The following is a 72,089-nucleotide window of genomic DNA, read 5'->3' as shown; positions in this document are numbered from 1 at the left end:
ACAGTCATAGTCATAACATGGAAGAATCAGGATTTTAATCCCCACCCTCTACCTCTACTAGATCTCAACCAGAATCAATAAAGGTAATTTACCACTGGCAGCTAAAAGATACTCAGATTCAGACTCAGTGTTCTATCTGGTACCTGTACCTAAGGTTGGCAGAGAGGAAGGTATTAGTCAATCTCTAATTGATTTTAAGACTTTCGCATCTGCCTAATCATCTCTCTGTGTGAATCAATCAAATTTTTCCCACAATACCCTAGTGGCAAATCATAGGGACTCATTTGAGACATTATATTTGATTGATCATAAACTTCTCTTAATTTTTAAAAATGTCTTTTCAATTCAAATTCTCTCTCTCTCCTTTCACTCCTTCTCCTACCCATTAAGAAGGCAAGAAGGGGCAGCTAGGTGGTATAGTGGATAGAGCACCAGCCCTGGAGTCAGGAGTATCTGAGTTAAAATCCAGCCTCAGTGCATACCCTTTGACCCAGCAATACCACTTTTGGGTCTTTTTCCCAAAGAAATCATGGAAAGGGGAAAGGGACCCACATGTACAAAAATATTTATAGCTGCTCTTTACGTGGTGGCAAGGAATTGGAAGTTGAGGGGGTGCCCATCAATTGGGGAATGGCTGGACAAGTTGTGGTATATGAATACAATTGAATACTCTTGTGCTGTAAGAAATGATGAGCAAGAGGAGTTCAGAGAAACCTGGAGGGTCTTGCGTGAGCTGATGATGAGTGAGATGAGCAGAACCAGAAGAACATTGTACACAGTATCATCAACAATGAGTGTTGATCTACTGTGATGGACTATATTCTTCTCACCAATGCAATGGCACAGAAGAGTTCCAGGGAACTTGTGATGGAAGAGGATCTCCAAATCCAAGGGAAAGAAAAAAAAAAGGACTGCGGAGTATAGAAGCTGAATGAGCCATACTATTTCTTTTGTTTTTGATGCTGTTGTTTTTTTCTATTTTGAGGATTTTCATAATTGCTCTGATTATTTCTCTTATAACATGACTAACGCAGAAATATGTTTAATGTTATTATGTGTGTGTGTGTATATATATATATATATATATATATATAACCTATATCAGATTACCTGCTGTCTAGGGGAGGGGGTAGGTAGGGGAGGGAGGGAGAAAAATCTGAAATTGTAAAGCTTGTATAAACAAAAGTTGAGAACTATCTTTACATGCAACGGAAAAAAAATAAAATACTTTATTAATTAAAAAACAAATCCAGCCTGAGACACTTGAAATTTATTAGCTGTGTGACCCTGAGCAAGTCACTTAACCCCAATTGCCTCACCAAAAAAAAAAAAAGGCAAGAAACATGATGCTCATGATACATATGAAGTCATACAAATGTATATATTAACCGTGTTTCAAAAAAGCAAGAAAAATAAAATGAAAACATTTGCTTCAATCTGCATATGGAGTTAATTATTTTTCTCTCTAGAGGTGGATAGCATTGCTCATGAACTTCTCATGGCTGCTCTTGTGATCCAGTGTCAAGGACTTAGTCATCCTGCTCAGCAAAATCCCTTCCTCTCTTGCCATCTATAGTAGCAATGCTTGACACAAACTTACTCTAAGACCATGAATAAGAACAATTAAGAATAATTAATTAAGAATAAGAATTAAGAATAAGAATCATTTTTATGATTGTAAAACATCAACTGAGATGATTTATTTCCCCCTTTATGCTGGATCATTCACTATGACTGAAGCTACTCTCTTGTTCCTATAGGAAAATTTCTGATTCCAAAGCCCATATTTTCATATTCCGTTAAGTTGTAAAAACTAGACTGTGTTGAGTTTCTGGACTTTTTATTCATCAATCAACAAGTATTTATGAAGCATCTACTATGTGCCAGGCACTGTGCTAGGCACTGAGGATGCAAATTCAGTAAATGAAACAATTCTTTCTTGCAAGAAACTTCTATTATAATGGGAGATATAAGAATGTATAGAGAACAAATAAAAGGAAGATAAATGCAATGAACTTTTTAAAAAGTAGTTTCAGAAAAGCTAAAAGCAATTGAAGGAATCAAAAAGGCTTCATGTTGATGGGTGATTAAGATGAGTCTTGAAAGGAGAGAGATTCTATGAGGCAGCAGTGAGGAAGAAGTGCATTGCAGGCAGATGAGAGAGCCAACTGAAGGTGTGGAGACACAAGATAGAGTATATGTGAGGAATAGAGATAAGGTCAGTTTGGCTAGATTGTAGGGGAGGGGTAGTGATATACAGTGAGGCTGGGAAGAGTAAAAATTATGAAAGGCTTTAAAAATTAAAGTGAATTTATATTTGATTGTAGAGACAACAGGGAGCTACTAGAGTTTATTGAGTAGGGGGCTGACTGCTCAGGGGAATGAGATGGTCAGGACAGTAATCAGACAAATCACTTTGGCAACAGTGTGGAGGATGAACTGAAGTGGAAAGAAACTTAAAGCAGGGAGAGCAATTAGGAGACTATTGCAGTAAACTAGGTGAGAGGTGATAAGGGTTGCAAATGCATAAGTAGAGAGAAGGGGTTCAGATGGAGAGGCATTTTGGAGGTAGGAATGGCAAGCATGAACTTGTCTATAGTTAATGACTAGATGAAAGAGTTGATCACCTATTTATATTGCCTTATATGAGTAACTGATTGCCATCTCACCCCTGGACATCCCTGCAGTGTAGGTGACCAGGTTTGACTATCTTCCTGAAAATTTCCTCCTCTCAGGCATCTTCAACCTACCTAAAAGCTGACAGAAAGTGTGGAAATCCTCTTTCCTCTCAGCCCATGTGGCTCACCAACTGAGGCTTCCTTATTCAAATAGTACTGACTTGTTATTCTATTTATTTCAACTCCATAAAAAAGCCTCTAAAATTTCCTTACCACTTCTAATCATAGATCATCAGGAAGAACATATAGTTCTTCCGATCTGACACAGAAACTATGAGGCTACATGCAGATTGAGTGACCTCATAAGGATATAGAGCAAAGGAGAGGATATGGCAGTGAGTTTGTAGAACTGGTAGGTTTTTTTTTCAAGAAACCAATACAATGAATTCATAGCCCTGAAGTTGGCCTTGAGGTTCAATGAGATGTTCAAAGGAGGTGGTGTGTCTGTGTGTGTGTGTGTGTGGGGGGGGATGTAAACTCACAAAGGTGCAGACTTATGAATGTAGTTGAATTTAAAGGATGGTTGGCAGACCTCTACTCATTCATGATAATATTAACATGTCAGTACTGGACAAGGATTGATAGGGGAAACAGCTGTCATTAAGTAAGAACAACAAAACAAAACAAAATTGAGGCTTTAGGAAATCAGGCTGTGAGACAAAATGACTAGGTGCCCTGAAACTCCCTATATTTGGCCTCCTAATGTGGTAGATATTTTTTTAACTGAATTTCTCTCCCTGCAAACATTTTTTTCCTATTTATCTTAGCCTTTTGGATCTCTGGGCTTTGGTGACATTCTATTACTGGCTCGGTCTGGATTTTGAACTATCCTTGTTTACAGCCTAATATTGACCCCTACCTTGTCTATTCCTATATAAAACCATCATTCTTTTGATCAAATGATTGCCAAATGACCAACGTGTGATGGCCCTACTTTGGATAGAATATGAAACACAGACTACAGTAAATTTTGTACTAATTGGACCTAGACTCTGAACCACCTTGTTCTTTGTTTCACAGAATAGTGCTTTGGCCCCTTACTCAGAGTCTGTTTCTGGCTTCACATACTATTTCTACTTGGTCTTCAATCACTCCATTAAGGAGAATGGCAGGGACATGTCTAGGCTCCCGCAAGAAAATGTGCAGCCTCGCCTTTCAGAGCTGTAGGACCCAAGGATAGTGTCTAGCAGCAAAGGGAGTGAGGTACCACTCTAATTTCCACATTCACATAGGAATTAATAGTACAGGAACCAATATAGTAGGATGCCAATGCCTTAGAAAGCTTTGTTACTGCAATTTACACATGGCCAGGTCCAGAATTATGGCCAGGGAGCTGGGGGACTTATGTTCTAGTTCTACCACTAAGGATTCCATGACCCTTAACAAAATGGTTTATGTCTCTGATCATCTGTGTATTTTTTTCCATCAATAAAATGGTGGGATAGATAGAGAAGAGTCAACAAGGATTTATTAAACACTTAGTATATGAAAGGGACTGTGCTAATTGCCAGGTATACACAGAAAGCCAAATCCATGGCCACTGCCCTCAAGCAGTTCTCATTGCAACAGGGGAGAGAATACGTACTAGAGGACCAAATATCTCATAACATAAAATAGGTTATGACCTCCTGGACTAGATAATCTCTGAGGTTCACTTCTAATATTCTATGATCCCATGCTTCTATGAAATTGACCAGACTTGTTTTTGCCTTCTATATTTGGGAGAAACAGGTGAATCACAGGGTGATTTATGAATGCAAATGCAAAAACAAAACAAATCCTCTTTGACAGAACTAAGACATATGGGTAGAAATATCATGAAGGTATAGTCTTCAACAATGGCTGGGACCTGGATAAAATAGAGAGGCTGAGCATAATGGTGATGAGGATTCTTTTCATAAACCAGTCAGTCAATTCTAAATCAGGGAAGTATTCATTATCTATCTTGTCCTAGGAGACGGGAGAATGTGGGGTTTATCCTATGAGTCAGTAAAAAGGCAAAAGGTCTTCTCCAAAATCCTTTCAATGTTTGCCTTCCTTTAATCCTCTTTCATAAGTTTTCTCTGCATTCCCCTTTCAATTCACTCCAATAGCTCTAACTCTTCTACCTCCGTTTAAGTCCATGGAGATGAGTTTATCTTTTTTTTTTCTTTTGGGGTCTGGAAACTCCAGATATTACTCCATAAATAGAGGACTAAAGAACAAGGTCTGGGTAGGGAAGAGGAAAGAGAGGGAAGGGAAAAAGGAAGATGAACTATATATGTAACCTGTATTCCTTGCTCAGTCAGGAACAAAGATCATGGATGTAGCCTTTCATATTTATATTTAACAATGCTTGGCATTTATCTGTACACACTCCTCAGACAATGGAGGTCAGGGTGCACATAAGATCAGACCTCCTTTTGCTGACATGTGCTGTTGATTCCATTATCTCTGACTTGTGAATTTTCCTTACTCTGAACCATTTCTTCTTGATACCTTCTCTTTTCTACCTTCTCTAAATTCAAAACCAGACAGTCTCTGGTCTGCTAAGACATATGTTCATCTCCTTGATCTTTTCATTTGATTCTTCTCTGAAAGAAGTTTGTTACCCTTCACTTTACAGTTCTTCCCACAATTATTTATCCACTGGTGTGGGAATGACATAAAGTTTTTTCTTTCTTCAAGCATATTCTAGCCCTGCATCTTACTAAATAATTTTAATTGTTGTGTATGTCACAACATAATATAATCATTGTAGGAGAGTAAGAGGAGTTAAGTTTGCAGAGAGGATGTAATTCCAGGCTAAAGAGAATGAATTTTAACTCTTAGGGAATAGGGGCCATTTTTTCCCTTTTATCTTCATTTCTGTTCTATTTTTTTTAGTGAGGCAATTGGGGTTAAGTGACTTGCCCAGGGTCACGCAGCTAGTAAGTGTTAAGTGTCTGAGGCCGGATTTGAACTCAGGTACTCCTGAATCTAGGGCTTTTGCTCTATCCCCTGCACTACCTAGCTGCCCTTTTTTCTTTTTTCCTTTCCTTTCCTTTCCTTTCCTTTCCTTTCCTTTCCTTTCCTTTCCTTTCCTTTCCTTTCCTTTCCTTTCCTTTCCTTTCCTTTCCTTTCCTTTCTTTCCTTTCCTTTCCTTTCCTTTCCTTTCCTTTCCTTTCCTTTCCTTTCCTTTCCTTTCCTTTCCTTTCCTTTCCTTTCCTTTCCTTTCCTTTCCTGTCCTTTCCTTTCATGTCCTTTTTTTTCTTCTCTGATTTTTAACAGAGGAGATGCATTATGGAAATATTTTAATAAGATTTATCTTATGTGGATATGTTATTCTTTGGGGGGGGGTGAAGGAGGTGTTTGGGACAGGGAGAGAAATGAGGAAGTCAATGTAATAATTCAATCCTGAAGTGATAAGGTTTGGATTAAAGTAGAAAGAGACTGGAAAGGAATTGACATTAGAAATATTACAGAACAAGAATTAAGAGAACTTGGTGATTTTTCAATATTAGAGGATATAACAAGAGGCATTTTCCAGAGAACAACTATTAGAACTTTATTTTCTTTGTCTTTTTTTAGAGGGAGTAAAAAGTGTTGTGGAAGAAGTAACAAATTAAAAATAAACATAAAAAGTCTTTTGTGTTATTCCCCTAAATATGCTAAAAAAAGATTGAAAATATGTCAGAGGGGGTGGTAATCAGAAACAACAATAACTGACCACTAAAGGAAGAGATCAAACTACATTTAAATGTGCACTCAGGTTTGAGGTTTAAGAATTGTTCAGTCTCAGAAATGCCTTTTGAGACAAGAACAAAGCCTTATAGTTCCAGAATGAGAGAGTGTGAAGTGGCTTTTATCCTTAATGATTTTGTAACTGATGAGAAGCTGTTTTAGTGGTCTGAAGAAAAGCTTTCCCCTCACAACTTAGAGTTATCAGATTAACCCTGCTATTTCAGTATTAGTGGAGTTAGAGCACCTCAGTGCTATTAATACTTAAAGGGCCAAGGGTTCTAATTCCAACTTCATTGTGATTTACATTGTAGCCTCTAAACTTTCCATGTGGGAGTGATTTGGAGCAGGAGAAATAGGGAAGATTTTGAAGTCAGAGGATGAGGGTTCAAATATTGGCTGTGAAGAGAAATGGTCAAATGGAGGAAAATTTTATGTGATATAAGGTTTAATATTCAAGATTGATAGACATTTAACAGATCATCTATCTGTCTGTCTCCATCCATCCATCCATCCATCCATCTATCTATCTATCTTTCTTTTTTTGTTTGGCTGTTTCGGCTTTGACTCTTCATTACCCCATTTGTGGTTTTCTTGGCAAAGATTCTGGAATGGTTTGTTATTTCCTTCTCCAGTTCATTTTGCAGATGAAGAAACTAAAGCAAACAGGGTTAAGTGACTTGACCAGGGTCACACAGTTATTAAATGTAAGATTTGAACTCAGAAAGATAAATATTCCTGACTTCAGGCCCAGCACTATCCAATGAGCCACCTGGCTGACTCTTTGTATCTAGATAGATAAATAGATAATGATAGATAGATATCCACAACTACCATCTATCTATCATCTATCTATCCATCATCTATCTATCTATCTATCTATCTATCTATCTATCTATCTATCTATCTATCTATCTATCTATCTATCTATCTACCGTATTCTGTCTCTCTCTTTCTCTTTCTATCTCTTTGTATCTGTCTCTCTTTATTTAAAAAAAAACATTCTCCAATAATAAATTTTCACAGGCTGTGATCAGTTCTCAAAAGAAGATTGTCAAATATTATCAACCATATGAAAGAATTCACCAAATCACTGATTATATGAATAAAATGAGAAGGTTTTACTCCACACCCAACAAATTGGCAAAGGTAATTAAATAGATAGGCAATTTTTGAAGGACTGTAACATGATAGGTACACACTAGTGCATTGTTGGAATTATGTAAATAAAGTAACTAAAATGTCCATGTGCTTTGACCCAGAAATTCCACTGCCAGGCTTATAGTCCAATGAAGTCACCAATAGAAGAAAATCCATATATATATACATGTATGTATATATATATATATATATATATATATATATGCATATATGTATATATACATATACATATACTAGAATATTTACAGTACTAACTTTTGTGGTAGCAAAGAATCAGAAACAAAGTGATATTCATTGATTGGGGGAATGGTTAAATAAATTGTGGCACATTAATATAATGAAATATTGCTGTGCTATAAGAAATTACTATATGATAAGCAGAGAGAAACATGGACAGGTTTAGATTAACTGATGCAGAGTAAAGTAAATATAGCCAAGAAAAAATCTATATAAGGATTAAAACAACATAAAGTGAAATAACCACTCCAAAATAAAATAGAATATTGGAAACCTACCCCCAAAAATATATCTCCCAAGAAGAGAATTGAGAAGACACCCTCAGCCTACTCTGTTACAGAGCTGAGAGGCCCATAGAGGTGATACATGGTCTCTATATTCAGACCTTTTCACTAAATAAGTTTTTTTGTTCTCTTCCTTCTTTCCCTTCCCTCAATTTTTTCTTTAATAACATAACATAACAAAACAAAACAGTATTTGTTGTAAGGGATGTCTTTCTTGGGGGGGGGGAGGAAATGGAATGATACTAGGAGAAATTTTTGTGATATAAAGCCAAAAGATGTTAATAAACATTCATAAAAATGCCATCATATGATAGAGTTATAAGAAATCTAAATGCTCAAGTCATCTAATCACTTCTTTTTTCCTAATATCCTCCCTCTTCGGGGGACAACTGATATGTCTAGAAATATTATTTTTATGCAAAGCTTTTCTAAATTAAGTATAAATTTAAAAGTTTGCTAGGGGACATCTACAACCCAAGCCCTTAAAAACATTTTAATACACTAAATTTTAATATATGATTGGAATTGCACAACTGTGACTAGATTTATATGAAAGAAGTGGGTAATTTTATGATCATTAATAACAATTGTAACTGTGCGGGCTAAGACAATGATTTGGGTAATCGAATCCCATGCTTCAGAGCACAAGGTGATTGTGGTGAAGGAGTTGGCAAAAAAAGAAATTCTTGCCCCACATTCAATATGAAGTATTTGATCAGGTAGTTTAGAGCCTAGCTTTTTAAACTGTGCATCATGACCCCACATGGATTCACATAACTGAATGTGGGTGTCATGAAAAATTTGGCAAGAGTAGAAGGTTATCTATGCCTATTTCATATACCTATGTACCTGGGGTCACATAAATATTTATCAGGTGAAAAGGGGATGCAAGGGAAAATGTTTAAGATGCCCTGGATTAGACAAAGAACAGATCGCTTATCCCTGGAGAGGTAGTTCTTTAAGAATACCAGGGTTCAGGGGCAGCTAGGTGGCGCAGTGGATAGAGCACCGGCCCTGGAGTCAGGAGTACCTGAGTTCAAATCCGGCCTCAGAAATTTAACACTTTAACACTAGCTGTGTGACCCTGGGCAAGTCACTTAACCCCAATTGCCTCACTAAAAAAAAAAAAAAAAAAGAATACCAGGGTTCAGATTCTGTATCTGGAATTCATTACCTATTTAACCTTTAGCAAGTCATTTACCCAATGTTGACTTTGGTTTTCTCATTTTCAAGATGTGGGGATTGGGTTAGATGGGTTCTAAGGTCTCTTCAAGTTCTAGCACTTTAGGCATGTAACATCTTCATGCATATACAAATGCCTGAATCTTGTCTGGCAGTTATGTTGTCTTCTTTCTACACCCTTGAAGTGTGTGGGAGAATAATAAGTCCACATCTCAACAGCAAGTGTGAGTGACTCACGAAGGCTATGTCAGCTTTGGAAATCCAATAAGAAATTGTGTTCAGAAGAATAAATTAAATTCATGAGGGTTATGACATAGAACTGAATTGAGAAGAAAGGGTTTAGAAAATAGATGCTGAAAGAATCATGTGGTAGTACAGATGCTAAAGTATTTGAAAAAAGAAATCTCAAGAGAAAGCAAAAGTCAGTCACCTTTTCTGAGAGATAAAAGCACACAGTAAAGAACTTATTAATTGTAGGGGCCCAAAGGCGTTCTTGCAATTCTGTGTCCCATATTGTGCCACCCCCATCCCTAGAATGTACTCTCTCTTCCCCCTTGTATCTCTGAATGTCTAGTTTCCTTCAAAGCTTAGTTCAAGCATCATCTCCTAAATTAATCTTTTTCTGATCAACCAGGTTGCTAGTAAGTCAGTCCAAAATTATATATAATTATTTAATTATATTGGTATAAGTGAATTTTTTATATAGGATATATGTTCCTCAAGGGGTGAAGGGAACAATAATTTTTAAATGCCTACTATGTATCAGACACTGTGCTAATAATGAGCTGGAGAAGGAACTAACAAACCATTCCAGTATCTTTGCCAAGAAAACCACAAATGGGGTAATGAAGAGTCAAACAAAGTGGAAACAACCAAACAATAAAAGATAGATAGATGGATGGGTGGATGGATGGACAGATGGATAGAGACAGACAGATAGATGATCTGCTAAATGTCTATCAATCTTGAATATTAAACCTTAAATCTCATGTAAAATTGTTTTCCTCCATTTGACCATTTCCCTTCAGAGCCAATATTTGAACCCTCATCCTCTGACTTCAAAATATCCCCTATTTCTCTTGCTTCAAATCACTCCCACATAGAAAGTTTAGAGGCTACAATGTTTGGATACACTTTCCTCCATTCATAGAAAAATAAGCTATGGGTTTATGGGTATAATGTCATTTTGTAATTATTTTTGCTTTTTCTTCTTTATGGTAATTTTGTTATTAAGAATTAATGGTGGGGCAGCTAGGGGGCACAGTGGATAGAGCACCAGCCCTGGAGTCAGTAGTACCTGAGTTCAAATATGGCCTCAGGCATTTGACACTTACTAGCTGTGTGACCCTAGGCAAGTCACTTAACCCCAATTGCCTCACAAAACAAAAACAAACAACAAAAAAAAAGAATTAATGGTAGAGGAGGAGCCAAGATGGTGGAGAGAAGCCAGCAAACTGTCTAAGCTCTCCTTTAATTCCCTCAAAAAGAACATTAAATCAAGCCTCTACAGGCTTGTAGGTTCTGAAACTACAGAACCTACAAAAAGACAGAGAGACACAATTTTCCAACCTGAGATAATTCAAAAAACTTCAGGAAAGGTTGGTCTCACTCAGGCAGAGGGGGAAGGCAGCACACCTCAGCACATCACAGTGTGGAGGGGGTTAGGGCAAGTCAGCAGGAAATTATAGGCCACAGTGGAGCAACTGAGGTCCCTTGATCCTGGTTTGGTGGGTTGTGGCACAACAGGCCAGTGGTGAGATCCACCAGCACCAGCTGAGAGGGCAGGCTGCCAGCTACGGGGCCACCCATAGGATGGGTGCAACCAGGCCAGGCCATCCCAGTGTGTGCCAGGAGCAAGCACAGAGAGCAAGCCCAGGGCAGTGAGAAATCCCCAAGTCACAGAAGCTTCAGAGCAGAAAGCCAGTGACACAACCCCTATCTCCCAGCACAAGAAGCTTGAAACAGTGACCCTGGTGCCCAAGGAGTAGACCTCACCTTAAATAATAATAATAATAATAATAATAATAATAATAATAATAATAATAATGATGATGATGATGATGATAATAATAATAATAAGCTGCAATATGAGAAAGAAACAAAAAAGAGCTCTTACCACTGAGAGAGGTTCTATGTTGACAGGGAAGAGACAACACAAACTCAAATGAGGACAATACTCTGAAATTGCCTACATGTGAAGCCTCAAGAGGGAAGATGGATTGGTTTCAAGAATAAAAAGCCTTCTTGGAAGAGCTCAAAAAGGATTTCAAAAATCGATTCAGAGAGGTAGAAGAAAAAATGGGGAGAGAAATGAAAGCAACACAAGAAAATTATGAAAAAAGAATCAGCAGCTTGGAAAAGGAAGCACAAAGATTGACTGAAGAAAACAATTCTTAAAAAATTCATGTGGCCAAATGGAAAAGGAGGTGTATAATCTAACTGAAGAAAACAATGCCTTATGGTAAAAAAAATGAAAGTTTTTAACTAACAATTAAGAGTTGGCTAAACAATAACTGAAGGATGCCAGTTTTTGAAGGACCGCCCTTTTGGGGAGGAGACCATGATGAACAGCTGTGCGTCTGCTGATACTCAGGAGAGTGTGACCAAGCACTCCACTTCTAGGGTTCGAGCTTAAAAAGGAGGAGAGAACAGAAGTGGTCTCTCTCGCTCTGCACACACACACACACACACACACACACACACAGACTCAGGTTTGATGGCGTGTTCTGGTGATTGGCCCTGCTCCTCGGTAGCAGCATGTGCTTGACGAAGTTCTCAGCCTCAGAGGTGGTTTTGAGATTCAGTGAGTTTTATAAGGAATATGGACTAAGCTTAGATCTAAGACTATTTATTTCTATTTCTACTTTCCTATTTCCCTAATCAGCATCACCTTGTTTGTTGGCTAATTAATTCCCAAACAATAAAAGCTAAGTAATCCATCTCTAATTAAAGCTCAGAAGCTTCTTTCTCTTACTGGTCTGGGAGATATATATATATATATATATATATATATATATATATATATATATATATATATATATATATGGGAAAGGTTAAAGGGGAGTTTAATGCTCTTATATCCAATTTTAAATCTCACAGCCTTAAAAGGCAAATTGTACACTTGGAAGCTAATGACTCCATGAGACACCAGGAATAAGTCAAACAGAATCAAAACACTGAAAAAAAATAGAAGAAAATATGAAATGCCTCATTGGAAAAACAACTGACCTGGAAAATAGATCCAGGAGAGACAATTTGAGAATTATATAAAATATTACCAAGGAGATTACAGCACGTAATCACCAGGATAATACACTATGACAAGGTGGGATTTATACCAGGAATGCAGGGCTGGTTCAAACATTAGGAAAACTATTAACATAATCAACCACGTCATTAAGAAAACTAACCAAAATCATATGATTATCTTAATAGATGCAAAGAAAGCTTTTGACAAAATACAGCACCCATTCCCAATAAAAACAATAGAGAGTATAGGAATAGGTGAAGTTTTCCTTAAAATAATAAGCAGTAGCTACCTAAAACCATCAGCAAGCATTAAATGTAATGGAGATAAGTTAGAAGCATTCCTAATAAGATCAGGGGTGAAACAGGGACGTCCATTATCACCTCTATTATTTAATATTGTACTAGAAATGCTAGCTTTAGCAATCAGAGAAGAAAAAGGTATTAAAGGAATTGGAATAGGCAAGGAGGAAACAAAACTATCACTCTTTGCAGATAATATGATAGTATATTTAGAGCTTCCTAGAGAATCAACTAAAAAATTACTTGAAACAATTAAAAACTTTAGCATAAATCATCAGCATTTCTATACATGACCAACAAAGTCCAATAGCAAGAGATAGAAAGAGAAATTCCATTAAAAGTAATGGTAGACAATTTAAAATACTTGAGAGTCTACTTTCCAAGACAAACCCAGGAATTTTATGAACACAATTACAAAAGACTCTTCATACAAATCAAATCAGATCTAAATAATTGTAAAAATATCAATTTTCATGGATAGGCCAAGCTAATATAATAAAAATTACAATTTACTTATTCAGTGCCATACCAATCAGACTATCTAAAAATTATTTTATAGAGCTAGAAAAAATAATAACTAAAATCATCTGGAGAAACAAAAGGTCAAGAATATCAAGGAAAATAATGAAAAAATGTGCAGGAAGGTGGGCTCACTGTACAGAATTTGAAGCTTTTCTATAAAGCAGAAGTCTTCAAAACTATCTGGTACTGGCTAAGAAATAGAGTGGAAGATCAATGGAATAGGTTAGGCACAGGAGACACAGTGTTAATGACTTTAGTAATGTACTGTTTGATAAACCCAAAGACTCCAGCTTCTGCGATAGGAAGTCAGTATTTAAAAAAAAAATGCTGGGAAAACTGGAAGAGAGTAGTATATCAGAAACTAGGCATAGACCAACATCTTATACCTTTTACTAAAATAAGGTCAAAATGGGTATATGACTTATACATAAAAGGCGAAACCATAGACAAATTAGGAGAGGACAGAATAGTTTTCTCTCAGATCTTTGGAAAGGGGAACAGTTTATGACCAAACAAGAGATAGAGAATATTATGAAATGCAAAATGGACGATTTTGATTACATTAAATTAAAAAGGTTTTGTACAAACAAAAGAAATGCATCAAAAATTAGAAGGGAGGCAGAAAGCTGGGGAACAATTTTTATAGCCAGTACTTCTGATAAAGGCCTCATTTCTAAAATATATCAGGAACTCAATCAAATTTATAAGAATCCAAGTCATTCCCCAATTGAGAAATGGTCAAAGATATGATGAAGATATGAAATGGTCAAAGATATGATTTCTTCTGATGAAGAAATCAAAGCTGTCTATTGCCATATGAAAAAAAGCTCTAAATCACTGTTGATTGGAGAGATGCAAATTAAAACAACTCTGAGGTACCACCTGACAACTATCAGATTGACTAATATGACAAAAAGGGAAAACAATAAATGTTGGAGAAGCTGTGGAAAAGTTGGAATACTGATCCAATGTTGGTAGAGCTGTGAACTGATCCAGCCTTTCTGGAGAGCCGTTTGGGACTATGCCCAAAGGGCAATAAAACTTTGCATGCCCTTTGACCAAGCAATACCACTATAAGGCCTTTTTCCCAAAGAGATTATTAAAAGGGAAAAAGACCCACATGTACAAAAATATTTATAGCTACTCTTCTTGTGGTGGCAAGGAATTGGAAATTGAGGGGTTGCCCATCAAATGGGGAAAGACTGAACAAGTTATGGTATATGAATGTAATGGAATTCTATTGTGCTGTAAGAAATGATGAGCAGGAGGATTTCAGAGAAATCTGGAAGGACTTGCATGAACTGATGATGAGTGAGATGAACAGAACAAGGAGAATATTGTATACAGAATCAACAACATTGCGTGTTGATCAACTGTGATAGACTTGATTCTTCTGAGCAATACAATGCTCCAAGTTAGTTCTAAAGGACTCATGATGGAAAATGCTCTCCAAATCCAGAAAAAAAAAAAAAAAAAAGAACTGTTGCATCTGGATGCAGATTGAACCATACTATTTCTATTGTTTTTGTTGTTGTTGTTGTTTTTCTTTTTTGAGATTTCTCCTTTTTGCTTTGATTCTTCTCTCATACTATGACTAATGCAGAAATATTTTTAATGTGATTGTACATATATAATGTATATCAGATTACTTGTTATCTTGGGGAGGAGGGAGGGAAGGGAGGGAGGGAGAAAAAATTGACACTAGAAATCTTATAAAAACAAATGTTGAAAACTATCTCTAAATGTAACTGGAAAATAATAAAATATTTATACTGAAATGATTGGAATGACGCCACCTGCTGGAGACTTAGTATAGGAAAGCTCCACCATGAGGAGAAGGCACTGGGGGACAAGCCATGTGGCTTTTCTTTGGCATCAGGAATTGAAGTTTGCTTGTGGGAGAAAGATGGGGCAAGGCTGGCTCTCTTGCTCTCTTCTGTGAGGATTCTGGTTGAGAGTGGAGTTAGAAATGTGCTCTCCCTTTAATAGATAGATGAATCTATGCCTTTCTCTCTCTCTTTACCAAATTCTTATTCTCCTTAATAAATGCTTAAAAGTCTAACTCTTGCTAAAGCTTATAATTTATTGGTGACCACTCATTAGATAGTTTAGACAGACTAGCTAGAATTTTAGCCCCTTACAATATGGAAAAAAAAGAATTAATGGTAGGGGGCATCTAGGTGGCACAGTGGATAAAGCACTAGCTTTGGATTCAGGAAAACCTGAGTTCAAATCCAGTCTCAGATACTTGGCACTTATTAGCTGTGTGACCCTGGGCAAGTCACTTAACCCTCATTGACCCACAAAAAACTAAACAAAAACAAAAACAAATAAAAAAGAATTAATGGTGCCATGTTATATGATGTATTAAATGAGAAGAACCCTAGCGGGAACCAAAGAATTATAGTATTAGTAATAGTAGTGTAGTCACAACATGAGGGTTACCCCAAGTATCCGCAAAGTGAATTGTAGTATTGGTTGGTCTGATTACTCTGGGAACCCCTAATCCACCAACACAGGCGCCAGTTGGATTAGTGAGCCAATCCAGAGATAAGAGGGGAAATATATGTGCTAATTACTCAGAAGAAAAGTCCTATGGGTCTTCACTCAGATCTTATTTAGTATTGTTTTGAACAAAATTCTAAGACTTAAATGAAAGATTATTTTTAAAAACATGAAATTTGAGATGAAGGAATAAATTTTTGTTATGTAGACTATTCATTGTAAGGGAGTAGTGCTAAATAAATTAATTATCACTATATATGTAAATGTCTCCAAACACTATAGAGGTAGGGTGGGTTGAAGATTGTTTTAACAGGCTGGAGAGAAGGGAATTTTTTTTTTTTAGCAACAAACATTTATTTTATTTTCCATTTACATGTAAGGGTAGTTTTCAACATTCATTTTCATAAGATTTAGAGTTCCAAATTTTTCTCCCTCCCTCCCTTTCCTCCCCCCTCCACAAGATCACAATCAGGTTATGTATGTACATCCACAAGTGTTCTTTTTATCAGTTCTTTCTATATGGTTGCATAGTAAGCTTTCTCATTAGTTCCTCGGGATTGTCTTGGATCATTGCACTGCTGAGAGTAGTTAAGTCATTCACAAATGCTCATTGAACAATAATGTTGTCACTATGCACAATGTCCTCTCAGCTCTGCTCACTTCACAATACATCTATGTTCATTAGTCTTTCAAGGTTTTTCAGGGATCATCCTGTTTGTCATTTCCTGTAGCACAAGACCATTCCACTACAATCATATAACACAGCTTTTTCCATCATTCCTCAATTGATGGACATTCCCTTGATTCTCAATTCTTAGCCTCCACCAAGAGTTGCTATAAATATTTTTTGTACAATTTTTCCCCCTTTTCTCTTTTTCATGATTACTATTGTTAACTGTTTCCCTTCCATCCTATTCCCTTCCCAATGATATTTATTCTATTATCCATCTTCTTTCATCCTATCACTCTTCAAAAGGGATTTGCTTCTGTCTGTCCCCTCCCCCACTCTGCCCTGCCTTCTTATGCCCTCTCTCTTTATCCCCTTCCCCATCTATTTTCCTGCAGGGTTAGAGAGATTGCTCCACCCAATTGGGTGTGTACATTATTCCCTCCTTGAGCCAATTCTAATGAAATTGAGGTCTTTGAGCCAATTTTAATGAGTGTTAGGGTCATTTACTGCCCAGATTAAATAGATTACCCCACCCAGTTGGGCATGTCTATTAGTCCCTTCTTGAGGCAGCTCTGATGAGTTTAAGATCTTTGAGCCTTTTCTGATGAGTGTAAAATTCATTTACTGCCCTGTTCCTCTCCCATCTCTCCCCCCACTCCCGAAGACTTTTCCTGTTACTTTCATATAGGATTTCACCTCTGCCCTTCCCCCTCCCCAGTGCATTATTTTCACCCCTCAATTTAACCCTAAAGATGTTATCATCTAGCTAGGTGACACAGTGGACAAATCATCACCCCTGGACCCAGGAGGATCCCAGCCAAAACCTGGCCTCAGACACAAGACAGTCACCCACTGTATGATCCCAGTTATGTCCCCCAGCTCCAATTTTTTTTATGGATCTCTAGGGTCTTGTATTTGAAAGTCAAATTTGTCATTCAGTTGAGGTCTTTTCATCACAAATATCTGAAACTCTTCTTTTTCATTAAAGTCCCATTTTTTCTGCTGAAAGATAATGCTGAGTTTTTCTGGGTAGGTGATTCTTGGTTGTAATCCCATTTCCTTTGCCCTTTGGAATATCATATTCATGCCTTCCGATCCTTTAATGTAGAAGCTGCTAGATCTTGTGCTATCCTGACTGGGGCTCCACAGTACTTGAATTCTTTCTTTTTGGCACCTTGCAATATTTTCTCCTTGACCTGAGAGCTCTGGAATTTGGTTATAATATTCCTAGTAGTTTTCTTTCTGGGACCTCTTTCTGGAGGTGATCAGTGGATTATTTCAATTTCTATTTTAGCTTCTTCTTCTAAAATTTCAGGGCAATTTTCCCTGAGAATATCTTGGAAGATGGTGTCTAAGCTCTTTCCTTGAACATGGTTTTCAGGTAGACCAATAATTTTCAAATTATCTCTCCTGGACCTATTTTCCAGGTCAGCAGTTTTTCCCAGAAGATATTTCACATTGCCCTCTGTTTTTTTTATTCATTTGGATTTACTTTATTGTGTCTTGGTTTCTCCTAAAGTCACTAGCTTCCATTTGTTCAATCCTAATTCTTAGGCAATTATTTTCATCAGAGAGCTTTTGTACCTCCTTTTCCATTTGACTTTTCAAGCTGTTGACTTTTTTCTCATGTCTTACCTGCATCACTCTCATTTGTCTTTCCATTTTTTCCTCTACCTCTCTAACTTTATCTTCAAAGTTCTTTTTGAGCACCTCTATGGCCTGAGACCAATTCATAATTTTCTTGAAAGCTTTAGATATAGGGGCCCTGATGTTGACATCTTCCTCTGAGGGTGCCCCTTGGACTTCCTTGTTACTGAAGAAACTTTCTATGGTCCTCACCTTTCTCTGTCTGCTCATCTTGCCTTTCTTTTACTAGACTTTTAGCTCCTTAAAGTGGGGCACTGTTTCTAGGCTGCAGTATCCCAAGCTTAAGAAGTCCTAGGTGCTATGATTTAAGGAGAATCAAGTTCTTCCCATACACAGCCTGTTTCCTGGTCCTAGATGACCCCAGACCAACTTGGTAATCAACCAGCTTTGTGTGTTGTGGTTGTTATCTCCTTTGAGCCTGCGCCCCTCCCCTACCTGGGCTATTACTATTCAAGCCTACCTCCTGGTTCTCAGCAGGGTGTAAAATCGAAGTTCTGCCTTAGCACCAGCATAGACCCCTGTAGTCTCTCCCCTGCCCAGGGCTCAGCCCACTCACCAGACTGTGAGCTTAGTTCCAGACAATACTGGCACTTCAGCTGATTCAGAGGCTCTGGGGGTCTCCTTCTCTGGTGAGGCCTTCCTTGGACTGGATCTGTGTCAGGGAGACTGTGGTGTTGGGCTCGACTCCTGTATTAGCACAGCAGCTCCCTCCTTCTGACCTTCCAAGCTGTTCTTCGTTAGAAGATGATTTCAGCACATTCTTCTGTGAGTTTTGCTGCTTTGGGAATTTTCCTATAGTATTATTTAGATATTTTTTGGAGCAATTGTGTCATGAGTTCGGGAGCTCACTTGAAGGGAAATATTTTTGATAACATGAAATACCCTGATGTGTGACCTTTGAAACAGTAATATTTGTGAGATTTTATATTGAATAATTATAAGTATATCACTTTTAAGGGTAGAACACTTAATAGCAAATGATTCTAATCTCACCTTTCTATTGTGACTTTGACAGTCTCTTACAGCTATCTTTGAGTTGAAGTTTCTGTCCTTATTTTCCCTCTAGTTTCCCTGGGAGATAGCAATGTTGCAAAGGCCTATAAAATGTGATAGCAGAAGCTGTCTCCCTCATTGGTTGTGCACTCCCAAGAGAAAAAGTATTTGAATCTTTTATTTCTTCTGTACCAACCAATCAATCAATCAATCAACATATATTTATTGAGCTCATATTATATTCCAGGCACTGCTCTACATGCTGGGATACAAATAAAAAGAATGAAGCAATTCCTACTCACATATAATAGTAAGGGAGATAACATGTACAAATATAAATATGCACAGAATACGAATATAAAGAAGAAATATTAGATATCTAAACATAAAGGGGGTTGTAGGGAGGGCACTAGCAGTATATAGAATAAGAATTCTTACCCCGGGATCCATGGATCCCTAAAGAATCTATGGATAGATTTCAGGAGAGCTATGAGCTTGGATGAGAATATATACACACACACAAATACAGAAACATATATACATATATATGTATGTGTTTATATATATATATTTGAGCTTGAGCTTGGATGAGAATATATATGTGTGTGTGTGTATATATATATATATATATATATATATGTATGTATGAGAACTTATAGCTTATAGCTTGGATATATGTGCGTGTATGTATGCATTGCATATATACATATATGTATGATTATATGAATATATGCATATATTTCTAACTAAAATTTCAGACTTTGAAATTTTGAAAATTTGAAATTTTCTTAATTTATGAATAAGAATAATCATCCTGAGGGGGCAGCTAGGTGGTGCAGTGGATAGAGCACCGGCCCTGGAGTCAGGAGTACCTGAGTTAAAATCCGGCCTCAGACACTTAACACTTACAAGCTGTGTGACCCTGGGCAAGTCACTTAACCCCAATTGCCTCACTAAAAAAAAAAAAAAAAAGAATAATCATCCTGAGAAAGGACAAGCCCTGATATAGAAAGTGATGTTTGCTCTGTATCTAGAAGTGATAGGTCCAACATGACAGAGGTGAAGAGGGACATACATTTTAGACATGAGGAATGACTGCTACAAAAGCAGAGGTTAGAAGTGCAATGTAGGGGCGGCTAGGTGGCGCAGTGGATAAAGCACCGGCCCTGGATTCAGGAGTACCTGAGTTCAAATCCGGCCTCAGACACTTGATACTTACTAGCTGTGTGACCCTGGGCAAGTCACTTAACCCCCTTGCCCCACAAAAACAAAAACAAAAACAAAAACAAAAACAAAAAAAAAGAAGTGCAATGTCATAGGTGAGTAGCAGAGGATGCTACAGTTGGATTGTGCCTTGGAGTAAAAGTGTGTGTGTATGTGTAGGTTGTTGTTTGTCCTTCATTCTTGAAGAGGACCCTGACATCAGGGTGATGTCATGACTTGCAGTGAATTGGATTTAACTGAGGGAGGGTAATGCAAGGTCACCAACCTCACTCTATCTTCCAGAGCCATCTGAGTCCTATGGCTATATATACACACACACACATACATATATATGTATGTATATATGTATATACATATACATACATACGTGTGTGTGTGTGTGTATATATATATATATATATATATAAAAGGACTACTGGAAATGGTCCAGGATATTGTGGGAGCCCTTGGCCTTTTAAGCTAAGGCCTTTCACAGATCTAAATCTGCCTGAGGCATCGCCCATTCAGTGATTGACATGATAAGTTGGGACCATTTTGTGAAGGGCTTAAACAGCCAAACAGAGAAGTTTATATTTACTACTAGAGACAATAGAGAAGCGCTGCAGTTTATTGGGGGAGGGGAGTGACATGATTAGAACCACACTTTAGGAAAATCACTTTGGCAGCTGTGTGGAAGATGGATTGGCACAGGGAAGAGACTTGAAACAGGGAGATGAATTAAGAGGTCACTGCAATATTCCCAGTGAGAAGCAAAAAGGCCCTGAATTAAGGTGGTTCTTCTAAGTGCATAGCACTACACTCAATGCATACTGGGTGCTCAATAGATGAGGTTGTTGGACTGTCTGCCTACCTCTGGGTATAATTCTGACAGTTTGCAGATAACACAATAGCTAGATTGTGATTCCCCACTCACACACTGCTGTAATGGAGCCACCTGGAGTGCAGACAGCAAAAGAGTTAGAAAACAAACCATCATAATAAAGACATCAAAAAGGAGACTCACAATCTCAATGTAAAAATAATTTCTTATTTGTGTAAACAGCTAACCAAGAAAAAAAAGGGAGGCATGAATGGCAAGACAAGTTTTGCTTGTCAATTTATTTGGGTCAAAACACTTGACTACTTCTCTTTCTTGTTTCTGTCAATCAACAAAAAGTAAAGTCACTACTAAAACTTCCTGCTTTCAGTCCTGAATATAGGTACAACAGGTGTTGTCCAGTGGATTTAGTTAGTCTGAGATAAGGAAGTTAGCGGAGTTAAAGAAAGAGAACAAAGGTGGTATATCGCTGATCAAACCCTCTCTCTCTCTCTCTCTCTCTGACATTTCATGAATAGACAGTGTGGAAAGAGTGTAGGTACAGAGACCAGGTGAGACAAATATGACTGGGCAGCATGGACCCTCTAGTTGTCCCTTCGTGTATTCCTCTTACGTGGTGTCATATATTCCTCCTTGTTTTTAGTCAATAGTAAATATGCATTTATTATTTATTTATTATTATGTGTCAGGTATTGTGCTAAGCTATATATATATATACATACATATACATATATATACACACACACACACACACACTCGCACAAGCTTAGAGTGTTGTCAGGCATTGAAGATACCAAGTTATTAACTGCATTCTGGGCAATCACTATTTATCTCAATGTTTATCCTGCCACTGGACTTCAGTGACTCTGGATGAGAGTGAGGCTGATGACTTTGCACAACTCTGTCTTACGCAAATCTAATTCACACACATGTGTGTATCATTACACATGATGTCATTGGTTCTCTTTGGACATGAAGGACGAACAACAAGAACAAAACTCACTCTGTCTCTCTCTCTATATATATGGCATACAAAGGATTAAAAAAGCCCTCAAAATGTTTAAAATCTAATGATTTCCCTCCCTTTGGAAGAGTGTCACAAGAGTCATAGCATTTATCCTTATGCGATGTTCTATATATGTTTCTAGTCATATTGCCCAGGGGCAAGGTTATCTGTACAGGGAGAAAAGATAGTAAGGACAATGTATGCCCAGTGTCAGTGCATTCTTCCCTGAGAACATTCTGCCCTTGCCCTGAGGAAGGGTATTGACTTATAGATCTATGTACTACTAAATGGAATTCCCCAAATACTTCCTTCACCTCCTTTTCCTTTGTATCTAAAATCTCCACAATACTCATCCTTTTAGATATTGAAATCTAAGGTCAAAACATTGTATTATGTGGAAGGAGTTAGAAAACTTCAGCTATAATTGTTAATCAGACTAGCTGACCTGATGCTCGAAAATGTCATGAGAGAGCAAAATGAAGCTTTGTATATTCTGATGAGCAAGGAAGAAGAAAAGTCCATATAGTTCAGGGATTAAACAGCAGGATGGAGCATTGCAGTTCAGGTGTCCAGATATCTTGGGGGAAATGAGATCTTGGGGTGCTTGGTAGATGGTGGGGAGAAGTTTCTGAAATAGTTAATAAAAGAAAATGGGAATCAAAGGTAAATTTGGTCTGATATCCTATGTTAACCCTTGGGCCTATTCTCGATATTAGTAGTCATAAGAGCCATCTTCAACTCCCACTAAACTCTTAGCCAATTAAAAATTTGTCTTCCAAACTGAAGCTAGGTCTCAAAAATGGAAAAATTTGGTCAAATTTTGTCAAAATTGGTAAAAATAAAACATTTAGTCAAAATTCCCTGTTTAGTTTTTAGGAACTACATGGTTCTAGGTAAATTAGTCCTAACATAAAGTATCTAGCTTCTCTTCCTTCCAGGAAGGAAATTAAGCCACAATTCATCATCTTATAGAGAGGGAATAAGAAGAATTCATCCCTGAGCCTTAGGCTTTTCTTAACCTCATCAACTTACTAGGCCCCTATTTGAATCAATCAACAAACATTTATTAATTGACTATGTTCTAGGGGGGCAGCTAGGTGGCGCAGTGGATAAAGCACTGGCCCTGGATTCAGGAGGACCTGAGTTCAAATCTGACCTCAGATACTGGACACTTACTAGCTGTGTGACCTTGGGCAAGTCACTTAACTCTCATAGCCCTGTAAAAAATAAATAAATAAATAGATAGATAGATAGATAAATTTAAAAATAAAAATAAATAAATAAATAAATAAATAGATAAATAAATAAATAAATAAATAAATAAATAAATAAATAAATAAATAAATAAATAAATAAATAAATAAATAAATAAATAAATAAATAAATAAATAAATAAATAAAAAAAATACTTGACTATGTTCCAGGAAGTGTGTTAGGCAGGCATAAGACATGCAGTGACAGAAATGAAACAGCACCTCTCCTTGAAGACTTTACAGTCTAGAATGGGGATACAGCATACATATATAGGCTAATAAGAATAATAATAAAAACAATAACTAGCATTTATAGAGTACTTTAAAGTTTACAAAATATTGTATATGACATTTCATTTGGTCCAAAAATTCTATGTGGTAAGTTTTTTTTTATTTTTTATTATGCCCATTTCACAGATGAAGAAGCTGAAGCCAGGAAGATTATGTAATTTGTCCAGGACCACATAGCCATAAATGTCTAAGGCTGAATTTGAATTCAGATCACCATGACTTCAAATTGACCATTCTCAGTTACTGAGGCACGTAGGTAATTTAGGGGAAAAAGGCACTAAAAGAAGGTGAAATCAGGAAAGTCTTCATGTAGAAGGTGACTTTCTGCCTGAACCTTGTAGGAAATTGTAGAGTCTAAGAAAACAGGTGAAGAGAGGGTGAATTCTTCATCTGAAGGAAAATAATAGCAAAGGCAGAGAAATGGAGATTTTAGTGCCATCAAGGAGAAACAGTAGTAAGGTCATTTTATTTGAATAGTAGAGTATTACAAGAAAACATAATGCCCTTGAAGGGCAAGGATTGAAAGTTTGGGTGGGGGGGGTGGCTAGGTGGCGCAGTCGATAAAACACTGGCCCTGGATTCAGGAGTTCCTGCATCCAAATCTGCCCTCAGACACTTGACCCTTACTAGCTGTGTGACCCTGGGCAAGTCACTTAACTCCAATTGCCTCACAAAAAACAAAAAACAAAAGAAAGTTTGGGTGGGACCAGGTTGTCAAGGATGCTGAATGCAAGACCAGAGGAGTTGTGCATTCATTCAATTCTTAAAGTAATATGGAACTACTGGAGTTTAATGAGTAGGGGAGTAACATTGTCAGGCATGAACTTTAGAAAAGTCTCTTTTGTAGTTCTCTTCAGGATGAATAAGAGTGAAAAGAGATAATGTAGGATGAACAATTAGGGGGCTATTGCATTAGTCCAGATGAGACATGAGGAGGGCTTGTATTAGGGTAGTGGTTATGATGGTGGATAGAGATTGAAATAGATGTTGTGGAGGTGTTATAGAGGTAGAAATTCCAGGATTTTTTCTTCCTATGTGGGGCTAGTGAGAATTTGGGATCAATGATAAAACTCAAGTCATGAAACTGACTAATTAGAAAAATAGTAATGGCCTAAACAAAAATCATGAAGTAGGGAAGAAGGTAGGGTTTGGGAGAAAAGAATGATTTCTCTTTGGGATAAAATGTCTAAGATACTTATGGGACATGGAGTACTTAATGTCCAATAGGCAATGGGTTACGCAAGACTGAAAATTCAGGAGAAAGACTAGGGCTAGCTGTACAGAACTGGAAGTCATCAGCATTGAGAACATAGGCCACATTTAGCTGTGAAAGGGTGAAAAGACATAGGACAAAACTTGAGAGGGTAGGTAGGGTCATTTGAACATAGATAGATAGATAGATAGATAGATAGATAGATAGATAGATAGATAGATAGATAGATCAGGAAAACTTGTGCTTTGTAATCATTAGGGAAAGAGCTAGTATATAGGGAGTGATTGAATATGAGGGAGGAGGTCATAATGGGAGCAATCTGCTCAAGATTATGTAAGGGGATAAGGTCATGGGCGCATTTAGAGGGATTAGCCTTGATGAGAAGGGCTACTTCTTCATTAGTCATTGTAGTCCTCTGCTTGAAACCAGTACAAGTCTTTTCTCACTTTTCACAACTTTCTAAGCCTGTGCTTGACATTAAAATCCAACTTGTAGGACTGAGGATCCTACCTGAAATTTTCTTAGACCCCGAGCTACCTTGACTTCTTCACTTCAGATAGCTGCCACGCATGATCTCCTAATGCTTATCCATCCTTTGCAATTGCCAATGCTGCCATGGCCTCAGGATCAACAATTTTACTTCTACTTTTCAAGTGCCTGTCACCCTACATCTCAGATTATAAGAGAGAATTTTCTAGGGACAATTTACAAGGAACGCAAATCTATATAGATCTAGAAATACTATATTTATATAATGTAATCAAAGGTTAAAATAAAAGAAAATTTCTTAGGCCAAGATTAAAAGAGATTTCACTTCTAACCTTCAGTAGCAGGTTACAATTCCATATACATTTCCAGCTGGTTGTGTGGTCCAGATAAATTTCATCTGGTCTGGAGTCATCTTCTTTGGAAGTCTCAGACAAAGAATAGTGTGTCTTCTGTCCCAGGATTGCCTTAACTTCCCCAGTATTGGAATTGAACCATCTAGGTCCAATGAACTCCAGAACTCACTCATCCATTTTTAATCTCGATCTCATTTTATATAAACCAAGAAATTCTTGATGACACAAGAAACTCTGTAGGCTCTGCCTATATATTTGTGTAATTTCTTTTCATTTAGGTTCTCTTCCTTCATCTAAGAGAAAAAGAAGGAAGGAAAAATCATGTAGAGTTCACATCAACTTCCCAAAATAGAAAGGATCAATCTGAAACATAGGTTATATACAGAGGTGTGTGTATGTATATGGACGTGTGTGTGTATGTGTGTATATACATCTCTGCATGTATATACATAGACACAATAAGGCCTATATATACACATATACACATATGCATATGTGTATATGTACTAAATGTATATATATATATACACACACACACTGATACAACACACACACACATATACACACATAACATGTCTCTATTGCATTTAACATAAGAAATGAAATGTCCCTCCTGCTTTGTTGGTTGGATTGTTTTTCTATAGCTATGTCTTTATACATAAATTTATCTTTATTTAATCCCAAATAAATATGAGTGTGGAGACAAGAAAAATACACATTTATTTATTTAAATTTTAGGTAACATATTGGCCAGCTTCTGTAATTCTCTGCTTTGAGTTTTCCTGTCAATAATTTTTGAACTATGATGTGCTGTAAAAGGCTCATTGCTTCAATACATAGCAGCATTCTGTTAACTGGAGAAAGATAAATAGGGTGACCTATGGAAAAGATGTGAGGGAGGTACATGGAATGTTTTGTTTGAACTCTAGAGGGCTTCATGCTCATGATAATCTACATATCAAAGCAACTTGGTTTCTTCAGTCAAATGAGAGAATGAGATTAGATCACTAAATTCTTTTATAGGACTAAAGCTTTGGCACCTATGGGAAAAATAATTAATGTTAGCAAAGGCCTTAAGGCAAAGGCAATAATTTGAGGGAGGAAGAGCTTCCACACTAAGAAATGTTTGCCTAGCGTCCTTCCCAAGTGAAGAGTGTGATTAGCAAAACTGATAAGGAAAAAGGAGAGAGAGAGAGAAAAAATTGACATTTTTAGCCCAGGTCTCATTATTCTATAGGTCCAGAAGGTCAAGTGTGAGGAGAAACAGGGAAATATCCAGGTAGAGATTTTGTTGCAAGGGGGCAGTACATTTGTAGTGGTCTTATGCCCCCAGGGTGTTTTCTCCTTAGTGTATGCCAGTACGACCTGATGGTGCACTTCCAAAACTAGGAAGGCTGCCAATAGAGCAATTCTAATTTTTGTCTCCCTCTGGACATCTTGTGTTTCTGCACCTGCTTTGACAGTGTGCTCCAAGGTCCAAGCACATCTAAGAAGCCACTAGGGAGTTGGTCAGTGATAATTTTGTGTCTCAGGCTCAGTAACTGCTGAGTATCCAATATTATTTTCTGAGATGACTTCTTTTCCTACAGGGCATGCTCATAGCAGAGGCTAGGGTACTTTGTTATTTAGGTTAAATAACTCTTAATACTATCCTTTGATTAAGTTTCTACAAAGAAATTATTATGTATTGAAGGACTAAGATATTGGCAATAAAAGTAAAAAAGGAAGAAATACTAATTGCATGATTTACAAATCACTGTTCAATAAAATAGTAATCAATTAATAAAGTACAATTAAAAGTATAGGAGTAAATGGAGACTTAATGATGGAATTCCAAATGATAAGTGGTTCAAACAACAAATCATAGAAATAATTAATATTTTTATGAAACACAATGATAATTATGAAATAACATAACAAAAATTTAGGGACACATTTAATGCGGTCTTCCAGGGGAATATATAGTTTGTGTATATGTATATATGTGCGTGCACATGCACACATACATACATATATGTGCATATATATACATATACATGTATATGGGTGCCCATATATCACATAACATATAATGCAGCTAGGATAAAAATGAAGTTCTGACTAGGAAAAAAGACACATATAAAATTTCTCAATTAAAAAGTTTAGTATCCAAAATATATAAATTACAAATGAATAAATAATTCTTAACAGAATTCTATCCATTAAAACTTATGGAACAATTCTTCAAATCACTAATAATTAGAGAGATGCAAATCAACCCCCTCTTCCCAAGGATTGACTTTAAACCTAGAATATTAGCAAAGATGACAAAAGAAAGAAGTAGTTAAAGTTGTATGGTTTATGGAAAATCAGGAGCACTAGTGCATTACTGGTGGAACTATGAATTATTACAACCATTCTGGAAGCAGTTTGGAATTATGCAAAGTGGCTAAATGACACAGATATTCCTCTGCTAGACATATAACTCATAGAAGTCATTGACAAAAGAAATGTCTTATTTACATAAAAGTATTCATCATAGTATATTTTGTTTTGTCTTGTTTTTGGTCTGTGTGTGTGTCCTAGATCCACTCCCTACCCACTGCTCCTCTTGTAATTTATGAATTCCAACCTGATTGTTGAGCATATGTCCCTAATGGGTGCTGACATGTCTCACAAACAACTCTATACAGAGGGAGGCATCAATAAAATTTCTCCATTGGTCCTTATCCCAAAGGGGAGAGATTCTGATTGTCGAATCCTGTGTACTCTGGGCCCCAAATCATTTGGCCAGACCCATGGCCATTGCTCAGGATCTCATATAGATCAAAATCTTCTCTGTCTCACCCCTCAAAGTCTCTCACGTACCAATCACTAAGTGTGAGAGGTGACAACTATGTTGATTGAGTCCGTTTTATGACCCCAATCCAGGAAGATGCATGAGGGAAGCTGAGACTAATCAGATTTCATGGGAGAAGGAAGCTTTGTCAGAGTCAGGGAGAGTGAAGTACCACAAATGCCCAGTGAAGCTAGCATAATCAAGAATACAATATAATGATTAAAAGGAAAAGATGACAAGAACAATCATCACAAAATAGTCAAATATGAATGTTACTAAATTACAAAAAACAAACTAGTCTCACAATAAGAGATATGAGAAAACAATTCCCCCAAATATTTTGCAGATGTGAAGGGTTTACCTGTGTGGAACATTGTGTACATTATCAATTTTTTTCAATGTATTAATCTTTTTTTTCTAATTTGTTTCCTTTTCTCTTAAAAAAAAAAAAACAATATTCAGGATATGGGACAGCTTTCATGAGAAGAGATAAAGGGACTCTGACAGACAAATTTAATATATGGAGAGTTAATTGAGTGGCTCACTGTAATATTGGGGTCCCAGAAATAATGAGGGACCTCTAGTTCCAAAGCTCCCTCCTCTGAACTGCCTTTTTTATATATTTTTCTCAGGCCAATAAGGTAGGAGCCTTACATCTTCTTTTCCACAAACAGATCAGATTTTATTAATTGGGAATAAAATAAACAGCAAAGGTGAAGTTAATAAAAATCAAAGATAAGGGAATAGGGAAAAAGAAATATGGATAATCCTCCTAGCTCTAACCTGTCTATACAATCCCCAACTCACTTCTAGTTAACCTAATTTGTATGTTAACTCACCACCTGGGATGTCTACTCCTGCTGCTTGCACCACCAGAAAAGAAAGAAACTCTGGAAGAGACTCAGACTCCCCTTAGGAAGCGTTTAATCTTCCTCCCCCAAAAGAGGAGGTCCTTCAAAAACTGCATATGGAAAGAAGTTTTCTCCTTCTAACATCAGCAGTACATGTCACTTCAGGGCAGGCCAGGTGTGGCCCCTCCCAGTGAGTCAGCCAAATTCCAATAATCTTACCACATTCCCCCCTTTGTTTCTTCGAGGAACCCAGGGTGTTTCCTTGATGAAACAGTCAAAATTATCAGAATATAATATCTTATGCTAAAAAACAATATGTTAATAACAATATAGGAAAGAGAGAAAGGGGAAATTTTGTCCAGAGGGGCAGTCACTCATGAACCAGCACTTTGACACTGCCTGCAGAGGGAGGGCCTCTGCAGAGAATACATGTTACAAATAGTGTATATAATAATAGAAGGGAAAAAGAAAAACAACAAAACAAAACTGTTCATTTAAAGTCTTTGAGATCTTGTCTTCTTGGAGTGGTGAGAAATTATCAGGAAAACTGGACTCTGGTCTGGACTCTGTCTCTGGACTCACTTCTTTAGCTGTTGAACTGCTGGATTTTCACTAATTCTTAGCATAGCATTGTCAATGATCAAATTAAATGGTGAGAGTTCTTCAAAATATAACTCATACTTAAACTTGATATATGTATATGTGTGTGTGTGTATGTGTATATATATATATATATACATATATACATATATATACATACATATATATATATATATAATATTACATTCTCCTCCTTTATATAATACAGTTGAGGCAGTTATGTAATCTATAACACTTCTTATCACCATGTGTCTGGATCAAGGACAAATTTAGTAATGAGTCCATGATGACACCTGAAAATGTTATGGAAAGGTTACCATACCACATCTCATGGTTCCCTAGACATCCAGCAATTATACTAGGCCACAGGTGGATGGATTCTGAACATGCCATCAGACTGAGTGAAAGAAAAAGAAAACAAATTAAGTTAAACTAGGGGCATGAGTTGGAGCTTCCATGACACCAGGTTATTTTTGGAGAGAGAGAGGAAGAAACTGGACTATGTCCAGCAATTGTGGTCTACATAGTCACCATCATAAGCAAGCCATGGACTACCTGAATGTATTTGGCTGTTTTCTCAGTTTCCATTGGGGCACCTTACATGTACCCATCTCTCCTAGCTCTAATCTAAATCTATACAATCCACAACTCACTTCCAATTAAGCTAATTTGTATGTTAACTCACCACCTGGGGCATCTACTCCTGCTGCTTGCACCACCAGAAAGAGGGAAACTCTGGAAGAGACGCAGATTCCCCTCAGCAAGTATTTAATCTTCCTCCCCCCAAAAGGGGAGGTCCTTCAAAAACTGCCTATGGAGAGAGGTTTTCTCCTTCTGACACTAGCAGTACACATCACTTCAAGGCAGTCCAGGTGTGGCCCCTCCCAATGAGTCAGCCAAATTACAATAATCTTACCACAGGACAAAGGATGAAATTTAGGTTTTATAAAATCAAAAGACATCAAAGTTTATTTTTTTTAAATACCATACTTTGGTATTCTAGCTGCAATATTTACTATAATAAGAAAAGGGGGTTTCATAGAAATTTTCACAGTGAAGGACTAAATTGGTGTACATCAAGATCATCTCTCCATTATTCTTAATAAGCATTTCTATCTTCCCCTAAAATATTAAATAGTACCCTCAAGAAAACAAAAAAGGGAAAAAATGAGTAGTCAATATAGTTTTGAAATTTAAAATAGTTTTTAATTATTATTTGGAAAATAGAAAGGTAAGGGGGGAAGATTTTCATTTTATAGCTCATAAAAGTTACCCTGACTAGAAGGTAAAATTGAACTAAATTTTAAATAAGCAATATACACTGTAACATCTAATTTCCACCTGACTATTGATTTGTGCTTGCCAATCACTAAAAAACTTTGGTGGTGGGGCTAATATGAGAGAGACATTTTATAACAAGGTCAAGGAAAGGAGAATGCATATCTGAGTTTGTGGAGTCATTCATTCCTCCTTTTACATTCACTTTTTTCCTCAAAGTTGACACTTATGTATCTGTTCTTCCAGTAGATAATGCATGTGGTGTTTCTATGCCCACATTTTAGTGCTATAGGTATTTATAGTTCTTTCTTTTTTTGCAGGGCAATGAGGGTTAAGTGACTTGCCCAGGGTCACACAGCTAGTAAGGGTTAAGTGTCTGAGGCCAGATTTGAACTCAGGTCCTCCTGAATGCAGGGCCAATGCTTTATCCACTGCTCTACCTGGCTGCCCCGAATTACATTTATTATATGGGCATGTGGACAGCTACTCACATTCTTGGATTGGGTGGCCAAATATGTCCAACCTGGAAAGATCTTTATATATATATATATATATATATATATATATATATATATATATATATATATATATATATATATATATATAATTTTTAAGTACACTTGATTAAGTTACATTTTTTTAAATTTTTAAAAATACATTTAAGTTACTTTTTTTTGCTAAAATTTTTTAAGTATACTTGATTAAGTTACATTTTTTTTCTTTTTGGGGTCAATGAGGGTTAAGTGACTTGCCCAGGGTCACACAGCTAGTGTGTCAAGTGTCTGAGGTCGGATTTGAACTCAGGTCCTCCTGAAGCCAGGGCTAGTGTTTTATCTACTGTGCCACCTAGCTGCCCTTAAGGTACTTTTACAGAAAATATTTCAATAGATATACAGAAACAGAAGATGGACTAATAAGCTCTTGATGTTTTTTAGCTCTTAATATTTTTAAGAATTTTTATGATGATTATGATGATGATGATTGCAAGCTTTCTTTGATAGAATCACTTCAGTCTCTACAACGGAATCACCTATAAACATTCTGGATTTCTGTTCAATGATGTCATATGAAGAGCCACCTCCTCACTCAATGGGATGCTGCATTGTCAGTCAGGAAGGTCTAGGTTTCTGGAGAAAGGCTACCATCACCTCATTATATTCATATTCTCTCAGGTTTCCATAGGTAACTCTATTGAGGTCAAATGCATTCTCCATATTCATCACTTAAATTCTTTAATCCACACTGATGCATGTCCAACTACATAAACCAGATAATCACAATGATGACGCTTTTAAATCTTAAATATAGCCATTTTCTTAGCAACAAGGCAAGAGAAATAATGTCACAGATACTCATATTAATTCAAATTCATGAATAATAAACTTCATCACAACCCACACATAAACCTTGGTTAAACTTTCCCACCAATGCACTCAGTATCTAGGAGAAGACGAAGAGAGTGGGCAGAAACAGATATCTGGAAGGTAAAGTACATGAAGGAGAAAATCCCATGTGCCCATAGTTGCTCACAACTTTGGACTTCAATGTTTAATGTTCTTGTTCCATTCAGGCCACAAAAAGTCACTTCCCAACTAACTGCTTTATTTTTGGTGATCCTTTATTACTTTTCAGCTAAGTAAATCCCTTTCACTTTTATATTCAATTCAATAAAATATTTATAATGTCTTTCAATTTACAATCACCCTTAAAAGGGTATCATAATAGAATTCCAGTATTCATTCAGATAACCAAGGGACTTTAAAGCTCATCAGGCTGTCTATCTCTGGTCAAAACAGACCATGAGCCAGCTTTTTACTGACTGAAATGCCAGATTGTTCAATTAGAGCAGAGATCACAGCAAAAAAGCTCAAATTGACTCTGAGCAAGAAATGCAAACCTCGTTAATCAGCTCTTCATTGACTAAGATTCCATTGTCCAATTAATTTTATATATCCACAGATCAGCTAGAAAACCCATCTTATTACTTTGTGACTTTCCTTCTCAAACTAGAGGGGGACAGCAAGCAACAATAGGAACTTGTGAGAGGCTTCATCTCTCCTAAGTTCTAAACCATCTTAAAGAGCAGTATCTGGAGCTGACACTGCTCTGATAAGGCTGAGCTTCCCTTTAACCATTTGGGAATCACATAGCCTTCTGGGAACTGCTGTTCCTGCTCCTGGTCTCTTTAAATAATTCCAACAAAGTTGTTTTTTACACCCATGCTTAGCCTTCTGCCACGTATTTCAATTTCTTCAGTCTCACTTCCTTATCTCCTCTACTTATTTCCTTCAGTGGCTTAAATCAAAGCCTCCTACTACTGAGTCACTTATCTTTCAGTGAAAAGATAATTTAAGAAAATAGCCCTAAGAAATCAACATGCCTTATTTAATAATAACTCTTTAAAATAGCTATATATTCTCTCTCTCTCTCTTTCTCCATCTCTGTCTTTCTGTCTCTCTCTCTCTCTCTCTCTGTCTCTCTCTCTCTGTCTCTCTCTCTCTCTCTCTGTGTCTCTCTTTCTCACATACACACACACACTTGTTTTATTCTCTTTGTTCTTAAAACAGCTATACATAAATGAACTGAAGTATTATTCTGCCTGACTCTTTAAATTTCCAACATGGTACTTCATCTCATTTTGGGTTCATTACACTGTATCTATGTATCTTTTTTTTTTTTTAGTGAGGCAATTAGGGTCAAGTGACTTGCCCAAGGTCACACAGCTAGTAAGTGTTGTGTCTGAGGCCGGATTTGAACCCAGGTACTCCTGACTCCAGGGCCGGTCCTCTATCCACTGCACCACCTAGCTGCCCCATCTATGTATCTTTATATTCACATTTTCCAGTTTTTAAATCACAAAAGAGTTCATACTACAGTATCATCCCATAGCTTTCACAAGCTGATTTAATTTTTTGTCTTCTCCACAGTTCATATTTTGTCTAAAGCTGCTGAAATTCCACCTGAAAATTGTTTTTCTTCATATACATATTTTAATAATTTTTAAAACCCCTAAATGCATTTTTAACTTGTTCCTTCCAGGCACCAAAATGTTCACTTATAACTAGGGTCAGAAAATTTCAGGCTGTGGTTTGCTGACACCTGATCTAAAATAACCACAATATCTTATATTTTTTACTAATTGATTAAATATTTTCTTTGATGTAAAAGTGTTTTTTCTTGCCTTTTCAAAATTAAACTGTTCCATATTAATGGGTAGTGAAGAAATATTTTAAACTGACTAGGGCTAATTTGGGGGGACTAATCTGTGGAGGACTAATCCGGGGACTTTCAACTCACTGGTTATCTGATTGCTATTAATTTAATATGGGCCATTTATAAAGTTCCACCACAGTGCTCCACTCCCAAAATTGATAAGCAAAAGATTAAGAAGCCTCTTCTTTAACAGCAGAGGGTTTATTTATGAGATACAATTTAAAATTAAGAATACAGGGAAATAAAATGTACAACCAGACTGTGTTCCGGTGCGCTTCTCTTTCCACCTGCTGTGCCTGGAACTTTTTTAATACAATAAGGGCCTTTCCACCTCTTGCCTTAGAGTATGTTCCACGTTCCCTGCTCAGCTTCTTTCTTCTAACTCCAAGCCCCTTTTCACTTTGTGCATCCCCCTAGCTATCTGACTTTCCTCTCTGTACTGCCACCGCTGAACCCCTGTGTTTCTCTCTCACCGACCTCTTCTTCCATTCTCCTAGTGCTCCAGTGTCCTTCTCTGTTCCGTTCATCTCATCAGCCCCCCCCCCCACACACTTCTCCATATGGGCCTCCATCCTTTCTTGCTCTTAGCTTTTTCTCCTTCCCCGTCTCTTAGTGCTCTAGCCTTTCTGCTCTCTTAATCTTGTCAGCTCCCCTCTGTTCTTCTAATCTTGTCAGTCCCCCTCTCTGTTCTTCTAATCTTGTCAGTTTTCCTTGCTGTCTAACTCCCAGGTCTATATATATCTTCCTTCTCTCCACTCAAATCTCGGGGCTTTTTTGTGCTCCCATACACACCAAGCAAATCGGCCAGCCAGGGCTATGGCTGGGTGGGGGGGCTCACATACACATAATGTATTTGGAAATGTAATTGGAATTTATTGTGGTAGAAGCTATAAGATGCCATCTAAACTCAATTCCACTAAAATTCTATACACTTTTCCCTGCAGTTTTTTTATTAATGAGTTTCTTCCAAAATAGTTTGTCTTCTTAATTTTATTGTATTTGAAGACCGCTATATACCTTGGCATCTAAATTTGGGTTATGGAAGCTATTCTAATAATCTACTTTTTCTCTTTCTATCCAACATCAGATAAATTTAAAATTGCTGCTTATGATCTAACTTGATAGGTGATGAAAGGCAGCATGGCCTAATGGTGACAATGCTGAGACTGGGTTTGAATCCTCACTCTGACACTATTTATGTGGGTTTGGGCAAGTCAATGAACCTCTCTGACTTTGTTTCCTAAGCTATAAAATGGTCCTGAGATCCTATGTAACACTTGCCTGGAATGGTAATCTGACACTCAAAGGACAAAATTGACATAAATGTACTTTGCAAACCTTAAAGTCACGTATGCTGGATATTGTTTCCTCTTTTTACTTATTTTGTCTCAATTTTCCCTAGTTATTTTTGTTCTTCTACATTAATTTTATTATTATATGATCTAATTCTGGAAAGAATCCCTTTAGTACTTTGATTGGTATAATATTACATCTGGATCTCAATTTGCATAGTATTATCATCTTTACTATACAATTTTAGCATAACACTCCATGAACATTGATGACCTCTCCAGTTGTTTACATCTTCTTTTATTTTTATTTAAATTACTTTGTAGTTGTATTTACATAAGTCCTGTGTGAGTCTTGGTCTAATGTCTGAGACAATGCATTTTGCTATGATTTTAAATTTGATTTAAATACTATTTCTCTTTCTATCTATTTTCTGTTTCTGCAGTTTCTATGTAAATCACAATGTTATCTTCAGATAGAGGTATTTTTCCCTCCATTTAAAATTCCATGCTAATTCTCTTATTTTTCTTGTCTTAATGGTAAGGAAAAGAAAGGGAGAAGAAGAAAGTAAGCAATTGCATAGTAACAACTATGTGCCAGAAATTGGACTTAATATTGTTTTTTGCAGGGCAATGAGGGGTAAGTGACTTGCCCAGGGTCACACAGCTGGTAAGTGTCAAGTGTCTGAGGCTGGATTTGAAGTTAGGTCCTCCTGAATCCAAGGCCAGTGCTTTATCCCCTGTGCCACCCAGTATTTTTTATACATATTATCACATTTGATCCTCAAAACAACCATGGGAGGTAGGTGCTATTATTATCCCAAGTTTGCAGTTGAGGAAATTGAAGCAAATGAAGGTTAGATGATTTGTCCAGATATTCTGGTCTTTTTGACTCCAGACCCAGTACCCTCTCTACTGTGCCATCAACTGCCTCTATTGCTTATAGTTAACATTTCTAATATCATATTAAATTATGAAATGGTTCAAGTGGAAATCATTTCTTAATTACTGGTCCCAGAGGAAAAACTTCCAGTTTTTCTCCATTTCAAATACTTATAGTTCTTTTCTCCAGATAGCTTGTACATACAGCATAATAATTATCCTATTATTCTTATACTTTTAAAAGAAACATAAATAAGGAAAGTCTCTAAGACTATTAATTACAGAATAAGTTTAATTTTGCATCGGTAGAAGCAGTTTCCTCACTGTAAATTCTCTATACCAGTGAAATTACATTGTCTGGTCTAAAAAGTAAACAAAGAATGAGTACTATATATTAATATTGAAGACTTTTTCTACAAAATATAAACATATATACTCTGCTAAGTAATTTTTATTTTCAGTTAGCTTTTCTTTTGAATGCCTAATAATTCTTTCATTCATGATATAGATTCTTAACATTAATGTGATTTCATTGTATATTGTATTGCTAAGTATAATATATACTTTCCCTATGTTTTTCACTTAATGCCATATGATTTTATTCTTGCCTTTTCTGAAATAAAGATTGTCACTTCTATCTTTTTATTTATCTGAAACATAATCAATTGTATTCCACATCCTACCTTTACATCTATACTCAAATATTTTTAATGCATTTCTTGTAGACAACTGTGATAGTCCAAAAAAGTTATAGGTTATAGGTTGTTGAGACCTATATGGCTCACCTTCATCAAGAAACTTCTGCTCTGGAAAAATGCTTTTCCCACCCTTCCTTCCTACAATTATTACATTTTCTAAACTTTACTTTCCCACATACATATGTGATTGTTCTATCACTACCCATCCAATACCTAGTGTCTCTCTAACTTTGACAATGGAAATGGAAAAGCAATCAGATGGACCTGAATGAGAATCTCGTCACTCTTCAAAAACAAACACACTCAAACCAATGCTCTTTAGACTTTCTCAGGTTGTTGCTGTGTTGTGTGGGCCCTTATAAGCCAGGCATTTTACACAATGAAGAGAAGGAATAAGAGAGCTTTGTGTAATCAGGTATTCAAGTCCAGGCATGGTATTTCCTATCATTGACTACTTCCCCACTTTGTTCCTACTATGTCCTGAAAACCCTTGTATTAGAGACTCTGGCAAGTGACCCCTCTAGTAAATAAAACTCAGTTATATCCACTCCCTCACATCTCTAGCAATTGAGACCTAGTTGTAAACTTTGTTCTTCCTTGTGACACCTATTTCTCCATGTTCCTGAGCCAAGTTGCTTCATTTTAGGCAATAACTTTCACTCTGTATGAATTAAAGGGAATTCTCTTGAGATAAAGCCTACTTTGGGTTAATCTGGATTTACAGCTAAGGAATAGATAGGTCAGCAATCATTCCAACCCATAATTCATGAGCCACCATTTGCATAAATCATTTTACGATATCGAAGGACATAGTAGTTAAATATATGTTCAACTAAACAAAATATCAAATTAAATTATAAGAGATTACCGCTATGTACACAAAGAGGTGGGACAGAATACACATTCAGGATATACACATGGCTAGAAAATACTCATATAGGTATCATATGTGATCAGAGAATATATGCAAAAAGGGTACATGTTATTGTTCAGCTGTATCCAACTCTTTGTGACCCCTTTGGGGTTTCCTTGGCAAAGACACTGGAGTAGTTTGTCATCCCCTTCTACAAATTATTTTATAGATAAGGAAACTGAGGCAAGTAGATTTAAGTGACTTGACCAAGGTCATGTAGCTAGCATTTGGGCCTGGATTTAAACTCATGAAGATATGTCTTCCTGACACTAGGCCTGGCACTCTATCCACTGTACCACTTAGCTACCCCAATGGCTAAGGCAAGTCATACCTCTTGAAGGTACAGAACTACTCATGTTCTCTGAGGAGGTCTCTCCTTGGCATCAAATCTTATCTATGATATTATCTATGATGAGTATCACATTTCTGATCATTATCACCAGATTGTTTTTCTTTTGCATTATATCTCTGCTCTTCAATAGCATTTCAGCAGGAATCATTGTCACTAAACTGCTCCCCTTCAGATGTTCAATTCTTTAGGGCCATCTGCTGCTCCCTGCTACCATTTGCTGGTGTAACACGATTACTAAGCCTATCCCTGGCAGAGAAGGCTTAATGTTCTTTTAGTGCCAGTTAGTCAGAAAGAGCTATAGGAAACCCTAGGCAGAGTTTAAGTTTCTTCTTTTGACCACTTTTTTCTTGTTGCCAACTCAAAGTCCCTTGCCCAAGTCCACAATCTTCCTGAGGGTTAGAAAATTTCTCTCAACTCCTATTAAATCACTTATTATAAGTCTGTATCTCCAAAATGAATATCAGGGAACACACACACACACACACACACACACACACACACACACACACACATCCCACACCTCCAGAAGAATTATGGTTGGTGGCTAGCTTGACAAAACTCTCCTCAATTCCAATGATGCTTCCTAATTGGCATTCAAATCAATTGAGGGTCAAAAACAAGTAGCTGGCAAAACTCTCAACTGGAGTACAATCAGAAGCACATTCAATATAATTGGAAAATGTTTAACAAACTATATCTATGTATATATATATGTATATATATATACATACAACATAGATATTTTTAATTTATGCTTTTCTAGTTTCTATTTGAGTTTGACACTACTGGTGTATCTACATGTTCTGATTCCTGGCTTACCCATAGTCAACAAAATCACAATTTCTATAGCATCCTGGCCAGCACAAAATTTCTAGTCTCTCTGAAGAAAAGTATACTCAGTAGTATAATGCTAGTCAAACAGGTGACTCAACATCCTGTGCTAGGCCCTTGACAATGAAACAAGAGAAAAGGGAAAAATTCCTGGGTGAGATTCCCCTATATGAATGTTTGAATGTAACAAGGATTATAGAAATAGAATAAATTTGCTAAGTTGAGCAAACCACAGCCTGATTTAGTTTACCGAACCAACACAATCTTACCTCCATAACTACTATATGATTAGTCTCCTTATGACCACTTTAGCTCAAATTCTCATCATTTCTTGCCTGGAATCTTGCAATTGCTTCCTAACTTGCCTCTCTGCCTCTGGTCAAATTCTCTTCCCAATCTATCCTTTGAGAGGTTGCCAAAATTATCTTTGAAAGGCAAGGCTCACTGTATCAACCATATATTTTAAAAATAGCTTTGCTATATCTCAAATGTATTTTGACAAAAAAATAAAAATACCTTAGCTTGGTACATAAGCCCCATCCACGATTTGTCTCATATCTACCTTTCTAGTCTTATTTCACATTAATCCTGTCCTTGAACATGATATTCATTCCAGCTTCATGCATTATGTGTTTGCATGCCTGAAATGCATTCCCTTCTCACTTCTGCCTTTAGGGGCAGGAAGAGACTTTGAGGTCTTTTAGTCCAGTGCCTCCTTTTTGCACATGAAGAAACTGAGTATGAGAGAGGTTGGGATGATTTGGGTAGTCCATGAAGCTGATTGCAGACATGGAACTTGAGCTTAAGTCTTCTGTCTCCCCAATCAGGGCTCAATCCACCATCCAATGGGACCTCTTCTCAGGATCCTTTTACGCTCAACTCTGATTACTCTTCTTCCATAAAGAACTCTATGAATCCACCTCTCCCTGGGCTAAATTTATTATTTCCCTCCTCCTTTTGTTCTAAAGCAATTGTGTGGATCTTTCATTTGTTCTCATCATATATTATCAATCCATAGTCAGTTAATAAACAATTGTAAAGTGCCTAATCAGTGCCAAGCACTGTGATAGGCACTATGCAAAAAGAAAGGGCAAAGACAGTCCCAGTCCTCAAGGAGCTCATAATCTGATAGAAGGAAATACTATGCAAATACTTATGTGCAAACAAGAAAAATACTGGATAAATAGGAAATAAGCAACAAAAGGAAGGCACAAAAATTGATGTTAATAGAGGCTTCCTCTAGAAAGTATGATTTTAACTGGTACTTGTAGGAAGCCAGGAAAGTGAGGAAGTATAAATAAGTAGGTGGACATGAGGGTTAGCCAGTGTAATTGCCTAGAGTAGGGACTTGGAGCATCTTATTCCAGTAACAGCTTGGAGTTCAATGTTCCTGGATAGAAGAGTACAGGAATCTCTTCTTGTATGAAAGCCATTAGTGTACACATTATGAGACTTTGCTGGTAAAATGGAAGCTCCTTAAAGGAAAGATATGAGCTATTAAAAAACAAAGAAAAGAACACAACAAAATTCTATATCCTTAGGCACTAGTACATTATTTTATATGTGAAGTTGTTCAGTATTTCAGTCTTCACTTCCTAACCACTTTGGGGGTTTTCTGGGCAAAAAAACTGGAGTGGTTTGTCATTTCCTTCTTCCACTGTACCACCTAGCCACCCAAATAAGTACATAGAAGATGGATGTATAGTTATCTTTTCCAAATGGACACTTTTCCCATCCCTGTTTCAGTATATCACTGGTCGGCATATGGAATGACATGGGAATTTTTTGGAAGTTTTGCAGAAGCCACAGAGGGTACGTGAAGGCCAACAGACAACACAGAACCGATGGCCAAATTTTACAATAAGGTACTGTAAAAATCTCATTAAAGGAAAGAAAAATATCAGATTTCTTCTCTTGTACAAAGGGAGGGTCAAATAAATTTTATGTAGATTTTGTAGTTCAAAAGGGTACCTCACCCCTACTGCCCATGATGTGGAAGAAGTACTATAAAGTTGCTTAGCCATTTCAAATGTTACCCCATTTGTAATTTTCTTGGCAAAGATACTGAAATGGTTTGCCTTTTCTTCTCCAGCTCATTTTATGGATTAGGAACTGAGACAAACATGGTTAAGCAATTTGCTCAGGGTCTGAGGCCAGATTTGAACTCAGGAAGATGCCTTCCTGATTTCAGACCCAGCACTCAATTCACTGTGCCAACAAGCTGTCCTTATCATTCATTCATTCATTCATTCATTCCTTTATTAATTCATGCATGCATGCATACATACATAATATATTGATCATATGTCTAATAAATGTTTGTTGGATTGAATTTGAATAATCTAAACATGAGAACATATAAAAGTAAAAATCACAAAAATATATGTTTGTAGTAAAACAAATACCTTCCTTGATATAAGTTGACTATTTTGGTTAGATGAATAATATATTTGCATTTTGTAAAGCACTCTTTTCAAAGCACTTTCATATGCATTACCTTTATTTGGCAGATAAGGAAAATGAGGTTTAGAGCAGTTAAAAAAGCTGATTAAGCTCACAAAGTTAGTTAATGACTACAATAGAACCTGAGTGTTGTGGCCTAGTATCCTTCCCTTTATGAAACTGTCCTTGATCAGATTCAAGCAGAATTGTGTTTCTCCATATGGGCCTTACACAGAGAAAAAAAATATTCAATAGCTCTAGACTATACCCCTAACCTCACCCAGACATCTTAGAAATGTGTGTTGTTGGTCACAAAGAGAGAAGTAGGATCGAGAGCATTGGGGATGACTCACTGAACTCTTTCCATCACAATTACTAGAAACACAACTCAAACTCTATTCCCTGCTGACAGTAGGTCAGCAGTGTTATCTTCCTCTGTGAAAGACTGAACATCCATTTATGGAAATAGGTTTGTATTCCCTGAACGCATGCCAGCTGTCAGCAGGGAAAGGTAGACTAGAGACAAAATGTGAAGCAGGGGAAAATCAGACCGAGTATATTGATTTGCTTCAATGATAAATACCCAGAGAATTAAAATCACCAATCAACCCAGTGCTGTTCAGCTATTTCAATCACCAACCAAATCACCAAATCATATCTTGCCCTTCCCCCTATTTTCCAACTTGCTAAAACCTCTCTGAGCATCCTTAAAGGTCCATTCATTCATTCATTCAAATTCTATTTCCACAATGAACATTTCTCTGACTACTCAGGCCAGTCTGGCTGGTAATATTCAACAACCAGCTTTCTTGGGGGAAATGTAGGCCTGTTGCAATTTAAAATTCAGTCAGAATTATTAACATTTTATTCATCATTTTCTTAAGTTCAGACAAGTAACAAAACAATAAATCAACCTCTAATTTATTTTGCCACTTCTGGGGCATATATTCTTATGCTGAAAATTTAACAATTGGTGCTGGTATGAAATGTCTCTGGCACACTGCTGACCCACTGGCCCACAGGCAGTGGAAAAAGCACGAGAATCTCCTAAGGTCAGAAGAACTTGTTCATTTATTTATTGTGTGTGATTGTGTCAATCTTTTTTTTTTTTTCCTAGGGCAATGAGGGGTTAGTGACTTGCCCAGGGTCACACAGCTAGTAACTGTCAAGTGTCTGAGGCTGGATTTGAACTCAGGTCCTCCTGACTCCAGGGCTGGTGCTTTATCCACTCTGCCACCTAGCTACCTCCCTGGTCAACCTTTTGATCTAGAAAATCCTTGACAAATTTGCTAATTTCCTCTGAGTTGATAAACTTATAGGATGCAAGCTGTTGTCTGCAATCTAGAAGACACTCCCCCATGAAGTTTTAACATTTGTGTTGACACCTTGTTAAATGGACATTGGGATCGCCCCACATACACCTTTTCTGGCTATACTATATATTTATTTATCAAGGAATACCATAATATCCAAAAAATAAACATCCCAGACAATGTAAAAAAAGAGAAAAAAAATCTATCCATTTGTATGTATCATGTAAATAGTTTGCACATTAATCATATCTAGCATTTATGTAAGGTATAAAGATTTACAAAGTATTTAATGTATGCTATTTTAATTGATCTTCACAACAACCCTATGAGGTATATGCAATTGATGACTGACTTTTGATTGGTTTCGAATTTCTATATTCCTCACTGGTTTTAAGTGCCTGGGATTGCCTTCAAATGATGAGGTGACAGGGCATAAGAAAGATGGTCTCATCTTGAGGATCTGCCTCCCTTCATGATCCATACAATGAACTTGTTCATGTCTTTACTGCACTTCCCTTTAAATATTTCTCTATTTAGAAGCCAGACCAGTCTGTGATGGAGCAAACCTCGGTCTTTCAATTTCCTCCTGCTCTCCCTGCCTCAAGTCTCTCTTCTTTCTGTCTGTTTCAGCCTCCATACTGCTGCCAAAGTGATTTTCCTACAGCAAGGTCTGGCCATGTCACTCCCATACTAATTAAATTCCAGTGGTCCCCTATGGAGTCTATAATAAAATATAAACTCCTGCTTGACATTTAAATACCTTCACAACCTGGCCCCAAGGTCAGGTCTTATTATACATCACTCCCCTTTCTACCCTCTAAGGTCCAATAAAACTGGCCTTATAGCTAATCCCCAGGATGCACTTCTCATCTCCTTTCTCTCTGCCTTTGCACTAGCAGGCTTCCCTTTCTGGAAGGTCTTCACTTCTCACTGCCTTTTCAAATTCCTTTTTTTCTTCCTTCAAAATCATTCACTCTACATGAAGGTTTACAGGATTGGCCAGATGTTAGTGCCACTTTCAAATCCCTTTGTATGTATTTTGTATGTCCAAATACACATGTACTTATGTATGTAAATACAGTGTATCTATGGATATGTATATACACATATGCAAATACATGTACATATATACATATGTAGAAATCTGTTAGCATTTATTATATGCTAGACGCTGAGCCAAGCACTGGGGATACCAAAAGAGATAAAAGAGTGCCCCTGCCCTCAAAAAGCTTACAAGAAATTGGATACCTATCCCCACCAATAGAATGCAAGCTGCTTGATAACAGGGATTATGCCATTTTATCTTTGCATCCACAGCACTTCACCAGCCTACAGTACCTGGCACATATTAGCGCTTAATAAATGTTTATTGATTGACTGGCAGAAGGAAGCCTATGATGGGTCCAATCTAGTCTTTTCTTCTTTCCTGCTTCACTCTAGGAAACAGTAATAGCTACCCTGAGGGAAAAGTAGAAAGGATTTTACAAGTATTCAAACACAGATCCAAGGTCAGAGACTGGAGACTAGAGAGTGGATTTAATCCATGAGATAGGAACAGATTGGTAGGGTTCTTATAAAAATACATTAGAGTAAGCCTTGCTTGGCCTATGAAGTGAACTCATGTTCCTATGTCCCAAACTTCTGTGTGTGTGTGTGTGTCTATTTGTAGGCCATAAGTTTCATCTCCTAAGCAGCATAATGATCTTAGAATCTAGTCTTCTAAGTAGAAATGGGAGATTTCCTAGACAGAATCCACTCTGAGGGTGGAATTCCTAAGCTTAAGATTTCATAGACCTGGCTTCCTGGAGACAGAAGATTTTCTGAGCAATATACCTCTCTAGGGAAGAAGAAAAAAATCATCCACATGGCTTTTGAGGCTGTTTAGCAAAAATACATACCACAGGGAGGCACAAGACTTGCCAGTCCCAGGTGTTATGTGAATGATTCAGAGAGGGCAGGTTCAATGGAAAATGATGTTTGTTCAGCATGCCCCAAATATCATTATCTTTCTGGGGGAGTTGGTTGTGGTCCCCTGAGAGTGCTTTGCATCCTCTGAATTTTCAAGAGGTTCAGTAAAAGCTGTCCTTGACCCATAAGCATATAATCTGGAGTGCTTATTCAGTAGCTAGGGATCCCATTAACCACATTAGGGAAAAACTAAGACACAAGATTACAAGCAAGTTATGCTTTACAGATTTTCCTGAACTAACTCCAGTTGAGGTCAACAAGTAAAAAGAGAGATGATGACTCTTTTGAGTCAAATCCTAGGATCAGACCTGACCAATGTGAGTCCAGAGACGAAGAAGGAGACCCTGAGCCCTGAGGTTACCCAAGCATGAAGATACTTGTGACACACACACACACACACACACACACACACACATATGTAATATAGGATTTTGTGATCACAACTGTCAACAAGAATTTGTTAAGTACCAACTGTGTGCCAGGCATTGTGATCAAATGAATTTTTTTTTTAGTAAATTATTTTATAATTGTAGCATGGCAGAGTGGATAGAGAGCCATTTGCGGAGTAAGGAAGACTTAGGTTCGAGCCCTACAGTGTGACCTCCTGATTAAGTGGCAACCTCATAGTGTCCTGGGGAGACATCATGGGATTGCAAATTGCAGAGTATATTGATAGGAGATTCTTCCTTGACATATTCCTATTCCAGTGGAATTACAAGTCCAGGTCTTTTTTTTAAATATTAAAAAGAGATCTCGTGATGTAGTTGACAAATTATTAGACTAGATCTTGGTCCTATTCTTTATTCTTACTTTACTAACTAGCTTTGGGATTTTGGAAAGTTTCCTTCACCTGCCATGCAACATAAGTTTGCCGATCTCTGAAATAGCCAGATTGGAACATAGCACCTGGCTCCTATCTTTCCAGCCATCTCTGGGTACTGCTGGCTTTGCCACATGCCTGGAATTATCTTCCTTCTCATTTCTAGTTCCTAGCTTTCCCAGTGTCATGGGGTACAGAGCACCCCAGAAGTTCTCTGGGGCACATCAAGGAATCTTCTCCTTGAGAAACTAAACCAGAGGACAGATAATGCCTAGAGAGATAAACTGAACCAAATCGGACTGAGCTAGCTTCGAATTCCTACCTTTCTTTCTGGTTTCCCTTACCCTGGGGAGATAAATTTGGGTGTAGCTGCGGCCTTTGTGTCCTGAAGAGAGGTCTGTAGCCACCCCTCACCCAATTCCTCTAGTCACTACCAGTGGGGAATGGTCCTCCACTTCTCACCCAATTCCCCCAGCTACCACCAGTGGGGGATGGTCCTCTCTCACTAAAGGAACTTTTGACGGGCAGATGGTCCACCCCCATCAGTCCTCTATAAAAGTACCTTCCAGTCTCCTGTTGGAGGAGATTTGGTACCTCTGAGCCATGTGCTTTATGTCAATCTCCCCATGAAAAGTCCAAGGATTTCTTTCATGGTTTCCCTCCCCCCACCCTTCCCTTCCCTTGCTCCTAAATAAACTACCACCTTATTCTAACTGCTTTTGTGTGCAAGAGGGTGTAATTCTTTAAAGAGGAATTGCTAAGAACCCCATCCCCTACCCCAAACCCGTACCCCATTTCCCCCCACAACACTGGCTTCCTTCAAGTTTTTGCTAATATCTCACCTTCTACAGAAAGCATTTCTTGATCTTCCTTAATTCTATAGTTCTCCTATTGATTGTCTCTAATTTATTCTGTTTATATCTTATTTGTACATAGTTGGTTGCATGTTGTCTCCCCAGGAGACTGTGAGCTCTTTGAGAAGACAGGCACTTATTTTTTGTTGTTGTTGTTTTCTTTTGTTATTGTTGTTTTCTTTTGTTGTTGTTGTTGTTGTTTCACTTTGGTTTTTGTATCCCTAGTGCTTAGCATATAGTAGACACTTAAAAAATGCTTGTTGGCTTGACTTGATCTGACCTTCAAGCCTTTAATATTCTATGGCCACTTCCTTCCCCAAACAATGGCAGCACTCAAGCTGCATTACTTAACTTGAGATTTACCATGTATTATCTCCTACTGTATACTACTTCACCATATATACTCTGCTTCTCCAGTTAGATTGTGACCTTCTATAGGGCAGGGTCCATGGTTACTTCCTTTGTGGATTTCCCTCAATGCATAATGCATACACACATACAAAGACACTCAACCAATGCTTGTTAGATGAATCAATGGTATCTATCTCCTGCAAAAGGAAGCTAAAACAGAATTTTTCCTGCTATTGCAACAGGCAATATTCTATTCAATATATTCTATTGCCTTCTTCTTCACATAGATCTTGGTATTGCCTCCTTCATGTAATCAGCTCATTCAAATGCCTCCTGAGTCTAGGGTTTATGATTCTGCAGAATATATGTATTTTGTATGTAAGGGAGTTCATCAGGGCCATTCTCCAGTCAATTCAACAGCTTACAGAATGGCAAGACTTTGTTTGGGATTTTGATTGCATCTCCCAGTGAAGGCTGTGAGCATGCTCATTTGACCCATTTCTGACTAAGTGTAGATTGATTGAGGATTCAATTGGAGCCGACTTTAGTGAGATACAGATATTCCTTTATGCTAAACATATAGAAGGAAGTCTTGATTGCCAACTTTAATTCCCCCCCCCCTTTTTAGAGGACAGACAATAAAACAGCAATGCTAAGATTAGTTATTTGTCTCTAGGCAGGGAACCAGTATATACTTTCAGCCTGTTCCTCCTTTCCCTGCCCCCCCCACCCCAGCCTAACTCTAGGAGTCCCTAATGGTTGCCTTGGGACAGAAAAATTCAGTGTGATATGTTCTCTAACTCATGACCCAAGAAGAGAGATTCTGAGCCCCATGTTTTCTAGATCCATCCTTGGAGGGGTTGTGAAATAACCCTTTAGTATGAGTGATAGTAGGTATAATCAAGGGAACTAAGTTTTGTGAGTTTCTCCTCTCAGAGCTAGATGAAATGGAGGCTGTCCTGTACCTGAAGCATATTGTTACCTTTTGTGTTTATACAGGAGCTCTGGATTCTTTCTATCTAATTCTGGGGAAAATTATATGAGCTGTATTTCTACTATATGTTGAGCTCTCCCAGAGGGAACTTTGGCAAGAAGCAAAACCAGTCAAAGATAAATTATTGGGGAGGGTGGTGGTGGTATTATGATTGATCCCAGTCCATAGAATTCTAGGACCTGGTGCCTTGGGGGACAGGTTCCATGTACATTCCTACAATTATGTTTTTTACTGAGAAGGAGCCTGGTAGAAAGAATACATTGCTGGACTTGAAGTCAAGAATATTTGAGCTTGAATTCCACCTATGACACTCACTAACTGTGTGACCTTTGACAAATTACTTGGATTCTATGTACTTCAACTAATTCCCTAGGATTACTTAGAGACAGATTACATAACCACTTCAGGGAAGGGAACTCCCAATGCTGATGAAATCAATTCTGTATTTGAGTGTGCTTTTTAAATATGGGGAAGCAATTCTGCAATGAACTCTGTTGAATCTTGACATTAGTGAAAATAGTAGGGGGCAGCTAGGTGGCGCAGTGGATAAGGTGCCAGCCCTGGATTCAGGAGTACCTGTGTTCAAATCTGGCCTCAGACACTTGACACTGTGTGACCCTGGACAAGTCACTTAACCCCCATTGCCCTGCAAAACAAAACAAAACAAAAACAAACAAAAAAAGAAAATAGTAAACCCCACCCTCCCACCTCCTACCTTCTCTACTCAGAGTAGCACCATTCTTTTAGCCCCTTAGCCTTAAAACCTGAGTCTTATCCTAGATTCCTCATTATTGCTTACCAGCCATATCCAAGCTTTTTCTAAAGCCTGTTCATTTCACCCTTGCCATATCTCTCAAACATGCTTCCTTCTCTCCTCTGACACTGACAGCACTCCAGTGCAGGCCCTCATCACCTCAAATCTTTACTATTGCAATAGCTCCCAGGGGTCTGTCTGCCTCAAGTCTCTCTCTATTCCAATCTAGCCTGTATTCAACTAGCAAAGAGCAGATCTGACCCTGTCACCCCTCTACTCAATATAATTCAGTGGCTTCCTATTGCTGCCACAATAAAATACAAAATGCTCTGTGTGGTATTCAAAGTCCTTCACAACATAGCCCCCTCCTGTCTTTCCAGTGCTCTTATAGCCCCCTGGCTGTTCCACAAATAAAAAACTCTGTCCCTTGCCTCCAGGCATCTTCTCTGGCCCCATACCTGTAATGCCCTCAATCCTCATCTCTGCAGACTAACTTCTCTGGCTTCCTTTTAAGTCTCAACCAAAAACTTATAAAATTCCAGAAAGCCTTTCTCAAACCTTCTTATTTCTAGTACCTACTTTCAGTTCATTATTTACTATTTTATCCTATATGTAGCTTGTTTTGTAACCATTTATTTGTATGCTGTCTCTCCTATTTGAATATAACCTCCTTGAGGAGAGGGGTTGTCTTTGGCCTCCTTTTGTACTCTTAGTACAGTGCCTGACACACAGTAGCTACTTAATAAATGTTTATGAATTGATTGAGATAATGAGATGAGGATTTAAACAAAATCCTCTTCATCTTTCAAAGACAAATTCAACTTCTACCATAATCTTTACATCCATTCACACAGCCACCACTATAGTAGAGATGTTCCTAAGTCTACCCTAATTATTTCAATAGTCCCTCAATTAGTGACCCCTGCCTCAAGTATTTTACCACTCCAGCTCAACCTACACACTGCTTCCAAATAATTTCCTTAATTTCAGACCTAGCCATGTGACTCCATTACTCAATCAATTCCAGGGATTTCTAATTGCTTCAAGGATAAACTTCTGTTTAGTTTTTCAAGTGCTGCACAACCAGGCCCCAGACTCTCTTTTTCAGCCTCACTGGACCTTACTCTGAGATCCAGCCAAACTGACTCTCTGTTCGTCATACAGGTGTGAGATTTAAAATTGGATATTAGATCATAAATCTCCCCTCTTTAACCTTTCCCTTAATTTATCTCCCAGACTAGTAAATGGAAGAAGCTTCTGGTTTTCTAGTTAGAGCTTTTATTGTGTGGTAGTTACAAGGTGATGTTGATTAGAGGGATAAGAAAGTAGAAATACAAAACAAATAGTCTTAAGTCTAAGCTTAGTCTATATTCCATATAAAACTCACCAAAAGCCCAAGGCCACCTTTGGGGAGAGAGAGAGACCGAGTCAAGGGCGTGCTGCTAACGGTGAGCCAGGCCGCGTCCAATTCCAGTCCGCGTCTGTCTATGCAGCGCCAGTCATGGGACCAGGAGAGCAGGCAAGAGATCCCACTTCCATTCTCTCCTTGCCTTTTAAGCTCACACCCCGGAAGTGGAGTGCTTAGCAGGAGGACTGGTGTGCGTAGCCCATGCCATTGGTCTCCTCCCCGAAAGGGTGGCCCTTTAAAAACTGGCGTCTCTCCATTATCGCTAACCGACTGTTAAAAACTTTTTACCACACAGAGCAATATATCTTAAGTCTTCATGCCTTTGCCTTGGTGATCCCACATGTTTTGAATATATTTCTTTCTTACTTCTACCTCACAGAGGTTTTCTTTTCTTTTCTTTTTTAAAAATTTCATTAATTTTGTTCTGAACATAAGAAATAAAATAAGCATCTCCATCACGTAGGATAGAAAAAAAATAAGTGTACATGAAACTGCAAATCTATTATGTACAATTTGCTATTCCTTTTAAATATATACTAAAGTTATCCTCAGCAATCATTTTGTTCATGAAACCTTTCCTGATCTTCCCAACCGATTATGCCTTTTCTCTCAAATGACCTTGCATTCCAATACTTTGCATATTTTAAATTTATTAATTTTGTATTGATTACATGCATATACATTTATGTATATATACATGTATGTTTAGGTGTGTATGTTTATATGTATGTCTTCCCATAGAATATAACATCATTACAACTTAAATTGTTTTATTCTTTATACTTGTATTCCCAGTATCTAGCCTTAGACTTAATAAATACTTGTTGATAGATTGACTGATCTGTGAAAACTTCCTTGATTATTCCACTGATTATTCCAATCATAGCTTCTCTTTTGTCCTATAGCACTTAGACTTTATTAACTCCTAACTTCTACCCCAGTTTGGCCATTTCTTATATTGCTGATCATGTTATTTTACTTAGTGATAGTGATTTGTCCAGCATCATACAAAACAGTATATATTAGAGAAAGGAATTAACCCTGAGCTTCCCAGCTTACTGTGTGACCAAATAAATACCAATTGTGCAAAAGTTGCAAATTTTTATGTCTAACTTAGAAGGAGCAGCCTCAAAATCCAAGAATTCCTCCTTCTTCCAGAGTCAGAATCAAGATCAGTGGTTGCCTGTGCTCTAGGATCAAATAATGTAGATCCTCATCCTCATCATCAGACTTAGTAAAAGTTAGAAAGAAAAGGCTTCCCTTGCTAGTCTATCCATCATACAGGCAAGAGAAAGTATCATCTGTTCTGAGCAGTAGCATGTGAACAGTGGCATGCAGAAGAACTAAAGGAGAGTTTCTCAAGTAAGGGGGATTAAATATATACCTCTTGGCCCTTTGTAGAGGACTTGCATAGATTTAGGTTTGCTCTTGGAGTCTAGGAGAAGAAGTGACCCATCTTCCATTATGAAATATTTTTAATTATCTTGTGTGAATTATATTTATCTATCTGACTATATGTTCTTTGAGGGCAGAAATCATATTTTATTATTCACTTTTACTGTTTCTGACTCACTGGCCAGCATAAGGCTGAGTACTCATTAGGTGATTAATAAATATTTATTGATTGATGGATTATTCCCTCGAATGTACAGTTTGTACTCTCTGACAATAAAATAGCCACAGAGAAGAAAAATAAAATATTTATTTCTTGCCATATAAGAAGAGAGATGTTTTCTGTCTAGCTTGACCTCAAGGTGATGTCCTCTTAGCCTCCAAGATTTTTGTTTATTTTAACTGAAGCACAAATGTCACTTTTCACTCCATGAGATATTGCATTAGGTCCTTTCTCCCTGTCTCTACTCAATTGTAAAGGGGATATAAACACCTCTGAATTATGCAATAATTTCAGACCTTCCAAAGAATCAATATCACCAATATTTGCTTTCCCACCCCCAGCTAACCAGTTTACTATACCACACATTAATGACAGTAGGAAGTATACATTTCAGAACACTAGACTAGGAGTGTGCAACAGCAAGTCCTAACCAACCCTTGATGAAAATAATAGGTGCTATGCTTACAGATGGAACCTCCTTATACCTTGCCTCTTCTATATAGCTTTGGTTTTTGGTCAATGACCTAGAAACATTTGTTAAGTGATTACTATTGTGTCAGGCACTCTGCTAAGCAATGGGTATACAAAAAGAGAAAAAAGACAAGCCTTGACCTGAAGGAGCTCACAATCTAATGGGGAAACAACACATAAACATATGCAAAGAAGTTATATACACAATAGGAGATAATAATAAGGAATAAGAAAGAGGAAGGGCTTGGCAAAAGTTTCCTATGCAAGATTGGATTTTAGTTGGAAAGCACAGAATACAGTAGGTAGAAATGAAAGTGATGAGCATTTCATTTAATGAGAACAGCCAGAGAAATGCTTAGAACCAAGAAATAGAATGTATTGGGCATGGGACAATAAGGAGGCCAGTGTCACTGGGTCAAGGAGGATGAGCTAAGATGGCAGGTATAGAATACTGGAAAGGCAAAATGGGTCTAACTTTGAATGTCAAACAGATGGTTTCATATTTGGTCCTGGAAGGAAAGGGATCTAATGGAATTTTTTGAGTGTGTGTGTGTGTGTGTGTGTGTGTGTGTGTGTGTGTGTGTGTATGTGTGTGTGTAGGGGATATGACATGGTCAGACCTACTTCTTAGGAAAATCACTTTGATGGCTAAATATAGGATGAATTGGAATGTTGAGAAACTTGAGACGGGCATACCCACCAGAAAGTTGTTACAGCAGTCCATTTGTTAAGTAATCAGGCCATTTACCAGATGAGAGAAAAAGGTGGATTGGAAAGATGTCACAAAGGTAAAATCAACAAGTCTTTGCAACAGCTTGGATACAGAGTGTAAGAGATAGAGAAAAGTTGAGGATTACACCTAAATTGTGAGCCTGAGGGATTGGGGGCTGATGCTGCCCTCTACAGTAAAAGGGAAGGTAATATGGGGGAAGGGTTTAGATGGAAAGATAATTAGTTCAGTTTGGACATGTTGAGTTAAAATGTAGTACGTAATACAGAGGGAGAAAATAAGTGGCCCAGAACCCAAAGGAAGATATCAAACCCTATGGGACATGCTGCACATTAGATAACATGATTTACATGAGGTTAGAGCAAAGAAGACTGAGAAGGAGCAGTCAGATTGGTAGAAGAAGAACCAGGAGAGGGGCAGCTAGGTGGTGCAGTGAATAAAGCACGGGCCCTCGGTTCTGGAGGACCTGAGTTCAAACCCAGCTTCAGACACTTGATACTTAATGAGCTGTGTGACCTTGGGCAAACCACTTAACCCTCATTTCCCAGGAAGAAGAAGAAGAAGAAGAAGAAGAAGAAGAAGAAGAAGAAGAAGAAGAAGAAGAAGAAGAAGAAGAAGAAGAAGAAGAAGAAGAAGAAGAAGAAGAAGAAGGAAAGAGTGTTATTCCAAAATCTGTGGAGAAGTGAGTGTCGAGGAAGAGAGGATGATCAATAGTATCAATGATTTCAGAGAGATTGAAGGTGATGAAGATTGAGAAAGGGTCATTGCATTTGACAATCATATTATCAAAAACATTTGTTACTTAGGAGAAAGAAATTTCAGTGAAATGATGAAGTCAGAACCTGGATTATAAGGGGTTAAGAAGAAAGTAAGAGGAGAGAAAGTAAAGGCATCAACTACAGATGGCCTTTTCAAGGAGTTTAGCCTTCAAGGGCAGGAGAAATAGAGGATAATAGTTATTAGGGATGAAAGGATCAAGTGGGGATTTTTTAAGGATAGGGGAGATTTTGGGATGATTGTAGACAGAGGGAAAGGAGCTAGTAGACAAGGAGAGATTGAAAATAAGTGATACAGTGGGGATAACCGAGCAGACAATCAGTTAAAGAAGACAAAATGAATTGGGATCACTTGTTGAGGTAGAGGAGTAAGGCAACCCCTTCATGAGAGGCAGGGGTAAAGGAAAAGATAGTGGCACAAGGCATCTGAGTGATGAGATATGGAAGATATGGAAGAGGGAGTTCATGGGAAATGGCCTCATTATTTTTTCTGTAAAATATTATACAAATTTCTCAGCTAAGATAGTGGCAGGAAGGGGAGCCACAGGAGGCTTGAGGAGGGATGAAAAGGTATGGAAGGGCCTTTGTGGAGAGAGGGATAGTGAGGTAGTGAGGGAGGAATAGTGTTGTGGCACAAACAACTTAGCATCTCTGACTTCTGCACAAGCAGGAGTCATACCTCTCCCGTCTTTTTACCCCATAAAATAAATGCAAACTTTGCCCAATCCGAATCAGACTTCAAAACAGGACTCCTCTGCCCTTTCCCAATAAGGAATAAAACTAATAATAACAATAATTCACTTTTATAATGTATTTCATGTTTGAAATCACTTCTTTCAAACATCTCATTAGAGACGTGCAAACCTCTTATGAAGTAGGTACTATTATTATCACCATCTTATAGGTAAGGAAAACTAAGGCTCATCAAAGTTAACTGACTTCACTGGGATAATGATCAATATAAGCATATATTAAACACCTATTCTGTGACAGTAACTATGCTAGTAAGTGTCTAATGTGTGATTTGAGCCCCTTTTCCTGAATCTAAGAAGTCTTTGTTTCCTCTTAAGTCTTATGATCATCAGTTTTACCAGAATTAAAACTTCGAAGAAGGGGTTGTGTGCTAAGGTTGCATATAGAATGGTTGACTATCTTTCCTGACTAAAAAAATATCATTTAGATCAGTTGGAGTGGCAGCATCTAAGATCAGTGGCATGATTTGGGTCAGAGGACCTGGCTTCGAATGTCACCTCTGACATTTATTACTTGTGAGAGAAGTCACTTAACCTGTCTGGGTCTTAGTTTATACATGTGTAAAATGTAAGCTTGGGTTGAATTCCGAGGTCGGTGGTCTTTAAAAGGGGAGGTGATAGTCTCACAATTCTCTACCCAGCTCAAGCCACAGCTGAACTGTTCTGTATGTATTGTTCTGGGTCCTATTGTTTAGTGGGAGAGTAACTTGATGAGAATAACCAATATATGTAAGGGAATCAAGATCATGCCACTTGAAGACTGCTGTCCTGTTGTGAAAAGAAGTTATTTAGGAAGGATATGATGCTAGCTATCTTCAATTACTTAATGGGATGTCACGTGAAAAAGGGATTAGATATAATCTACTTGGCCACAGAAGGCAGAACTAAGAGAATTCAATATGAGTTACAGAGAAAAAATAGAGTTTAATAGAAGCTACCTAAATATTGCTCTCCCATTGTGGAATGGGCTGTATTGAGAAATAGTGGTCTTGCCATTGTTGAAAGTTATTCAAGTAAAGTTTGTATGATTACTGATCAGGTAACATTATATATGGGGTTCTTATCTGAATAGATTAAGGTTGGACTAAATAGCCTTTGAAGTCCTTTCTAATTTAGTGATTCTGTCTTGCATGTTGTCCACTTACACAGCTCTATCACTTGTGGCTCATATCACTGGTGAGGTCCTGGAATTATGGAAGGCAGTAGACAGTAGTGGGAAAGAGAACTAGAACCAGAAGATCAGATTTCTCATCTCTACCAACTACTAATTTACCATGGTACCTTGAGCAAGATTCCTCTGGTTTCCTCACCTATAAAATAAAGAAGTTAGAATAAATGATCACTCACTAATATCCCTTCCAGCTCAAAACTTTTGTCCTACAGAGGATAATAATAATTTATGTATGAGTATTAGGCATATGCGCATTTTTACCAGATCCTAGAATGCCAAAAGAAAGGACCATCCTTTGAAACTTGAAAGACTTGAATTTAGGACAGAAAAAATATTCTGTTTGATATAATGGAGAGTAAATTACTACTGGGTAGCTAGGTGGTACAATGGATAAAGTGCTAGGCCTCATATTCCTGATTTCAAGTCTGGCCTCAGACACTTACTAGCTGTGTAAACCTGGGAAAGTCACTTAACTTTCTTTGCCTCAGTTTCCTGATCTGTAAAATGAAATGGTGAAAGACTCCAGTATCTTTGCCAAGAAAACCCCAAATGGGGTCATGAAGAGCTGGAAATGATTGAAAAATAACTAAACAACAACAAAATAACACCTCATAGAGAAGTAAATTTGAAAAAAAAACAACCTAGATATCTATCATAATTGTACCTACATGTGTACATATGATATGTTATGCATATATGTATATATATATAATGTTATATAATATTTTCAAAATATTTAGATAATTTCACAGGTAATATACATTCAAAGTTTCATATCAAGGGAAGCCAGTACATTTTGCAGACATAACTAAGTTTTGAAGTTAATGTCAAGAAGAGAAGAATTATAGCCTTCCAATTCTTTTTTTATTTGGACTGCTTATTAAGAGCACTAGACTGAGCTAGAGGGACCATATATATGACATATATCTGTTCTAGTACTATATATCCTCAGGAAGATTCCTGAACATAGCTGATGTTTGAGGTAGGATTTGAACCCTATATCTTCCTAAACTCATCAATACCCTATTCATTCTGCTATACTGAGGTAGAGAACAACCACATTCCTTTTCTAATTGCTAAATTCATGCATGGATCATGAGTGTGAGTAATCCAGCCTCCTGCTTAGTTTAAAGAATAGTCTCTGTTTTCTGAACATCAGTAAGCAATTGCATTAGGCAGACTATGGTTCTCTCATTCTAACCTGGCATCTAGAGCAGTAAGTAGGAAGTGCAGGAGTCAGAATTGGGAATGAGTGTGGAAGGAAGGATTGTTTATTTTTGAAGGTAGAGATTTTTAAATATTTAGCAAGTTAAAAAAAAGTCACTGTGCCAATATGCATCATTCTGTGTATTTTTAGGGACTGGCAGGTACCAAAAATGTAAAATGATACATTGTTAATTTTTAATAAATCTTCCTGGAATAAATACAATAACTCATCCATGAAGGATGACTGTGTTTCTTTCACTTATGAAGAGACCTTGATAATATATTAATGAGCAGCATAATGCTTACCCTTCAAGGGTGACATATCCCATATATATGCAAAGAGCCCTATCACCCCACACTGAACTTTGGATAATGTCCAAACCTCTTTCCTCTCTTCCTCTTCCAAAGGTGTTTGCTCTGGAACTGCATGGCAATAAATAATCGTGCCTAGAGGTGGAAGAATCTAACTATGTGTCAGTGATTAATCAATTAATCCATTGCTATTGATCACCAGCATGTTCTATTAATTTCATTATGATGTCTAAAGAGTAATCCAGAGCAATTAAACACAACGACATCTGATAGTTTGTGGTAATTGAATTTGTGAATTTATTAGCTTGCATTCATTCAGTCCCAATGCTAGGAATTAATATTTCATGTTACTCTTTTAGATGTGATAATGCTTTTGGGGGCCTTTTAATTAAGGTACAAAAAGCTGCATGCAAAGGAACCCCCTCAAAGATAAAGGCTTTTGAAATGGTAGTGCCTCTACTGACAACAAAGAGGATTCATTCCACTGACATCCTCTTTGTCAGGGGCTTCATAACCTGAAGTGAAAGTAACATGGGAGGCATGGGGTACATTTGAGTATGTCAGCTAAGTGCAATTATGGTGAGAAGAGATTGATTGGTAACTTATTGGACATGAGAGATAAAGGAGAGAGAAGAGCCAAAGATAACATAAAGGTTTAAAATATGGGATGCTGGGTGAATACCAGTGACACTGACCAAAAGAATGATATTAGGTAGAAGCAGAAGCATATTGGGGGGGGGGTTGGAGGGAGAGGGGTCAGACGAATTTTCAATTGATAGGAACTGGAGATACAAATACAATTAATGAAACAATCCCTATCGGCAAGGATATAACATTCCAAGACATTTCAAACCAATCATGTCTCTGTTGGACATTCTTCTCACACTGCCTAGAACATAGTGGGCACTTAATAAATAGTTAATTGAGACATTGAAATAGTTGAAGTTCATGGTTAGATCTGGAAGGGACTTTAGCAGTCATTGTGCCCAAACCCTATATCTTATAGTCGAGGAACCTAAGGGTCAGAGATGTGAAGTGACTTACAGTGTCATACAAGTAGTGAGTGTCTGAAGCAGGACTTGAACCTGGGATTTTTGGACTCTAAGACCAATGATCAATCCATTGCATTCTCACCAAAAAGAATGTTTTAAATGGTATTTGAACCATGCCTTCATGGAGAAACCTTGTGTTGTGAACTTAAAGCTCAGACAAGAAGTCAGGACTAAACATATACATCTGAAAATTATCTTCAAAATGATTAGTTGTAGCTTTGAAAGTGAAGGAGCTCATCAAGGAATAGAGCATAGAGAAAGACAAGAGAAGTCCAAGGACAGAAACTTGGGAAACACTCACCTTAAGTGGTCAGGAATCTCATAAAGACAGGAGGAATAATTCAGGAAATTTGAACTTCTTATCCTAAAAATAGTAAGCTAGGTAATGTGATAGTTCTATACATAACTAAGAGAGGACAGAATATCAGAAGAAGGGGATGGTCATAGAATCATAGACCTGGAGCTAGAAAGGACATCAGGGACCAAGAAGTCCAACTTCCTTATTGTATATCCAAAGAAACTGAGGTCCTGTGACGTGCCCAATATCACACAAGTAGTAAGAATCAGAGGCAGAATTTTAACCTAGGTCCTTTGAATCTAGAGCCAGTGTTCTTTTCATTATACTATGATCAAAGGTATTACATGTTCTAGTTGTAAAGGAGGATAAGAAATGAGAAAAAATCACAAATTTAATAATTAAGAGATCATGGGTGAACTTTGAGATGTAGTTTCAATAAAGTGGTCATGGAAGGAAACCAGGTTGCAAGGAATTGAAGAAAGAGACTGAGGAAAGGAACAATGTGGAAACCAGAGTTGAAAAAGGACGCGGGGACCATAATGTTCTAGACTCTCCTCCATGCTCCCACTTTTCTCAGCAAACTTTGATTAGAGAATTGGAGTTCAGCACATATTTGTCTTCATTTTTCCACAACTCAGGTGGTCAAGAATTGTCATATCTTCCCCATCTCTGTTTCCACAATTGTCTTCTACCAGACTACCAGAAGGGAAAAACATCAGAAAATTAGCATAGTGATTTTTAAAGTTTGACAATACATTGTGGATCATCAATGGGGTTGGTAAGGGAGTTTGTGATGGAATAGAAATTGATCTTAAACATTGTTGATGTAGAACATTTTTAGGGGAGGTAAAAGAATAATAGCAACAACAACAATAACAATCTCTAATAACCTTTTCCACAGAGATTGTAAATATATCCTACTGTATCATTAAGAGCTAATATAATCTTGAAATGACAACTTAATTGTCATTCTTTAAGGAGTCTGTGAGGAATCTGCAAATGTAATTATTATGCTAAACAGACTGTTAAGAGTTATAGTTGTAGAGAGCACAAAGTAAAAGGACTAAAAGGACTAATTTCTTGAGAGAACTAGTCTAATCTTGATCTTGTGAAGAATCATGAAGAGAATTCTTGAGATGATAATTTAATTGGTATTCTGAGAGAACTGTATGGTGAGATATGTGTTCAGAACTGAGGAGAAATCATCAGTTGTAATATTGCTTAAACGTGAATTTGGATATGATCTTTGCCATAGCTGATATATTATAAAGAAGTCTTTAACTCTTAATTGCTGATTACACAAGTATAGTCAATAATCTTGATGTTTATTTAAGTTAGGGAGATTGAGGAGTCTGATGTAGAGAGACAAGAAAAAGTTTATTAGAAAACAGATTTGTCCAGGCACAAATATATGCCTACGTAATATTTAATAAATTAGAGCAGGAAGTAATTAATTAATAAAAGAGATGTTTCAACTTTTGGGGAAAATAAGGAAATTTCAAGATATATCCCTTGATTACTTTTTTTTTTTTTTAGTGAGGCAATTGGGGTTAAGTGACTTGCCCAGGGTTACACAGCTGGTAAGTGTTAAGTGTCTGAGGCAGGATTTGAACTAAGGTACTCCTGACTCCAGGGCTGGTGCTCTATCCACTGCTCCACCTAGCTGCCGCCTTGATTACTTTTAAAACTGGGATGAAAATAAATAAGGACAATGAACTCATTTCAAGTTGGGAGAGAAGTGATAACCAAAGATGAGGGCTGATACTATGATCCTGTAGCCAAAACCAAAACCAAAACCAAAACTAAAACCATAACCAAAGAAAACATACCAGCTTTTAGTTTAGTGACAGAAACTCAGTTCTGGTTCACTTCAACCTCTCTTGCACTGATCTTACAGAGATGCTACCAATCATAGATACTCCAATCTTTTACTTTTCCTTTTGAAACTCCTAGGATAAAAAAAAAAAAGTGAAGTTATTTGTACCTAAATTTCCATAATATGATTGAATAGCTACATAGTTACACTGCACACAAACTATTGGGCTATATTAACACACATCCCATTTCATAACATTAATTCAAACAATAGAGAACAATAAAGAAACAGCTGAGACTTTAACAGTAGGAATTTATGTTGGCCATGAAGATATATTACTTTTTTTGTTTACATGGTTATATATGATTTATTCTAAAAATAAATTCCATTGATATTTTTATATCACTACAATTTCTTTGAGTATCTTTCTCACTTTCCCTTCAAGAGCTATATCTTATATAAAAATAATATATTTAAAGAAAATAGAGCAAGAAAATAAGTGAAACTTTCACCAAATCTAATATATGTAAAGCCTATTATCATTAGGTATCCCACCTTTGTAATAGATTAGGATTGGGATGTATTATCATTTTTCACCCTTTGTTCTTCTCGATCCTAGGCATACAGCACTTTTGTTATGGAATATACTAGTCCACTATTATTCATACACACACACACGTGTGTATATATATGTATTTATGTATATACACATATATAGAAATTATATGTACACACACGTGTGTGTGTGTGTGTGTGTGTGTACCCTCAGTACAAACTGTGGAGATTTAAAGCCATACCACTTTTCATGGTCATGGTCATTCACAGGGCAATGATTCCAGCTCCTCTAGTTTGACAACAAGACCTAAGCCAGGTTGCAGAGGAGTGCCCTAGACTCACAAACTTCTATTCCTGGTAGAATGGAAGAAATTTGTGGTTTGCCTGGGGCCATCAGTGCAGGGAATTATTATTGTTGATGAATATTCTTGCTTTCTAATTTAGGTAAATTATTTTTTCCCACTCTGATATAAAGTCATATGACTGATATAAAGTAGGTAAGATTCAGTGGATTCGGGATCTGGGCATTATTGTAAGTAATTTTTGAGGACAAAACCAAATAGATTCTCAGGATGGCAACTTAAGGTACTATTATGCTAGAAATGATAGAGAGCAGGGAGTTTGGGGTAGTGGCATCAGGGAGAAAGGGTTAACTGCCCAGGTTGGTAAATCCCTTGTGATGAGCATTTCTGAGATCTCACTGAACCTACTCTTGGCACTTGTTCCTTTGCCTCATGTCAAGATGCTAAACAATGATACTTATCTGATCACTAGCAAGCACTTCGCTCCTGATCATGTTTGTATATCTGAGCTCCTGGTCCTGCATTGGGTCCTGGTATTGAGATCCAATCTCAGGTCCTTGTCCTGGTGACTGGATGTCTGGTATCTGGCTAATTACAGAGATTATCTTTTCATGAACAGTTCAGTGACCCAGAGCAGAATGGGCATAATACTATAGATTCCAGGATGAGAAATCTTTCAAATACATTTTCTGAGTAGGAACAGGGTACCTAACCTTTCTGAATCTAGTAATAGTAAAGGGCAGAGTAGGTGTTGAGGCAGAAACTCTAGGATCAATGTCCATTTACATAGGCATTGAGGTGGTTAGAGGGTATTGAAGCACTGTTGTCTTCTCCATTTTGTTGAGTTATGTTCCTAGTCTTCACCATTATTTTCCTCGGTTCCCTGTTCACCAGAAGTGAGCATTCAGTCTAGTTCGAGAAACACCATAATACAGTCAAGTAATTAGCTTTTAATAATTATGACTTGTGCATCAGAAGCTGTGCTTTATTATGAAGTAAATAACTCTTTGGGGGAGTGGTGGTGGAATTGAGTAGAAAAATAGTTAAGAATTTATGTCCCAGGGGCAGCTAGGTGGTGCAGTGGATACAGCACGGGCTCTGAAGTCAGGACTACCTGAGTTCAAATCCGGCCTCAGACACTTAACACTTATTAGCTGTGTGACCCTGGGCAAGTCACTTAACCCCAATTGCCTCACCAAAAAAAAAAAAAGTTATGCCCCACTTATATTAGTATTCTGATTGAAACCCAAGTTCCAAATAACTGATATACAAATGAAATTTTGTAATAAGACCTACTTGTTTGTTGGAGGATTGCTAGTATTTAAATCTGTGTCATGTGTTATAGATTTACCTTTGAATTGAGAGTATTGGCATCTTGAGAAAAGTGATTATGTTTTACGTTCTACCTCTCTTACATCTCCCACAGCACCTAACAAAGGACTGAGTACAAAATGTTCAATAATTACAAACAATTGAATGTTAGATTTTGTAAATAATTGCTTAGGTTATTGAGAAGGCCTTATTCTGAAAATCTTTAGGTATGTTCAAGGGTCTGAAATAACCTATGTTAGTGTGTCAATACATAATACAGGTATCCTTATTACTTTCAGAGGGGTCCTTTCTAGATATAGGATGCTATGGTTCTATAGCTTGGTGAAGAGCCTTGACCAAGACACTCCTGCCAATCTTGGCAGGAGCCAGACATCAGCTTCAGGCTCAAGATGCTTATTCTATGTTCATACCATTGAGCAACATTATCCCATTGGATGTTCTCTAGTTTGCCCATTCCCATTTGAATCCAGATTGTCCTTCATGGTACTTTGCCAAGCCTCCATTTAGCCCTTATTTTCCTTCACTGTTATAACATGTTATTCATTCTTCAATAGCTACTAATAAAAGCACATAATTTTCCAGAATGTACTTTTAAAAAAAGGGAAAGAGAAAAAACACTAAGGCTTTTAAAGTAACTACTACTAAGACAAATTAATATATTATTCAGTCAAATTAAAGCATTAACTCACCAAAGGGCCATGTTCTTCATCTCTTTTCTTTTCTTTCCCCTAAATTCTGTATAAATCTGATTTTGCAGACTCCATTCATGTTAGTATCCTCAGTGCTGTCACAGAACATGTGCCCCCTTGTATTAATTCCCTACATTTTATTCCCTTTTCCTTAGGCCAGTCACCAACTGGTGACAGAAAGACTACTGGAATCTGGGAGAAAGGGTAATCAAAAACTCAGTCCTACAACTTGACTGCTATATTTGTACAGTTTTTGAGGAAATGAATTTTCAAAGATTCAGTGAGACAATTCCACTGGAAGGAGTCCAGTTGTATATCATAACTAATGTATATCAAAACTTGCCCAATTGGAAGGAGTCCAGTTGTGTAACATAACAAATGTAACATGACTTGTCCTATAAGGTCACTGGGCAGGCTAGCATTCTAGGCCGTGTTTTGTGGTAGCCTTTAGTTCCTTGTTTCAGTTTTCTTTGTGTACCCCAAAGGCAGAGTACCCAAAGGGCAACCCTATTAGGGAAAGTCTCTCAACATTGCCAAAACACAATTGAAATACTAACATGCCAAGCTATATTTTCCCTGGTGGCCCGATATATCTGAGGGAAAATAGTTTTTTCAAAGGCATGATCTTGAGAGAGAATTTGCTTTAAAAAAAAATAAAAACAGTTTGCTATTCTCATGAGTTGGGAAAACCCAAGGCTATGATTTGTAGTATGGATGATCCATTAAAGTCATTGTTGTTTCCAGTCACTTCCTGCTCCTTCCAAGGGAAATTTCTTTCACTAATCAAGATCAAGGTTAGAAGAGCTTTTGGACTTTCCTTACCTTCTACCTGTTTGGTCCATCAGGGCTTACAGTTTTAAGGACTGATACGTGATTCTAGGAACAAATTAGAATGAAGCCCAATTTACTTCCTTCTTAATGCATTTACTTATATGAAAGGGTCCCTTTGAAATCAAAGGGAGACTACAATAGATCACTTACAAAGGTGGTATAGGGACCAGAACAAAAAGAGAGCAAAAGCAGATGTATAAGGAGAAGCAGCCTTTTTCTTCAGGGTGTTATGCATATGAGATTAAAAACAAAATCAGCATTCAGATCTTATGAGCTTTGCTTGAAAGAGAATGGTGGTGCCCCCTCTCTATCCCTCACTCCCACATATACATGAGGAAATTACACCAAAGCAGAGCCTTTGTTTTACAACTAAGGCATCTTTCCTGATACAGTCTCAGAAAGAGAAGGGGAGAAGGGACTAACTAGCTGTATGACCTGTCTGAAACTCAATTTCTTCTTTAAAATGAGACTGTTAGACTAGATGGTCTCCGAGGTTCCTCCCAATTCCAATATTTTTAATTGGATATGAGCATGTTGACTTTAAGCATCTGTGATACCTAGCAGCAAATGTCATTCTTCATTTTCCTTCACCCGTTTTCCAAATGAAATAGGAAGTTTGTCATCAGGGCATAGTAGAACAGATTATCCTCCAGGCCCAGATGTTCACTGCAATTCAAGAAATGATTGAATTTAAGGTCTATTGTGCTTCTAGTGATGACTGGGATAGGTAGGTACTTGGAGAAGATAGAAATATATGGCTCAGTGATTGCCTTCAAAGAGTGTATACGTTAGTTAGAGATAAGAGAAAAAAACAAAAAAAAATTAAAAAAACACTAGAAAACAAACTCAGGTTTTGTATTCCAAAGGGATTAATTACCATCAGATTCCAACACGTTTTTATTAAAGACTTTGTTAAGGATTGTGGATTGGTTGGTTTGGTTAGGGATTAGGGATTAGTTGTCTATGGATTTGGTTGAGGATTATAAATTTTGTAGAGACAGAGTTGAGTGTAGTGAAATTAGCACCAAATTCTGAGCCAGAAGTCCTGTATTCTAGCCTTGTTTCTACTAATAAATAGTTGTATGTCCTTGGGCAAATCACTTAACCTCTGTAAAACTAAGTTCCCTTGTGTAAAATGAGAATGACACTTGTACTATCTACCTCATATTTGTTATGAGATCAATGAGATATCTCTAAAAAAGATGTGTTGTTACTGCAAAGCTTTATGTAAATATAAGTTATACTATCCTCCCTACACCCCTCCTGAAATACCCACATACTTTTTAGGTAACTAGTTAAGCAGTAACTTGTACTTCATGCATTTCAGACCTGGATGGTGATTATGGGAGGGCTTGAGTTATGTGGAGGTAAACTGTAGTGTGTAAATCAGAGTACATGCATACAGATTATCCCATTTGTAAAATTTCCTTTAACTTGCTACTTTTGTTGGCCCCCAAGGTCCCTGCCCCTCTCTGCCAATGAAGCTATTAGCCACTTTGCATTAAATTCACACAGGAATGTCTTGATTAAACAAATTCTCTCATTCTGCCTTAGATATATTCAACCAATTAAGGGCTCCAATTGCTCACATTATCACTTGTGTTTTATTTATTGGAAGGCATTATTTGAAATACTCAGAAGAGATAGTGGCTGAATGTTCCCAAATAGCCTTTTTTGAGGGTTTTACAAAAAAGAATATCTTAATTAATGTCATGTCTGAACACTGGCATTTCCCAGGAGAGAAAGAGAGAAGGAGGTGTATCCCCAGCAATAAAAATGAGAAAATCTTTAAGCCAGACACCTCAGGCAGGAACCAGCTCCCTTAGTCTCTTAGACAGGGTTCTAGGCATGGGGTGGGCTCCCTTTTCAAAAAGAATGTGAAAATGTTCTCTCTTCCAGCATCACAGAGAGGATATCTGGTAGAGCAGGGGAAGCAGAGAATTGCCTTGCTAGAGGCACTGCATGAAATAAAAATACTGTTATGCTGGAGAATAGAGCAAAATAGTAGACTGAGCAAAAGGGAAAACCCAGACTACCCTGAGACATCCAGGGTTTTGTGGTTGATGGTCTACTGGGAAACTTTTTCTCTTGGTTCAGACTATTATAGCTGGAAAGGATCTGAGAATACATCTAGACCAATGGTTATCAAACATTTTGATATTTTGACTTCTTTATGTTCTTAAAAATGATGAGAACCCCCAAAGAGCTTTGGTTTATATTGGTTACATCTATTAATATTTTCCCTATTAGAGATTTTTTAAAGTTTTTACTTAATACAAATCATTACCATTTTATGAGAGGTATCTTGTAATAAAGAAAAATGATTAAGTAAAAACAGTAATTCAGTTATTTCATCTGAAAGTACATGTGAAACTCATTATCTATAGCACCCCCTACACCTCTTTATTTTAAAAAATCAGCAATCTTATTTTGACTATTATAAATACCCAAATAAACTATAAAGGACATGTGAAGAAAGACACTGTCTTCATCCAGAGAAAGAACCAATAAATGGAAGTATGTGTAGAATAATTTTACATAAGTTCATATGTACATGATCCATAACCATATCCATGCCAAATCTCTCTCCCCCATCTACATTTACATCTACATCTGCGTCTACATCTGTGTCTATACCTATGTCTACATGTCTATGTCTATGTCATCTATATCTATGTCTATGTCTATGTCTATGTCTATGTCTATGTCTGTATCTGTATCTGTATCTGTATCTGTATCTGTATCTGTATCTGTATCTGTATCTGTATCTGTATCTGTATCTGTATCTATATCTATATCTATATCTATATCTATATCTATATCTATATCTATATCTATATCTATATCTATATCTATATCTATATCTATACCTATATCTATATCTATACCTATACCTATGTCTATACCTATGTCTATGTCTATGTCTATGTCTGTATCTGTATCTGTATCTGTATCTGTATCTGTATCTGTATCTGTATCTGTATCTGTATCTGTATCTGTATCTATATCTATATCTATATCTATATCTATATCTATATCTATATCTATATCTATATCTATATCTATATCTATATCTATACCTATACCTATATCTATATCTATACCTATACCTATGTCTATACCTATGTCTATGTCTATGTCTATGTCTATGTCTATGTCTGTATCTGTATCTGTATCTGTATCTGTATCTGTATCTGTATCTATATCTATATCTATATCTATATCTATATCTATATCTATATCTATACCTATACCTATATCTATATCTATACCTATACCTATGTCTATACCTATGTCTATGTCTATGTCTATGTCTATGTCTATGTCTATGTCTATGTCTATGTCTATGTCTGTATCTGTATCTGTATCTGTATCTGTATCTGTATCTGTATCTGTATCTATATCTATATCTATATCTATATCTATATCTATATCTATATCTATACCTATACCTATATCTATATCTATACCTATACCTATGTCTATACCTATGTCTATGTCTATGTCTATGTCTATGTCTGTATCTGTATCTGTATCTGTATCTGTATCTGTATCTGTATCTGTATCTATATCTATATCTATATCTATATCTATATCTATATCTATATCTCTCTAAACATGTGTATGTGTGCATATATAATGGTAGTCATCTCTAGGGTTGGGAAGGAAAGAAAAAAAAGAGATTTACATGACAATGTTGCTGTATATTTGAAAAGAATAGCAAGTTGTAGATAGTAGATTTGCAGTTTCATGTGCAATATTTTGTTTTATTTTTCTATGTTATACAAATGCTTGTGTCATTCCATAAATTCAAATTTAAAAAGGAATCTATTTTTTCTCTGTCCCACCCCATCTCATTGAAAGAAAAAGAAAAACAAATTCCTTCTAAAAATATGCATACTCATGCAAAACATATATCTTTAATGGATATATGTATATATATGCACAATATACAAGTACATATGCATATATACATACATGCATATCTACAAAACTCTATATCTCATTTTGTACTCCTAATCAATTACCTTTCTCTAATGGATTGCACGTTTCCTCATTAGTCCTCTAAAATCATTGTATTGATTATAGTTCTTTTAGCTTTCAAAATTGTTTTTAAAGTTATGTTGTTACTGTATAAATTGTTCTCCTGTTTCTTCACATTTCATTCTTCACCAGCTCATAAAAGACCCCAAAACTGATATTTTTTTTTTATAATTTTACTCTCATAGCATAAATTGGTTTTTGGTTCTACTTCATTCTGTGGCCTCTTATGTACAAAAGTATTTGTAGCTACTCTTTCTGTGATGCCAAAACAACAACAATAACAAAAAGGAAGCTAATGTCTATCAATTGAGAAATGGTTGAATAAATTTTGGCATATGAATATGATTAAATACTATTTTGCTTCAAGAAATGAGAAAATAGATGATTTCAAAAAGACGTATGAGGAAACATTATATTAGATATTAAAACATCATAGTGTTAATATAAAAATAGTTTTGATCTTTTGGATCCTTTGACAGGGTTTTGGGATCCCCAAGGATCCCGCAACCCCACTTTAACTATCATTGCTCTGAATGCATTCCTCCATTTTACAGATAAAGAAAGGGAAAGGGGAAGTAATAAATAAACATTTATATAGCACTGTAGTAAGTACTTTGTACAAATATCATCTCATTTGGTCCTCACAATAATCCTCTGAGGTAGGTACTAATAGTATCCCAATTTTACAGTTGAAGAAATTGAAGAAAATAGAGATTTAGTGACTTTTTCAGTGTCATATACCTAGTAAATATATGTCTGGATTTGAACTCAGGTCTTCCTAATTCTTCTCAGTACACTCTTTTCACTGTGCCTCCAGTTGCCTCATGAGAAGATTGACGCTGAATTTAAGAGAGTGGCCTAGTTAGTAGCCAAGGGGAAATTAGCTAATCCAACTAGATAGTCTGTAAATTCATCCCCTTTATTAGAATTTTAAATTTATTTTACATTTAATGGAGGTAGGCTAGTGTAGGAAAGAAAGCCCTTGAAGCTTTTGTAGATATTCCCAGTATGCTTCCATACCAAGTCACCATTTGGAAACATAGTGATACTGACTCTATATATTCACATCTCAGGAGTTGGTACTATGTGATGACAATTGTAGTCTAATTGACTTCAGAGCTGTAAGAATGGATGACTGGGGAGTTATTGAGCTGAAAACGAGTGAGCAAACATAAAAAGGGCTGGCACACCCATATCTCACTTTATTTCCCTTTCAGTTTTAGAAGGCAGGATTCTGAGCTTGTGTGAAATTTTGGATAGGAGGATGTTTTTCCCCCATATCCTCCCCACCCTATCCCATGGATGCAGTTGTAGAGACATAGCTGCTGCTGCTTGTTGTTGTTGTTGTTGTTGTTGTTGTTCTCTCTTCTCTCTGTCTCTCTGTCTCTCTCTTTCTGATATTAAGCAAATACATAATACAAAATAGATGTATCCAGGAAGAACTTTGTGATTTAAGATGATCCAGAGGTCATACCAGCAACTGGAAATAATAGCAATAGGCACTGAAACAGAAGCCATTAGTGACTGATGCCCGCAGAAGCTTCTGAAGACTAATGAGAAAAGACAGTCACCCAAGGAAATTGGTGACTTCAGTGAGCATAAAACTTGAAGAAAAGTTGATGGCTATGGACTCAAGAAAGGCATTGTTTCAGGGATCTCAGCTCAGTGGTCCTGCCAGCACAGAGCTACACCTAAGGGCCATTTCAAGAGGTGTCCTTGAAAGGAGGAAAAGGAAGGACTTTCAGGGCCAAGAGGGGAGGGTACTCCTTTGGCCCATGTGTTCCCTATGTGAGCACCACATTAAGCTTAAGCCACATTCCTCAGGAATCTTTTTATGCAATGTGTGAGGGGATATGCCCCGAGTGTGAGGGAGAATGTTTTTCATGAATAAATGTTTTTCAACTCTTTTTGTTATATTTTCTCAGTAAATATTTTCTAACTGCTAATTGAAAACTGCTAACTAACTTTTAAGGAGGGATACTCAGATAGGGACTCACTTATATAACAAAACTTTAAATTCTCAGCCTCTCAGAGGTATCCTTAGAACACTTAGGAGAAAAGTAGTGAGTCACTTTCTGGGTACCCAAACATGTGAGGGTGGGCATGCACTTCAGAGGACTGATCACAGAGGGAGTGCTGCATGTGAAGAGCAAAAGGATTTTATTTTGACCCCTCAGATTTAGGGATCACAAGATTTAATGAAGCAATTAATAAACATGTATATTAGAGAGACAAAAAAGTCTTAGGAAGTATATACTTGTTGAATGAGAAAATCTTGAAAGATACACCAATTTTTTCCTTCCTTTCTTTCTTTCTTTCTTTCTTTCTTTCTTTCTTTCTTTCTTTCTTTCTTTCTTTCTTTCTTTCTTTCTTTTGTGGTGGGGCAATGAGGCTTAAGTGACTTGCCCAGGGTCTCACAGCAAGTAAGTGTCAAGTGTCTGAGACCTGATTTGAACTCAGGTCTTCTTAAATCCAGGGCTGGTGATTTATCCATGGCACCACCTAGCTTCCCCCAAGGATACAGCAATTTCAGGTGAGATCTTAGTTTCTAGAGGCCCTATATCTCTCTCCCTTAGGACTCATGTTAATTTCCCTGTGTCTATAATAAATATTTTTATAGCAATTTCCCATATATCTCTTTCTTATTTAGTAGACCACAGATGATTGTTCTTGACAAGTCAGGGCTGAAATGATCTGAACCTACAGGAAACACAAGTACAGACTTTCACTTATTTGGTTAGCTAGTTCAAACGAAAGAGATGCTATATTATATTTTTGTATCCATGATCTCAACTATGTAGATGCTTCCCTGACCAGTGCAGGCTGGAAACTTTTTTTTTTTTTTAAGTGAGGCAATTGGGGTTAAGTGATTTGCCCAGGGTCACACAGCTAGTCAGTGTTAAGTGTCTGAGACTGGATTTGAACTCAGGTACTCCTGACTCCAGGGCTGGTGCTCTATCCACTGCGCCATCTAGCTGCCCCAGGCTGGAAACTTTTAATTCTTCTCAATATTCATGCTCTACAAATGCTTCATAGATAATCTTCCCAATATGCTGGAGGCCTTTTTAAAGTTTCATATAACCTGCTGACTGTTCTGTGTGTGTGTGTGTGTGTGTGTATGTGTGTTTGAGAGAGAGAGACAGACCAAGGCTGAGAGACAGAGAGAAAGAGATATAAAGACAGTGACAGAGACAGAGACAGAGAGCAGAGAGACAGAAAATTGTATATATATCAAGTGAATGATGGTCGAGAGGAGTCATTAGACAGATGGAATACTAGATGTCTATATTCTTTATAAAAGAGGTTAAAACTTAATTAGGGTTTAACTTCACTAATCATTTATAATCAGCATTGATACATGAAAGATACAGACTTTTTTGCAAATGCTTGAAAAACTGTTTTTTCAAGGATTTTAAATCTTTCCTTTTTAGTATGTTTAGGTAATGACTTTTTTTTTTTTTTTGCGCGGGACAATGAGGGTTAAGTGACAGGTCCAGGTTCACACAGCTATTGTCAAGTGTTTGAGACCGCATTTGAACTCAGGTCCTCCTGAATCCAGGGCTGGTACTTTATCCACTGTGCCACCTAGCTGTCCATAGGTAATAACTTTTTAAATAAAGCTCAACTTTAGACTAACCAGTGTCTAGATCATCATGAGTTCTGAAATAGTGAAGTCTTAATGAATGAATTTGACTCTATGTTCTTGGTTATATGTCATGCCACATTTAACAGGAA

The sequence above is a fragment of the Dromiciops gliroides genome, chromosome 1 (assembly GCF_019393635.1).
Source record: "Dromiciops gliroides isolate mDroGli1 chromosome 1, mDroGli1.pri, whole genome shotgun sequence".
NCBI classification, from domain to species: Eukaryota; Metazoa; Chordata; class Mammalia; order Microbiotheria; family Microbiotheriidae; genus Dromiciops; species Dromiciops gliroides.
This window is presented reverse-complemented; position numbering follows the sequence as displayed.